This window comes from Oryx dammah, unplaced genomic scaffold (genome assembly GCF_014754425.2).
Source record: "Oryx dammah isolate SB20612 unplaced genomic scaffold, SCBI_Odam_1.1 HiC_scaffold_23, whole genome shotgun sequence".
In the NCBI taxonomy this organism is placed as follows: Eukaryota; Metazoa; Chordata; class Mammalia; order Artiodactyla; family Bovidae; genus Oryx; species Oryx dammah.
In genome coordinates this window covers 118,102,486-118,174,574 of record NW_024070207.1, presented here as the reverse complement: position 1 = coordinate 118,174,574, position 72,089 = coordinate 118,102,486, and the positions used below count along the sequence as shown (strand labels likewise).

At 40.5% G+C, this 72,089-nt stretch overlaps 1 protein-coding gene across 1 annotated transcript; it reads left to right on the top strand.

Moving 5' to 3' along the window:
- Nucleotides 1–25,414: 25,414 nt before the first annotated feature.
- On the top strand, nucleotides 25,415–64,479 carry GRPR (gastrin releasing peptide receptor). The gene is made up of 3 exons (XM_040266563.1): nucleotides 25,415–25,827; nucleotides 62,075–62,426; nucleotides 64,000–64,479. Exons 1-3 carry the CDS (start codon nucleotides 25,415–25,417, stop codon nucleotides 64,387–64,389), a joined length of 1,155 nt encoding a protein of 384 aa, XP_040122497.1. The 3' UTR covers nucleotides 64,390–64,479.
- Nucleotides 64,480–72,089: the final 7,610 nt, after the last annotated feature.

Genomic DNA, 72,089 nt, shown 5'->3' with positions numbered 1-72,089 from the left:
TTACCACTAAGCCACCAGGGAAGCCCAACAGCATTGTAAGTGGAACCCTATTTATTAATAAATTAAAAGCCAGTGTTTACAAAGACATATTTTTACTCATTAAATTATTTATTTGCTTAGTCCCATTACCTCAGGAACTAGGTATCTCCCTGAATTTAGCCAGGTAAAGTGTATGTTCTGTTTCTTCCTCACCAAAACTTTAGCTTTATTCTTTTGATCTGCTTTTGTCCTTATTCTGTTAGTTATGCTGTGATTAATAGTACCTATTCTTTAATTCTTTGTTTAACTAGATGAAAGAAAGCCTCTCTTATAAAACAAACAAAAGCAAACTATTGGACAGAGAAATGTTTTCTTTGCTTGAAAGTAATATTTGTTCTAAATTCTATTAATTTTTATTCAGTTCAGTTCAGTTCAGTTGCTTAGTCATGTCTGACTCTTTGTGACCCCATGAACCACAGCATGCCAGGCCTCCCTGTCCATCACCAACTCCCGGAGTCCACCCAAACCCATGTCCACTGAGTCTGTGTAACAAATTATCCTAAAACTTAGAGGATTAAAATAACAATAAACAATAAGCTGTTTCAGTACATTAGGGATTCAGGAGTGGTTTGCTGGATGATTCTGGCTCAGGGTCTCTCATAAGGTTGCAGTCAAGATGTCATCCAGGAATGAACTTCCAGGAATGGCTTCACAGGGGCTGGAGGATCCACTTCCACTTACACCTTACTCATAATGCTCTTGCCATGTGGACCTCACCATAGGGCTACTGAGTGTCCTCATGTCATGGCAACTAGTTTCCCCCAAACAAGAAATCTCAGAGAGCAATGTCTCTTATGACCTAATTTAAAAAATCATTTTGTCTCAGTTCCACAGTATCCTATTGGTTACCCAGTCAGACCTGTTAAGTATGGGAGAGGACTCTGTAAGGGTAGGAATACCAGAAAGCAGGATCATGGGGAGCCATGTTAGAGGCTGGCTACCACACTTTCTAATACATGTTTTTCAACACAGCCTCTCTCAGACTGCTCCAAACATCATCTCAAACTGCTCCAATCATCTTCTCAAAATAGATTTACAGTTTAAAGTAGGTTATCAGTCCCCCTTCTTGGAGACATTTGGCAATGTCTGGGCACATTTTTTTTGTCTCCTGGCATCTAGTGAGTAGAAGCCAGGGGTGCAGCTAAACATCCTGTAAATGCAAAGGACTTTTCCCCATAACAAAGAATTATTCAACACAAAATATCAATGGAGGTAAGGCAAAGAAACCCTGCATTTAAGCTATTACAGTCTGTTAAAATTTTAAACACTTTCCCCTTACAAATCCTCCAATATATCATATAAACACTGCTTTTCATTCCAGTCAAGTATAATCAGATTAAGCAAAATTGAGTTATTGTAGTGTGTGATCAACTTGCAGGTGCACAACCAGAAGGGAATGAACAGGAGAAATGAACTTGGCCAACACACACACATACACACACACACACACACACACCCCTCACCAGAAAGGCTGGGGTCAAGGGAGGGCTTTCCCTTTTGTGTGATATACTTGTTAAATTTGCCAAAAAGAATAAAAACCCACCAAACAATTCCTATTTCATTGAGAACTCCCTGCCAACAACTAGAAACAGCCCTAGCTGAGTGACACTGTGAATTCTGAGGGTCAGTAGAGGATTTTAAAGACAAGCAGAAAAAGAATAAGAAAATGAATTTAATAGAGTTTTATTGACAACTTACACCTTATAGAACTTTTTCTATAACTCTTGACAAGTCTTCTTTGTATCCAAGGTTTGATTGAGTGCTTAAAAGGGGCTGAGATAATAAATTCACAACACAGTAACTGGTAATGTCTGAGACTGATCTCCTTTCTTAGAAGCCAGGGAGGAGTGATTATTAAGCAAACTGTTAGATTTGGAGACAGCCTGAGGACTCTTTGTGCTCACCAACAATTAGGGAGATAATATCAGCCTGAACTCTATAATCTTCCTTAAATAAACCACGAAGAACTGAACTGGGTTCTGGGCAATGTTCAGAGCCACTGGGACAATGGGAAAAAGTGTCAGATTACACCAGATCCCCTGAGGGTCCCTAGGCTAGGACATGGGTAATGGTTCTTCAGGAAAGGAAAAATATTCATGTATCTTTGCATTGAAAGTTCCACTGCTTGATGAATATATATGCCTATATTCTTATACTTGTTTTAAAAAATATGACTTCATAAATAACTATAATATATATAATATGTATACTCTCTCATATATATATATATATATATATAAAATGATTTTTTTCTTTTCCACATTAGAAGCCATGTGAAGCGTTGGGAAAAATAATTCTTAGAGATTCCCTTACAATGAGGGGAAGCCATTATTTCATTCCCCAGTTTGACATCTGCTTCAGCAGCAGGGGTAGGGGTGGAGAAGAAGAGAGCAGTGTTAACTTGTATGGAGACAGATTGCAGATGTGATTGAGCTAAGGATCTTGACAATATCACTGGGCTGAAATCAAGGTGTCAGCAGAACAAGACTCTAGGGATGGTCCATTCCTCACCTCTTGGAGCTTCTGGAGACTGCTGGCTTCCTTGGTTTGTGGCTGTATCATTCCTGTCACCACTTTTGTGGGCACATTATTTCCTCTTCTTTGATCTGTCAAATCTCCCTCTACCTCCCTCTACATATGATTGCATTTAGTGCCCACCCTGATAATCCTGAATATTCTATTCCGCTCAAGATTCTTAATTTAATCACATCTGCAAAGATCTTACTATTCTATAAGGTAATATTTACAAGGATCCAGAGATTAGAACCTGACATAATTTGGGGTGGTGGTATTTTTCAGCCTGCCACACCCAATATCTTGTCCCATCCCTGTTCCTTCCAGGGTTCAGCCTTCCACCTATTTATCTACACACACACACACACACACACACACACACACACACACACACACACACACACACACCCTCCCTCTTTCTCCATCTCTTCCGCTTTTCTTTCTTGATAGAGCTGATGACCCAAATCTTTAGCCTTCATTAGCCTGGCAAGCTCAGATCTGTGTATGCATTCTACCTGTAGTGGCAGTGCTGGTGGTGCAGTAGGTTTTTGTATATACTTCTAATGCAGCAAAGAAAAGGAAGAAACCAAAGGATAAAGTTAACTTCCTGTATTGAAAGAAGTTAAATAGTGTTGTTTTGCTATGTGAATAAATTGCATGGTATAGAAGTTGTTATAAAAAAATGAGTACAGAGACATCTTGCCAGGGAAGAAGCTAATAATAATCACTTGTCTCCAAAGGTAAGCCTTGATTCATCCTTTTTGGGTGGAATTCCATAAGCCAAAATATAAATGCTTCCCAGCAGTCTAGAAGATGCTATCCCTTCTTACCCTCACACCTGTCTGTCCAGGAGACATACTTATTTTCAGTCAATAAGGAAACAAGGAGCACATTCTGAAACTTTGAAAATCAGAAATTAAGTGTATACTATTTATCTGAGGCTCAATTCTGCACTTTTCATGTGGCTCTTTGGCTACAGTTGAAAGACTTTCTGTTGCTCAGTGAGTTATTAAATGTAGAACTGACATATCCAGCCATAGGAGCAGCACTTCTGAAATCTGTATGCTTAAGAAGTATAAAAAAGGATAAAGAAAAATATTCAATTACATAGAAATGAAGGAGGAGTTTATTTTAGGGGAAAAAAAAGGTTAAAACCAGAAAAGATCTGAGGTTGTTTAGTAAACCTATTCCATTTAATGACAAGGAAACTGAACTGAGGCCCAGAAAGATAGCAAAAGGTATCAGTCAGCCACTGCTGCATAACAAACAACTTCAGACTCTTAGCAGATTAGAACAAGCATATATTTAGGCAGTGCCCCTGTGGGCATTTGCTGATTTGGGGTTTCCCTGATCTAGGTTTTTGTGCTTAGGGTAGTTCTGTATCACATTTTAGGTCCTTGGGTTTACTCCAAATGACTTTGTCCCAGTGGGCCAACTGGAGTAGGTTTTTCTTGCGGTAATGGTGAACTCAACATTCAGAAAACTAATATCATGGCATCTGGTCCCATCACTTCATGGCAAATAGATGGGAAAACAATCGAAACAGTGACAGACTTTATTTTGGGGGGCTCCAAAATCACTGCAGATGGTGACTACAGCCATGAGATTAAAAGATGCTTGCTCCTTGGAAGAAAAGCTATGACCAGCCTAGACAACATATTAAAATGCAGAGACATTACTTTGCCAACAAAGGTCCATCTAGTCAAAGCTATGGTTTTCCGCTAGTCATGTATGGATGTGCAAGTTGGACCATAAAGAAAGCTGAGCACTGAAGAGTTGATGCTTTTGAACTGTGGTGTTGGAGAAGACTCTTGAGAGTCCCTTGGACTGCAAGGAGATCCAACCAGTCCATCCTGAAGAAAATCAGTCCTGAATATTCATTGGAAGGACTAATGTTGATGCTGAAACTCCAATACTTTGGCCACTTAATGTGAAGAACTGACTCATTGGAAAAGACCCTGATGCTGGGAAAGATTGAAGGCAGGAGGAGAAGGGGATGACAGTGGGTGAGGTGGTTGGATGGCATCACTGACACAATGGACATGAGCTTGAGGAAGCTCTAGGAGTTAGTGATGGACAGGGAAGCCGAGTGTGCTGCAGTCCATGGGGTTGCAAAGAGTCGGACACGACTGAGTGACTGAACTGAGCTGAGTGGTGAAAGCATAAGAGAGCAAGTGGATGTGCTCAAGGCATTTGAATGTCTGGATTTGGAAATGAAACACTTCTTTCTACCCAGTGTCATTGCCTAAAGTAAGTTACATGGCCAAGCTCAAACTCAAAGGGCAGGGAAATACTCTCTGTCCACAATGAGACCCTGCCAAGGGTATGGATTTAGTGTGGGATGAAGAATTAGGGCCAATCATTTAATCACCCATGCAAAATTTGCCTAAAGTCAAAAAACTACATAATGTCTCAGTTAGGAGACTGTAATTCTACTACACTGCATAACTAGTTATTTATTTGACCTGGATTTTTCTCTTTTCCAGCCACATAATTAAAAGCAATTCATAGATTTCTATACTTATTATCCGCAAAGGCATATGACACATTGATGCATGTTAAACATGGCCCTGTCTTCACTCAATGTCAACCCAAGTTTCTCCAGCCTGTGAGTGCTAAACTGGTCACATTAAAAAGAAAAGTCCAAATGTCACTGGTTTTCCAAAATCTCTTTCTGATGGCTCATGAGAGGCCGTCTCATCTTCTTCCCCTTTACACCTCAAGAATATCTGTTTTTGGTACTGCTCACTGCTACACCAGCCCCTCTAGGAGAGTGCTGATGTCCCAGGTGCCCCAGAACTAGGAACCCTCAAGTCGCCCAAGTGACACTGTGTTCCCTGTAGCCTTCATTCACAGTCCTCAGTAGGGCTGTAATACAATGTGGCTTGGATCTGCACATTCAGAATTTCTCATAAAAATGAGTTCCTAAGTTTTCTTGTTATCCCATCTCTTCAGAGAGTTCAGACATGAGTACAAAGGGCCAGGCTAGGGACCTATATTCAAAAGATCATTTCTGACTCTAACTTCCTTTTCCTTCAACTAAGGATGTAATCCGTTTATAAATATACATTTACCAGACATATCTGAACCACAGTTAAAGCCTAAACTAAAAGATGAACTCTCAGATTAGCATTAAAAATATTGTAGCCCAAAATGGAATTCAGCAAAGGTGTAAGTCAGTCATTTCCATTAGAAAAGGGAAATTAATGATGAATAGCTGATTTTAGTGACTTGCTTTGTAGCTATTTTATTTTCCCCCCTTAGAAATTACTATTTGACATTTTTAAAATGGTTCCTAAAATGCAGTGTGTGAGGAACTTCTCAGTTTCTTGGGGCATAGCTAAATTGAATTGGAACATGCCAAACCCATTTAATTTTACTGAGAATGCATTTAGAAACTGAGTCTTTGTGTTAAATGCTTGTACATATTACCAAAGGTCACTTTTTTCCTGCTAAGATAAACTCTCAACTTGGCCCTAAAGATGTAGATGAAATGGGAATTTAAACTTCAGCTTTCCTTTTCAGTTGAGAAATCTGCATGTTGCTTCCTTTGTTTAGAAAAACAAAATGGAAAGACCATGGTAGCAAATGCCTTCCTCCTTAGGTACTACTTTGCCTAAGATGCTTCTGAGGCTCATCTGTCCCAGTGCTGTACTTTTATGCTGAACTGTCTTGAAAAATACTGTCTTCTCTAATATATTCACCAAAGAGATAAAAACAAAAAATATTTTTATTTTCTAAATGTAAAATTATATTAAGTATGGTTTTACAGACTATACATTTCTATCAGATATTCTGATTCACCCTCATAGAAAAGCACGGCCCTCCCACAAATCACTTTATAAATGCTTCCTAGAAGATTCTACTGGTGAAGCAGATATGCCTCACCCATATCTAGTTGGGCCTTACCATTTTAGTGGGCAGATCTGATTTCTAGCTGCAAAAATCTTGTCTCTTTTTCTGAGGATTCTCTCTGGCCACTGAAGCCCTCTCTGTCTATGTACATTGCAGGCCAAAAATGCCAGGAAATCAATGCCCCCTCTCCCAAGAGCTGTCCTTAACCAGTGTCAGATGGGAACAGGTGTGTGAATACACCAGCTCCCTTGCCCCTCTAGTAGGATAGTTCTGAGCCATGTGTTATACATGGTTCCTGGACTTCTTAGTGTGATTCAGTTCCAGTTGCCCACTGTGGAAAGGTGGCTGGTAACATGCTTTTTATTCATTCCTTCCCTTCCCTGACACATTTCCCTACTCACGTGCCAGAATTTTCTGAATTATCTCACAAATGAATTATTTACATTAAAATTCATGTCTTAGGGTCTGCTTTTGGGAAATTAAATAGGTCACATAAGATCAACAAAGGCATTACATCCTGAGAATAGCATTGAGTAGGATACTCTGGCCACTAGGAATATACAGATATGTAGGATATGGTTCCTCCTCTTCTATTGTTAGTCAAGTAGGGAAACATGGACCAAAGCATGTAAGTACAGTCTTCTGATATGTATTAACAGAGGTGCTGCATAGGATTTAAGGTCAGTTTCATCACTTTCCAGACCTGTGACCTCAGTTTCATCATCTGAAAAATGGAGGTAATAATAGTAATTACCCCATTGTGAGTATTAAATGAAACAATATGTATAAGTTGCCTAGGGCAGTACCACCTGGCAAATGGTAATGGTTGAATACAAAATTCTCAAGTCGTACACTGACGTACCCCCCTTGGGCACTCTAGTAAATTCTCAAGGGTGAGGCAGAATATTTTAATGAGGGATAATTGACAAATAAAATTGTATATGATTAAAGTATACAATGTGATGATTTGATACATATATTCATTGTGGAATGATTGCCAAGATCATGATAACTGACACATCTATCATCTCCCATAATTAACTTTTTAATGTGTGTTTGTGTATGTGTGTGTGTGGTGAGAATGTTTAATATCTACTCTCCATAACTTTTAAATACACAGTACCATCTTATTAACTCTAGTCACCATGGTGTACATTAGATCCTTAGAATGTATTCATCTCAGAACTGTAAGTTTGTACCGTTTGACCTGTATCTCTCTATTTCCCCCTCTGCTCAGCCCCTTATGACCACCGTTCTATTCTCTGTACTCTCTGTTTCTATGAAATCAGTTTTTTGGTTTTTATTTTTTTTTCTCCAGATTCCACATGTAAGTGATTCTATACAGTATTTATCTTTGTCGGTCTGGCTAATTTCACTTACCATAGAGCCACCCAGGCTCATTCATGTTGTCACAAATAGTAGGATTTCCATGTTTTATGGCTAAATAATATTTCATTATATTTCAGTATTTCAATGTTTCATTTGTGTTGTGTATATATGCAACATTTTCTTTATCTATTCATCCATCAGAGGACATGAAGATTGTTTCCATGGCTTGATTATTGTGAATAATGCTGCAGTGACCACGGGGGCACATCTGTCTCTTCGAGATACTGGTCTCCTTTCCTTTGGATATACCCAGGAGTGGAATCTGCAGGATATTTTTATTTTTTTAGAGAAACATAGGGCTATGCAATGTCTTTTGGACACTATGCAAACTAATTTCTTGATGTAGTTCAGAGTTTCAACATTAGATCTAGTGACAGTACTTTTGATAGCATGATGTCTTTGTGAAACTGGCTGTTCAGCAGCTGCTGTGGTAGAAAACAAATACTAAGTGAAAATCAGTGTAGAGCAGAGCATGAGGGTGGTGGTGGCCAATCTGACTCCAAGGTTTGAGAAACAGTGCCCAGCAGACACACCCATCCCATTGGGAAGTAATTGTGATTATTTAAGAATGAAAGTCTATGATAAATATATATATATTATGATAAATATATATATATTATGATAAATATATATATATTATGATAAATATATATATATTATTTCCATGCATTGTTTTTTTTTCAGATGACTACTAAGTTGTTAAGATACAAATATTCAGGAAGTCATTTGAACTTAACTACTTAATGAATAGAGTTGTTAGGTGTTTCTTATGGGCCAGGGAGCCCATGAAAAAATTGTATAGACACAGATTGCTGTGAACCGAGAAAGTTTTGAAACCTTGGGTTTAGATATTTTGTCTATTAGATAGCTAATTGAAAGTTGAACTTGATTAAAAATATTTGGCACATGCAACTTTGTATCAGCCTACTACTTAAAAATCTCAGTGTTTTCTCATGCCTACCAAGAAAACACCAAATTTCCGAGACCATTATTGCAGACCTTTCATGTATTCTTTCATGATTCTTTTCCCCTCCACCACCAACATACTTTTTAGTGTTTAGTATAAAAATCACTGCAGATGGTGATTGCAGACATGAAATTAAAAGACACTTACTCCTTGGAAGAAAAGTTATGACCAACCTAGATAGCATATTGAAAAGCAGAGACATTACTTTGTCAACAAAGGTCCGTCTAGTCAAGGCTGTGGTTTTTCCAGTAGTCATGTATGGATGTGAGAGTCGGACTGTGAAGAAGGCTGAGCACCGAAGAACTGATGCTTTTGAACTGTGGTATTGGACAAGACTCTTGAAAGTCCCTTGGACTGCAAGGAGATCCAACCAGTCCATTCTGAAGGAGATCAGCCCTGGGATTTCTTTGAAGGGAATGATGCTAAAGCTGAAACTCCAGTACTTTGGCCACCTCATGTGAAGAGTTGACTCATTGGAAAAGGCACTGATGCTAGGAGGAATTGGGGGCAGGAGGAGAAGGGGACGACAGAGGATGAGATGGCTGGATGGCATCACTGACTCGATCGACGTGAGTCTGAGTGAACTCCGGGAGTTGGTGATGGACAGGAAGGCCTGGCATGCTGCGATTCATGGGGTCACAAAGAGTCGGACACGACTGAGTGACTGAACTGAACTGAACTGATACTATATTTAGTATACTTCTATCACTATCATCTGACTAAAACAGAATATTTGTCATTCCCAGAGTTTTGATTTGCCCTCTCTACCAACCTCTTTTCCGAAAATGCACTCTCTTCTGTTTATGGTATCCTGCTAATTCTTTAAGAATCTACAAAATCCAAAGTATTAATAAATTCTGTCTCTTTCATTGAAGAGGTTTGTCCTTCTCTTCTGTCAGATATGAGTTCTCATGCTTCACAAATCTGTAGACATACAACTCTCAGGAGCCTTTCTCACATATTTTCTCTTTTCTTTTTTCCCCTTTAAATGGAAATTTCTTATATGGCAAGGACCATTTCTTATATGTGTTTATATGTACTGCAGTGTTACTCCCTTGAGTTCAAGGATTAGTGGAATGGATGGGTGAATAGAAGGGTGGATGCATGGGTGAATGAATGGCTGGATAATAAATTAATGGATGGATAGAAAGATGGATGCATGGATGGAGGATAGATGAAAAATAAATGGATGAGTAGATGAATTAGTACATGGATGAGTGAATAGATGTGTGAATAAATGTTACAGCAGTTAAAAAACCCATTTTTTCCCTAATATTTTAGTCCCTCATAGTCATAGATTACCTAGGAGTTACATTCAATCAATAATTCTTTTGCCATTCCATGCCTTATTAGTACTCTATCACCCCTTCTCATCATATCAAAAATTTGAAAAAAAATTCTCATACTCACCAATAAGCTTTACTTCTCACAGTCAAATGTACACATAATCTTCCTTATCATATCATTTGATTTGTGTGTTCAAAAGCAACAGTAGTGATTATGATATATTTTATCATATATGTAATTTATGTTTCCTGGAGAAGGGAATGGCAACCCACTCCAGTATTCTTGCCTGGAGAATTCCTTGGACAGATGACTCTAGCAGGCTACAGTCCATGGAGTCACAAAGAGTCAGACATGACTGAGCAATTAACATATAACACATACTTTATATTATATAATCACATAAAGGCAGTGTGTTTATAGATAAAAAATCAAGTCTTCCCATAAAACATAGGAATTAGTTAATTGTATACAATATGATTCAAGAGACTATAGTGGAGCTGACTATGAATTTCAAACACAAAATTTGTCAGTAATCTTGAGAAAGGGAACTAGTGTTTATTGAGCATTGCTGTGTGTCATTTAATTCTCACAACTACCTTGTGGGTTAGAAATTATTATTCCTGTTCATAAATGGTAAAATAGAACTACGTGGAGGTTTTCAATCTTGCCCAAGTTCACATATCTCATACATAGCGGTAATTCATTGTAGCTCAGACTCATGCTCTTTCCCCCTCATGAGAGTGAAATGCAAACATGGGCATAAGAACTAAGAAGAAATCACATTGTTCCTATACCAAAGCTTTAAACAGAGAAAAAGTGGCATAGGTTTGTCCTTCACTCTCCAATCTGCAGACCCTTATAACAGTAATTTCTGTTTTCCACTTTACATTTCAAAGAATCAAGGAGTAGAAAGGAGAAGACTGAGGAGAGAGAAAAATTAAGAGAGTAAAAGTTAAAAGAGGGCCCTGGGAAATTTGCAGAATTAACTTTTTCAGCAGCAGAAGCAGAGTCTTTCCTTCTCACTCTTTCTCCTGCCAGGCCTCTAAAGTATTGCTCAGACTTAATTTCAACTCATTTACTTCTTAAGAGGAAATGCCTAGGTAAAAACAAGAATAGGACCTGCTATTTCATGGAATAGTCCTCTAAAATCTGGAGCTTGAATCCTAGCCTCATTCCTTTCCAGATATGTGACTTTAACCTCTCTGCGCCTCTGACTCCTCATCTGTAAAACGGGTACAAAAATATTACCTACCTCATTGTGTGGTTGTAAGGATCACTGACTCGATCGACGTGAGTCTGAGTGAACTCCGGGAGTTGGTGATGGACAGGGAGACGTGGCGTGCTGCAATTCATGGGATCGCAAAGAGTCGGACATGACTGAGCAACTGAACTGAACTGAAGGATCAAATAAAATATTCAGATGTAGTTCTGGCAATGAGTAGTATTCAATAGATGTCAATAGTGATGATGCATGAGAGTGGTGATGATGCTCTGGGACAGTTCTGCCTGGGGGACTCCAGGAAGGTTTTATAGGACTGATATTCTGGAGGAGAGAATGAAGGGGATTCAGGGAATTTCAAGCAGCATGTTTGAAAAATTATAGGGCAGCAAAAGAGCCTACCTAGAGAAGAACAAGAACTTCTCTGTGGTTAAATTCATTACATTCTTAATTGTTTTAAGAATTTCTTAAGAGGAGAATGTTACGTTAAGAATCACCATGAAAGATACTGTTGAAAGCACAGTGTTGTAACTAAGTATTGAGAGATCTTACATGCAAGTAAGACGAGAGAGAGGAGCAAAGGCAGTATTCAGAACATTGACTCCTAAATTTGATTGTTTTCTTCCACTTACAATGTTGGAAGTATCAAAGAAGTTGACTTGGTTCCTGTTCCTTGTGGGTCCTCCCCAGAAGGTGACAATTAAACAGCATTAGGTGAGGAAGAGATGTGCTGTGGAGGTAATACCCGTGAAAGATATAAGCGGAAGGAAGAGGGAATGACCTGTGAGAGCCTCAGACCATGATGCAGCTCCCACAAAGTCTCCACCAACCCAGTGGGGAGTTCTGGGGCAAAGATTGCCCATTAGAAGAGTCCTTCATTGGGCAGAAATGACAGGTTTTAGTGTTCCCACCATGCTGGGTGTTTGGCTGAGGGCTGCTGAGAAGAGCATGGCCTCAGATCAAAAGTTAAGTTGGATCTTGAAGATACTTATCAACTGGAATTTCTCGCTAACTATATTCCTGGTAGCTGAACAGGGAAGATCAGAGAAATGCATCTCTGTGGATGGATGCCATGGGTCCTTTGATGAAGTATCTCCTAAGAGAGCACCGTGAATGGGAGGTAGAAGAAGAGAAGTTAGTAAGCTCCCAGAAGACCTAGTTTCTGACCCCCACTCAAGATTAGTTTACTGTCACAGCCTCTTAACTATTGCTGGTTTTAATTTTCTCAGCTAGGAAGGTGAGGAGATGATGGTTGAAATCTAGAATGTATTTGATTCCAGATAGCAAGAATTCTTAATCAGAAATCCTATGGAAGGAGAAATCCCATGGTATTAAGAACATGGATTGCCTGAATTTGAAATCTGGCTTTAGTTGTGTTATTGTTGTTGTTCAGTTGCTAAGTTGTGTCCAACTCTTTGCAACCCCATGAACTGTAGCACAACGCCAAGCTTCTCTGTCCCCCACTGTCTCCCAGAGTTTGCTTAAATTCATGTCCATTGAGTCGGTGACACTCTCTAACTAACTCATCCTCTGCCTCCCCTTCTCCTTTTGCCATTAGTCTTTACCTGCACCAGGGTCTTTTCCAGTAAGTCAGCTCTTCGCATCAGATGGCCAAAGTATTAGAGCTTCAGCTTCAGCATCAGTCCTTCCAATGAATATTCATGGTTGATTTCTTTTGGGATTGACTGGTGTGATCTCCTTGCAGTCCAAGGGACTCTCAAGAGTCTTCTCCAGCACCATAATTCAAAAGCATCAATTCTTTGGCACTCAGCCTTCTTTATGGTCCCACTCTCACATCCATACATGATTACTGGAAAAACCATAGCTTTGACTCTACACACCTTTGTCGGCAAAGTGATGTCTCTGCTTTTTAATACTCTGTCTAGCTTTGTCATAGCTTTCCTTCCAAGGAGCAAGCGTCTTTTAATTTCAAGGCTGAAGTCACTGTCTGCAGTGATTTTAGAGCCCAAGAAAATAACATCTGTCACTGTTTTCACTTTTTCCCCTTCTATTTGCCATGAAGTGATGGGACCAGATGCCACTATCTTAGATTTTTTAATGTTGAGTTTTAAGCCAACTTTTTTCACTCTCCTCTTTTAGTTGTGTAATCTTGGGTGAATTATAAAATCTCTCTGAACCTTGCTTTCTTCATCTTTAAAATGGGAATAATACTAGTAACTACCTAATAGGGTTGAAAATCCAAGAAAAAGAGAGCATTTAGAATAGTGCCTGGCACGTGGTGAATGACTGCTCAGCAAATGCTACTTGGAACTCCCATTCCCTGTTTATGCATGTTCCCACATACAGAGATTCTTGAAAGGACCCAGACATTAGTGTGAGAATTTAAGGAGTGAATGGGTCCAAGTTAGGCCCAGCAGCAGCTAAGTCTAAGGGAAACTTTAGCTCTGCTTTTTTTTTTTTTAAATCTCCTTCTTTCTGAGAAAGTGTAGAAAGTAGTTTTCTTCCAGAGTGCAGTTTGTGATGCTTCTGGATTGCATAGTAACAAAAGCTTTTCCTCACTCTTTTTCTGATCTGATTGTTTACAACTCAACAATTTTTTTTAATGGAATGTCTCAAAAAAAATTGTTGAGTTCTGCTCCCCTGACCATTTGAAGTCACTGCATCTCAAACAAAATGCTTCAGAAGCCCATAAACACCATTGTTTGTTCTAAACTGCTCAGAGCTATTAACTGTCTATTCTTTTATTTTTTTGGATGTTTGGCAACCAGACTGTCTTTACTGTAGGCATTATGAGATGTCCCCCTTAAGTCAGCCTTGCAACTAGGGGATTGGTAGTGGTGGGGGAGGTCTGCTCAATCTCTTCTCGAAGGCGGTCTCCCATACTTTCAGACCTTTGATGGAAGAAAGAGAATGTGCTTGGAGAGTTGATTCCAATAGTAGAAAACCCAAAGAGCAAGACTGTTGTCGGTCATAATCATCAAAAAAAGAATTTACACATGAAGGAAGAGAAGTGAATGTTTTTTAATGACTCTAGTGAGGTCTTTCTCATCCCAGCAGTACAATCGAAACTGTTCATTTTCAAAGTTGGTGTCCTCACTGTTGGCAAAGGAATTCAGAAGTGGAATTGGTACTATTAGGAGAGTCGGGTATGTGAGAGGGGAATACAAAATGATGTATCAAGCCTTGCTCTGAGAGCACAAGTAGCCTTTTTGCCAGGAGATCAGAAATGGGAGCATGTTCACTGTTAAGAGTCACCCCAAAGCCTAGCATTGTTTTCAGCAAAATGGTGCATAATTTGCTTCATGTTTCCATGAGGATGTTTCATCTTGTTTATTAAAAGAGGAAGCACAGTTGAGGTACTGTCACCGTAGGGAATCAGTGAGTTTCTTTTCTCTATTCTGCATCTTAAATTACTTTGATATTAAAGAAATGTGACTGTAGACATGAGACAGGAACTGAGCATCCTGTTTGTTTCCCTAGAGGTAAAAACCCAAAAAACATAAAAACAAAAACACAAGACACTATTGCCAAGGAAAAAATAGAAAGCACAGCTGCTGGCCTCTCTGTGGTTTTTTTCCACTAGTTGTTCAGCTCCCTAATTATCCCTAGTTTTTACTTCCTTGTGTTTCAGCACACGTTTCCCCTCTTCCCTATTTGTCTCTTTTACCTCCCATGAAAACTCCAAGGTATGACTGTCTCTCTGCTGCTACCCTTTGTCCCCCAAGAGGCGTGTGGTCTAGTGGTTAAGCACCCAGTTACTGGAACACATTTATTAACTGTGTAAATTTAGGCCAGTTGCTTCCCCTCCCTACACTTCATTTCCTCATCTGTAAAAGGGATATTAACAGTGTTATATCGTAGGGTGGGTGTAAGAACTCCATGAGGGAACATGTATAAAACATCCAGAGTCAGTGTTGGTTCTTTCTATTATTGTATCCTCTGTCCTTGCCCCTTCGTATAGATCCTGTACTATTTGTTATCTGGCAATTTAAAAGAAAAGGATGAGAAAACTTGCTAACAGAAGTAGAAAGGTGAATGCTGATGGTAGCTTTCAAGCAGGGGGAAAGTGTTTAGTTGTCATTAAAGTATAGGAAGGTCCTTTCGAGAATTGTAGCATAAGGGTCAAAAACAATCATTTGAGCTGATATAACTCATAGAGGAAGATAGGGATATAGTCTTGATAAAAAAAAAAAAAAAAACAACCTAGGTTAGGACACCTTGTCTTAAAAAGAAATTTGGACTAAAAATTGATCTTGCATTTTTTACTTCTATAGGACACAAGCAGAATTTAAAATACACTAATGTGGCCATGGAGAGGACTAAGAAAGGATGTGTGAGAGAGAGGGAGAGGGTAGTTAAAAAAAAAGGAAATCAGTCCATTTCCCCACTATATCTAAGAGCCATTTTCCTAGACTGACAGTCCAATAGCCACTCTGAAATCATTCCCATCCCAAATCATGTGTACTCCATGCTGCTTCAATTTTGGGTCTCCAGATTAAGGTGGAAAGAGACAAAATGCATGAATGGCCAGAATGATGCTGCCACCCTCTGGGAAGCTCCCCTCTATGCCATCCAGCCAAGGTCTCAGAGATACATGTGTAGTTAACTGTTTGGCATTATTTATCATGTCAATGCTGCTGCTGCTAAGTCGCTTCAGTCGTGTTCGACTCTGTGCAACCCCATAGATGGCAGCCCACCAGGCTCCCCCGTCCCTGGGATTCTCTAGGCAAGAACACTGGAGTGGGTTGCCATTTCCTTCTCCAATGCATGAAAGTGAAAAGTCAAAGTGAAGTCGCTCAGTTGTGTCCGACTCTTTGTGACCCCATGGACTGCAGCCTACCAGGCTCCTCTGTCTATGGGATTTTCCAGGCAAGAGTACTGGAGGGGGGTGCCATCACCTTCTCCATATCATGTCAATAATAAATTACATTTTTTATACTATTTGAAATAGTGGAGAATTTAAAACATATACAAAATAGACTCACAACATGAATCCCCACCTACCCTCACCTTTCTTCAACAATCATCTACTTGGCCAATCTTGTTTCATTTTTGCCCCTACTCACTTCTCCACTTGCCATATGATTTAGAAATCCTGGCTGTCATATCCTTTTACCCATAACAATTTCAAAAGTTTCTCAGAAACAAAGATTGGCATACTCTGGCCCATGGATCAGCTTCCTGTTTTACAAATACATTTTGTTGTGACATAGCCTCCCCCATTCCTTTACCTGTTTTCTATTGACTGCTTTCCCAGAGACCTGATGGTCCATGAAGCCTAAAATATTTATTGTTTGGCCTTTTTAGAGAAAACTGGCTGCCCCTGCTCTAAAAGATAAGGCTTTAAAAATGTATCTATAATACCATTATCACACCTCAGGAATGAACAATATACACAGTAACTTAAAATTGTTTAGGAATCTATACCTTTTAAATGTCTTCATATTTGTTATCTCATTTGAATCTGACAACAGCTCTCAGAGATAAAGATGGAAAGCCTTAATGCCATGTAAATCCTTTTCATACATGAAGAAAATTGTAAGCACAGAGAATTTAAAAGTGACTTTATCTAAGGTAGGCAGCTAATAAACAATTTGAGTGAGATATTGCCTCTGATATATTGTGGTAAGGCCAAGGGAAGCTTGAATTCTGTGGTATGTGAATGATAAATGCCCTATGTATTTCTCAGTTGTTCCATTTTGAGAGTATTTGACTTGAAGAACCTAGTATGGGATATATATTTCAGACATGACTTGGGGTTAATTTGAGGTGAGTCCATTTCAAATAGTAAAAATAACAGAGTTTTTATGTTGAGTGAAAGTTCCCATGGAACCAGTCTGAGTTTGAAGTGCTATAGTGGCATCTAGAGAAAAATCTATGGGTAATCCTATTTCTTAGCATCTTCCTTAGAGAAGAACATGCTGTATTATTTCACAGCCCAAAGAAAAAGGGTGAAATGTGAGGTGTAGAGATTCACTTTAGTTACATGAGTGCTTAGAGTCTAGGGGTGCATTTCAGCTTTGTTTGTCCCATAAAGCTGTCTGGATACAAAATAAAAGCCAGACTTTCTGATGAGAAGCCTGATGGCATTCTTACTGGTTTTGCCCATGATATTATACTTCATCTTTGAGAAAATTCAAGAGAGAATATCAAAGTGGAAAATGGTCACAGAATGTCCAAGTGAACTTCAGAAACTATAAGAAAATTAGTTTCCATTTCACATCACCCAAAATTCTCTATACAGTTAAAGGTCATCACCAAAATGGTGTCCAGATTGTTTAAACGAAAAGCTTGTTTATGTTTATAGACTTGCTTTCTTTAAAGAAATTGGAAATGTTGTCCTAGTTAGGCAATTATCTCCTTGAGGGTAGGGACCATTGTTAATTTTTGTATTTCCAAGGTCTAGAACTGGGTCTGGTAGTGAATGGCACTTAATGTAAGTAGTTTTGCATGGTTACATAATGTCAACATCTTTACTTTGGGTGTGAATACAATTATATTTCTGGTAATTAAAAGGAATCTATCCCACCTAAAGAATCACTTTACAGAGGAGAATCTTGGTCAACACAGCCTTAACCAAGGGATCAAGATTAACAGAGCCAACTGATAAATCACATGAATATCAGCATTGGCTGAGTTATGGCCCTCAGTGATATCCAGGTCCTGATCCCTGGAACCTGTGACTGTTATTTGGCAAAAAGGACTTTGCAGATTCAGTTGAGATGGGGAGATTATTCTGGATTATCTAGGTGGGCTCAGTATAATCACAAGAGTCTGTAACAGTGAGGCAAAAAAGATTTGCCTATGGAAGAAGGGGAGGTAACGTGATGACGTAAACATAGATTGGAGTGATATGGCCACCAGCCAAGGAATGGTGGGAGCCTTTAGAGCCTTCCGAAGGAACCAGGCCTGTAAAACTTATTTCAGACTTTCATCCTTCAGAATTGTGAAAGAATACATTTCTATTGTTTTAAGCAAATAAATTCATAGTAATTTGTTATAGGAGCAACTACATACTTCCTGATATGATGTGATGAGAAGAGCACCTCACTTCTATGCTTTTTCTCCCCCAAATTCATATCCTTAGTCTCAAAATAAAAAGATACTACTCAAACCCAAATGGAGGAATATTCTACAAAATTCCTGACCAGTACTCTTCAGAAGTGTCAAGGTCAGGAAAAACAGGACTGTCTGAGAAACTGTCATAGAAGAGAGGAAGTTAAGGAATCATAGTGTCTAAATACAGTGTGGTATCTTGGATTGGGTCATAGAACAGAAAATGACTGGCAGGAAAACTGGTGAAATCTGAATAAAGTCTGTAGTTTAGATAATAGTCTTGTGCCCATGCCAATTTCTTAGTTTTATAGATGTTAACAATAGAGGAAGAAGGGCATCCCAGCAACATGTTGGTTTGTGAGACATTTATTCATGCATATAGGCATAACACAGTGATGCGTTTCAGGGGGCCTGCAGTCTCACTGATTGGATCCTCCCACAAGAGAGAAAGAGCTAGAAAGAGAGATGGCTGAAGGCAGAGGGAAAGGTGCCACTTTACATTGCCTTAGGTGCCACTGGGTAATACTGATGCCTCAAGTTGTTCTGAACCATAGGCCAGGGTAAAATGCCCTGTATTTTATGGAGGAGGAATCTATGGCACAGAACAGTTTAGTGGCAGATAATGTTCACTGAATTGATTTGACTTGCCCAAGCTCACTTAGCAGATGGGAAAATGGGATATAAATAATCTAATTTCCAGGTACATGGTGGTTAGTCAAGAAAGTTCAGCTTATTTATAATTTTTTAAAAATACATCTGTTTTATCCAGATAAGAAAATTTGATGGTACTGAATAACATGTGGATTTGTCTCCTTAACTTTTCTAGATTTGACCGTTCTTTGCTTCACACTCTATTCAAGATTCAACCAGTTTATAGTACTTGCCTTTTTTGATATTTTTGTTCTATTTTCTTTTGTCATTTTGGTGGTCTGCGCCCCCACCCTGGCCCCTTCATCCATTCTGTTTGCCAGGTGTTATGTACTACTGTGTAACAAGCTGCCATAACTTACAGTCTCTGTGGATCAAGAATTCAAGAGTGTTGTGACTGGATGGTTCTGGCTTGGAATATCTCTTGAGCTCATAGTCAAGAAGTTGGCTGGGCCTGCAATTATCTGAAGGCTGGACTGGGGCTGGAGGAACCATTTCCAAAATGACTCACAGAGCTGTGGATGGGAGTCCTCCGTTTTTCAGCCTGTGGTCCATTGAGTCTCCTCACAACATGGTGGCTGACTTCCTTCAGAGGCAGTGCACAGAGGGAGCTGCAGTGTCCTTTGTCTTCTAATCTTGGAAGTACACACTATCACTGCTGCCTCACTCTGTTTGTTAGAAGCCAGTCACTGAGTTCAGCTCACATTCAAAGGGAGGGAAACATCTCCACCTTTTGAAGGAAACAGTACCAGGAAATGGTGGAATATGTTAGACACACCATGTGAGGTGTTCTCTCAGCCTTGGGTCTGCCCGAGAGGCTGGTCTTCCACTTCCAGGCCTTCTCTGGGCATCAACCTGCAGCTTCATGTGGCTCAAAATGAAACTTGACTCTTTCTTTCAAAAGACTCCTCCCATCTCTCCTAAGTTTCCAAGCACCATGAAAAGTCACAGACTGTTAAGAAAAGAGAAGGGAACTTGAAGTGATCCCAGCATTACAGGATCTGGATATAGTCATCTGTCTCTTTTGTTCCTGCTGCAGCACTAAAATTTGACATCTCTGATTCTTCTCAAGCAAGGGTTGCTACAATCTTTTCAGCAGCTTCTCCATGGTGCTGCCACAAACATATATTGCAGTCATGTTCGGTACCCACTAACTTTCAGCACATGACTTTTTCCTCAAAGTGTAACTTCACTTGATTCTTGGCGATTTCTCTATGCATTTAAACTGTTGTCATCCGACATCCTGGTTCTCAGACAACCCTCTTAATTATTTACCTCTTTGCTTCCAGACTTCAGCAATTGTTTCCGTTGGCTTTCTTCCTTCCCCTTGTTCATACAGTGGACTCAGTATGCCTGAAACCAGATTCAGCATTTCCCTCCACAGTGGCTTCCCCCTTGTTCTTGCTGGACTGAGTCACAAGCCTAAAAAACTCATCATCCTGGGCTTCTCCATTGCCTGTATTCCCTATATTTGTAATGGGATTCTGGCCCCCTGTCTTGTGACAAAAACAACTTGCCTGCCCTGCAGTCTGGGACAGTTCCCAGCCTTATCAGAGATATCAACAACCCCAATTCAGGGATTCTTCATTCAGCTTCCAGTTGGTCCACTTGCTGGTTTCATTCTGAACTTGAAATTCCAGTTTCCTATCTGTTCCTCTTTCCTGCCCTCGTTTCTTAACCTTTTCTGCCAGAGCTCCCTAACCACTAGACCAACACTTTTCAGACTTTAGTGTGCATATGAGTCCTTGGGGAACTTCTTAAAATGCAAAATATGGGGACTTCCCTGGTGGTCCAGTGGCCAAGACTCTGAGCTCCCAATGCAGGAGGCCTGGATTTGATCCTTGCTCAGAGAACTAGATCCCACATGCTATAACTAAGAAGTTTGCATGCTGCAACTAAAGATACCATGTGCCAACTAAGACCAGTGCAGCAAAATATATAAATACATTTTAAAAATGCAGATTATGATTAAGGAAATTAGTGCCTGAATTTCTGCATTTCTCATAAGCTCTATGGTGATACCCAGGCTGCTGACTCAAGGCCCATACTTTGGGTATCAAGGGCCTGTAATAACAATCTCCTAAATCTGCTTCCTTGCTCAGCCTCTCCCTCCACAGAGGGAAGGCACAAGGACTGTCATGTTGCCATGATTTCTGGGATAGCAGAGAGCTGCAGTCCCTTTGGGACCTCATGAAAAATAGTGATTCTTGGGTTCCTTCCCTGGATCTCTGATTCAATAGGTCCGGGGTATGGCCTCAGAATCTACATTTTTAAGAATCACTCCAGGTAATCTTGATGAAATTTCTTTTTTTATATAAAAGAGCCAGTGTTTTATAGCCTAAAGTCCAACCTGAAACCTAAAATTTCAAGTCTTCCCCAGCAGATCCAATCTCCTTTTTCTCATTAATTACTTCCCTGTACAACTTTGTTCCAGACAGACTCTCTCTCAAACCCAAAGCATCCCTTTCTCTTTACTTGGGTTCCACCTACAAGTTCTACCCACTCTATAGTTAATTTACCTTTTCTGTGTACATTCATTGTCAGTCTACCAAGAATACCAGCTATTGGAAGATGCAGTGGTGTGCACTTAGCTGGTGGAAAGAGACTTTGTCTCTACTCTCTTTGGTCCCATTGAACCCACCCATCCTACCAAATTCTACCAAGGGACTGTGCCTCTCCCCAATATTTTTTAAAAAAATCTAGTTTTCTGGAAGAATGGAAAATGTGACTCTTTAGCCTGAAATAGAAGTGACACTCCTGCTCCAACACATCAGAAAGGATGCTGAGTCACACTCCTGTTCAGAAAGTGGAGTCCCTGAGGATGGGGACTTTGTATTATGTTTGTTCTGTCTCATTTTCATAAGTCATAGGCATCTCATGCTCACCATTAAATAAAAAACGAAGCAAATTTTTAAGTATGTTTGGTGATCTGCCAGAAGGTGACATGTAATGATCGGGATGGAGAGTCATTATAGCTAATTAGTTGACATGACATCAAAATTTTCTAATGAGCTTTTTAAAACAACCTTGCTCCCAGAAAATATTAGGTGTTGAACTTTACTATATCTTCTAAAATACTACCAGAACAGTCTATCGTGTTGTGAAACAGTCTATCGTGTTGTGAACAGTCTATCGTGTTGTGAAACACTCAACACCACCAGCAGCCATGAGAAATCACGACTAACTATAAGCTTATATGGGGAGAAACACTAAGGGCCCAGCTGGATTTAAGAGGTGAGGTTGGCCTAGCATATGGGATGTCTAAAGAAATAAAAGGAGACAACATCCAGGAGTCTTCTTTGTGAACCAAAATTATGCCTTTCAGACCAAGCGTCTTAAAAAGAATCCAAGATCCATCATGTCACTCAAACCTGCCTCAGGGTGCTTTTCACACTGCTCTTTCCCCATCTGCTCTTCCAATCTGGATGTCCTTTTTGGACTTGAAGTTGTCCCCTGCTCAGTGCCATGTTCTTTCCTTTACGCCTCCATCCTAGGTGCATACTGTTTTCTCTGTTCAAAGGATTCTGCCAGACACTTTACCTTTAAGATCAAATGTCACTTTCTCTGGAGAAAAGGTAGTTGCTTTATTCTATGGAGGGGATGGGGTCTAAATGTTGTGATTTTTTTAAAGAAGCTGGAGTTTATTTCTATTTAAACAATACTCAGCTTTTAACTTTCAGAAGATTAAAAGGCCCAAAGATGCCCAAGTTTAATATAAGAATATAGCCAGGTTCTGGCTATTGGTACCTTTGTTTCAAAATCCTCAGGATGAACCCAGGCAGTTCAATGCCTCACCAATTCTTCTAGTCCAAGAGTGGTGAATTTCTCTGAGTTTTGCCATAGTTCCTACAAGGCTGTCCCTCTAGTAATGAACAAAAACAACGCCAGAAGCAATCATTGTCATTGAGAGGAAGAAAGGTAAAGATCAGAGAAGAAAGCCACCACAGGAAGTTCAAGAAGCAGAATTGTTAATGTGGTATAGAATGAACAGAAGCATTTGCAGTATCTACATGAAAACCCTTCTTGAGTTATTCTTTGAAACCAGGTCCTCTAAGTCTAAGCTTGAGTAATTGGGGTCATGACGGATCTTATAATAACATGTGCATATGTGCTCAGTCGCTTAGTCATGTCTGACTGTGTGATCCCATGGACCACAGCCTGCCAGGCTCCTCCGTCCATGGGATTCTCCAGGCAAGAATACCGGAATGAGTAGCCATTCCCTTCTCCAGGGGATCTTCCTGACCCAGGGATCGAACCCAAGTCTACCCATGTCTCCTGCATTGCAGGTGGATTCTTTACCGCTGAGCCATCTGGGAAACCCATAATAATATGTATCTTCATCTTTTTTTTTTCTCAATCCCTTAGCTCTTACACAGTGCCTGGAAACTGACACGTTTGATGTCTTTCAAGTAAATGGAGGACTAGCTGATTCACGTATATGATAGGACATTTTGCCTATTGATCTTGATGTCAGTTGCTATTCTGACTTTATTGGGCTTTTCCAAAGTAAAATCACAAAAATTGTCTCTTTCAATCACAGTGATAATAATAGTTATAATAATAGCAGCTGATATTACTTGAGCACTTACTATGTGCCAAATTCTATGAAGTCTTAACATGGAGAATTTCATTTAACTTAACAAATTATCCCCACTTTACAGATGAGGAACTTAATCTCATGAGGAGATGCTTAAGACACCGAGTGACTAGTCTAACTTGCCAAGGTAATGAGTGAAGGTGCCACGACTTAAGCACAGAGTCTATGTACAGCATTATTAACCTCTGTTGCCAACAGCTCAACTGATCTCCACTGAGAAGCTCTCCGCACTCTGGGCACGTAGCATCAGATTCTACTACTGGCTGAGAGGAGCAAAAGCCCTTGGGTTTATAGAAGGAACATGGCAGCCACCTTGGTTTTGTAACTTGCCTGTGGAAATTTCCATGACAACACACTTGGAGGCTTTCTTATGAATCCTAAAAAAACCAAACTTTTGGTAACGGTGCCCACTAGTAACTGGCTTCCTGTGATGTATCTGGAAGAGCTGGCTGCCCATAAGTCTTAAAGAGTCACCCTTGTAATGTATTTATACATTGTTGCTAAAGATCAAAGTTGACATCTAATAGTACCTCCTCAGTAAAGCCTTTCCTGGCACATGTTAACTCTAAGTTATTCTTTTCACTCCCCAAATCCTCAGTATGTTATCTGTAACTCCTTCATAGTTCATTTCCCACTCAGAGCTTATGAGGAAATTTGCTATAAAATGCAGCAAGCATTAATTAGAAATTGCAAATAGCTGCATCAGAATGCCAATTCATGTATTTTTTAGATCCAATGAGAAAATACCCATTCTTCTGGAAAAGACTGCTTATCTGTGAGAGTTAAAAAACAGCTGGCTTTTGATTTTTTTTTCTCTCTGGTAAAGGGAACAGGGATGGCCTGGCCGATCTACAGGACAGAGCGTGTGTGTGTCCTGCTTTCTACTTTTCCCAGATGTCAGGTGCTGAAGGTTTAAGGCAGGAGTCCTAAGCATTTGCTCTCAGAAACGATCCCCATTCAAATAGGCAGCAGGAAGGCTGCGTGAGACCACTCACATGTGGACGCCCTGCACATCTGTGTGCAATTTGATTCAGGGACAGACCTCATTTTATAGCAACCTTAACATGTTATATTCTAATGTATTGGAAAAGATGAGAGAATGGGCTGTGAATCTGGATATGGAAAATCTTTCTAGTATCAGAAGGATTTCCAGTGCTTTGCACAGTGCCGACAACACTTAGGAAATACCTGCCAGAGGTGCTGCGTCTGAAAAGTGAAGCCCAAATTTACCTGCTAAAGTTATCGACTAGGACCCGTAGACTGCTGTGCGAGTCTCATCTGGGCAGAGCAGGCATCCAGGCAGTGATTGAAGTGTCCAGCAGGGGGCTGGCATTGTCTGTCTGTAAGTAGCCCTGGTTCCTCTTCAGAGCCTCTGCTCAGCAGAGCTGCCGTTTGCTGGTGAAGTTGGTGACGTATAAAGCATTCCCGCCTATAGTATTTGAGGCTTTCTCAGTGCAGTTTTTTTCTACCCACTTCAAACCTTCAGGTTCTAAATATCAGGAAAGACAGCAAATGCCGTGTGAAAATAGCAGGCCCAAAGTTCTTAGTAAACTACAGCCAGGGAGACTCGGACTAGACCAGAGGTAAAAGGTGTTGGTACAGAGTGGGTCTGATTCTAAGCCTTTTCAGGGCTGAGTTTTTGTGTTTGTTTTGTTGTTAACTTACTCAATTTAGAGGTGTATTACACTGGTCAGGTAAAGAGCAGAGCAGCACCAGCATCAAAATAGTGCCAGACAGTTTTGAATGCCACAGTATCTATATTTTTATTCAAGAAGATAAAGAGCCCAGCATAGATTCTGTCCTCATCTTTACCCAATTGCAAAGTCAAAAGTTAAGAAACAGCATCTCAGGGCACTTTTTTAGGTGGGAAGGAATCCAGAGGATGGCTCTGAATGACTGTTTGCTTCTGAACTTGGAAGTGGACCATTTCGTGCACTGCAACATTTCTAATCATAGTGTGGAGCTCCCCATGAATGACGACTGGTTCCGCCCCGGGATCCTCTATGTCATCCCTGCAATTTATGGAGTCATCATTCTGATAGGCCTCGTTGGCAACATCACCCTGATCAAGATCTTCTGTACTGTGAAGTCCATGCGAAACGTGCCGAACCTGTTCATCTCCAGCCTGGCTTTGGGAGACCTGCTCCTCCTGGTAACCTGTGCGCCCGTGGATGCTAGCAGGTACCTGGCTGACAAATGGCTGTTTGGCAGGATTGGCTGCAAACTGATCCCCTTTATCCAGCTTACCTCGGTAGGGGTGTCTGTCTTCACACTCACGGCTCTCTCAGCAGACAGGTAAGTCCTGGAGGACAGTGACATTCTCTCCGAGGGTGGTAGATGCCTCAGTAGGTGAGCTACCACATTGGGAGAGATGGGGCTGTTTGTGCACAGGGAGTTCTTCTCAGACTCCAGTTCCCTTCTGGGCATGTTTCTATGCTAGGGATTACTTCTTGAGTTTGATATATTGGTTAAGAAAGAAAGGTCAGTGCATGGCCGGGGGGAAAGGGGAAAAAAATCCCTGAGAATAAGATTGAGGTGCATTTTCTGGAGACAATTGATTTAGCCTTGCCTCTTCCTAACTTTTTGTTCCTTGCAAAATTAATTGACTGGTGAGGAAAAAAAAAAAAAAAAAAACACCTAATAGAATTTAAACCCCAGGCAAATGTTTCTTGGAAGCAAAGTCTTCAAAGAACAGAAAAGTCCCACTGCATTTCTTCATTAAATATTCTTTCAGAAATAACCAAGAGGAGAAAATAAGCAACATTTCCTTGAAATCCATTCTCTTCAGACAGTTTAATGTTTCTCACAGCTGATGTTGTATTTGGTTCTCTGGAACTGAACAGTTTGTATGCTGGTTTTTCTAAATATCTCTTAAGTGAAATCAACCATTATTAGGATTTTTTTTTTTCATGAGAAAGCTCCATTCAAGGTTGATTTTAGTATGTTTATTGATGTACTTTCATATGTAATCCCTTTAGGGCTTTTTTGGGGGGGAGTGGGTAGGGAAGCCAGTACAATGTTTTACTCTTGGAAATATACATACTTGTGAACTGCATTTCTTGTGTGAACATAGTGCTTAAAAATTCACATTTATCCATTCTTAAACATTCATATTTATTCTTTAAGCATTTATCAGATGTCTGTCACATAAAAAACCCTTGCTTCAAATAACCAGTCAGGAAATATCTGCAGGTTCATATAAATTGCTGAACATAACTTATATACTTCTGGGCTCTAGAACTTGGACACAGTAATGGATAGGCTCCAGACACATAGTTGACCATATGGTCAAATTAAGAAAAACTAGTGCAAGGAACCGGAAATAATCAACTTTTATTTTAAAGTCTACTGTATGTTGTGGTGTTAAAAATACATGGGGATGTAAGAGTGTACTGAGAAAGGCATAGAAGCAGCTCTTGAAAATGTATACCCTGAAGAATGTCCCACATTTTAATACATATGGTGCTGGATTCTCACTTTGTAGAGGAACAAACAGTCCCCAGGTGATGTGGCTTTGGGAAGTAATGGACAAATAAAGATAGTGTTATCAGTATTGATAGACATGTGTTTATACTTAGCTGCCTGAAGTATACTGCTCAGTACACAAAACTTTTTCACAGACTGAAAAATAATAGCCCAGGAATGAGGTTTACACATGGCACCCACTGCACAGGGTTTTTCACTTCCCACCACTCATCCTCAGCTTGCTGTAACCCTGAACATGTGCCCACCAGGGCCTCATGACCACAGGCAGTCTCACTGTTGGGCCAGGGCAGGCAAGCTGTGGAGTGGCAGCAGGTAGGTGGCTTGTTACCAGTGGCCAAGGGTACCTCAGGATGACGATCATTTTCACAATGGGAAGTGAGATGAGATTTTGGTTTCTGGGTTGGTGAATGCAGTGCTACAGATAGTGTTTCCTGTCTTCCTAGGGTGGAATCGGGAATGGGGGGAAAGGAAAGTGAGGGCATGCAACAAAAGATACAGCTGCAGGGAACTCTTCTCAGGGTTTCAAAGCAGACCAAATTCACCATCAGCAGGAAGGCTCTCTCCAAAGCTGGGCTGCACCATTAAGTTTACAGTTACTGCATGTCTCTTCCAAATTCAGAAATTACTTGTAAGCTTACATATAACTAACTTTTTGTGTTTTGCTAAGGCTTAAAAAAACTGACAGATTACCTATATCACAAGTAGTGCTTGTAACCAACTTCAATAAGAATCAGTATTGAGCTAGTTAAAATGTATGACTGTACTTATCTATATATCTCATCTTTAACACATATGTATGGAATCTAGAAAAATGGTACAGATGAACCTATCTCCAGAGCAGGAATAGACACAGAGACATAGAGAATGGACATGTAGACACAGGGTGGGAAAGGGGATGGTGGGGTGAATTGGGAAATTAGGAGTGACATATATGCACTACCATGTGTATAACAGATAGGTAGTGGGAACCTGCTATAAAGCAGAGGAAGCTCAGCTGAGTACTCAGTGATAACCTGGAAGGGTGGGGAAGGAGGGAGTTCCAAGAAGGAGGGAATATATGTATACATATAGCTGATTCACTTCATTGTACAGCAGAAACTAATACAGCATTGTAAAGCAATTATACTCCAATAAAAAAATAAAAAAGAAAGGCTATTGGAGTTTTATAACAACCTCATAAGGTTGGCAAGGAAATATACATACACACACACACACACACACAATACCTGTATTTTTTCTTGTCAACAAGGTTAATCTCTACAGTAAACTGAACAAGTATAGAGCTCAGTATTTTTCACATATTCTATATAACAATATAACCACCACCCAAATAGAGATATAGAACAATTCCAGCACCCTAGGAGTTTGTTTTATGTCCCTTTACAGTTAATCCTCACCCTCGAAGAGAGGCAGTCATTATTTTGAGTTCAATTACCATGTATTATTTTTTGCCAGTTCTTCAATCTTATGTAAAGAGAGTCATACTTCTTAATGCTTATCATTATGTTGGAAATAGTCATCCACGTTGGTGCAGATAGCAGTGGTTTATTCTTTTCAATTGTTGTATAGTATTCCATTGTATGAATATGAAAGTGAAAGTGAAGTCGCTCAGTCGTTCGACTCTTTGCGACCCCGTGGACTGTAGCCCACCAGGCTCCTCTGTCCATGGGATTCTCCAGGCAAGAGTACTGGAGTGGGTTGCCATTTCCTTCTCCAGGAGATCTTCCTGATGCAGAGATCGAACCGAGGTCTCCCACATTGCAGGCAGACACTTTAACCTCTGAGCCAGCAGGGAAGACTTGTATGAATATACCTCAGTTAATTTATTCATTTTAATACTGATAGATATTGAATTGTTTCCAGTTCGGGGTTGATAATAACCTGCTCTGGGTATTCTTATTCATGCCTGTTGGGCAACATAAGTGAGTATACGCCTGAGAGAGGAATCGCTGGATCATAGGGGCCAGGTATTTCGTTAATATTGTCAAAGAGTTTTCCAAAGTGGTAGTCTGTATCTGATGGATTGGTAAAAGGGTGAACCAGAAGACCCTCCAAACTTGGTAATCATTGCAGTCACTGGGGAGCTTAAAAATATACAGATTCTTAGTTCCCATCGTAAATCTCCTGACTCAGGATAGATGTTTATCAGCCCACTGTGGGTTGACCAGATATGCAAGTACTCATCCCAGCCACCTTTCTTCAGCTTTCCCTCCCCAGGTGAATTTGTCTTTGTTTATATGAAAGGCAAAGCATTTTTTCTGGAAATGTTTATACTGGGGCACAAAAGGGAGACTTCAAGGCAGTCCCAGGAGTCTACGTTTGACACCACTGACCAACTGCAGATTTATAGTCAAGCCCCTTCCCTATTGGTCCTGCTCCCCCACCATGCTGTCTTCCCCTCCTCACATATATTGACATCCTCATACACGGTCGTTACACTGACAAGTTCCAGGCTCTGCTTCCTTGCTCATGCTGTGTCACTCCCATTCTCCAGAATGCTTTCTCCTTTCCTAATTAGAAGACCCTTCTCCCCATCTCATGTGATGCATGAAAGTTGAATGAGCATCAAGAGCCCTACATTTTCGTTTCCTGCCATTGCTAACCATATAAAGGAATTGGACCAAGTCCCTTAACTCTCTGACCTTAGTTGAATCATCTCTAGTATAATAGGCTTGAGCTAGATTATTTCTAAGGTCCTTCCAAATTTTAATCATGATTTTTATCTGTCATCTTGCCCATCACTCAGATTCTGGCTCAAGCCTCCATCTTAAAGCCCATTCTAGCCCAGATTTTTGACCCTCTTCTAAACATGAGGCTCATTATCTGAGACATGAATTATCTCGTGATGCCTTTCATCTTACTGTTTTGAAGCATTAGTCATTTGTCATTTTTTAGTCTCTCATATATTCATTACTTTGACTTTGTAAACAACATACTATTAAGAGTGTTAAGATTAATCATCTGAAAGCATACTCTTAAAAACATGTCACTCCATTACCTATTTCTTCTCTATTCCTCTCCATTAAGCTCTCAGTATTTGGGCAAATGAGAGAAAATCTGTTCTTTGTGTGTCAGGAAATCACAAAGGGATACAATGGGTAGATGGGTAGATGGATGGATGGATGGAAAGACAGGTGGATGGACGGATGAGTGGATAGGCAGATGGATAGATGATTGGAGAGATAGGTGAATGGTTGGGATGGATGGATATATTTTTTACATACTGCTCTTTCCTACAAGATGTCCATCTCTACTAGGTGCCTCAGTATTATGTAAATGGATTTTTAAACCTAACAGGAAAAGGGTAAGGAGAGTTTATGTTTTCTTTTCTAGCATAGTGCAAAGAATAAAGCTGAATTTAAGGTTAATAGTATTTATATTATATGCCCAAGTTATATTGTTTCTGCTTCAGTATTGTTACTCAGTTTTATTTCCACTAGAATGGGGCTGACAGAATAAATCCCAAGGACTGATGTGCTGCACCATAATGTGATTCTTCTTTGATTACGTGGAAAAGACCTTTCCTAAGTTTTTCCCACCCTTGTGATTTGGAATGTGTAAGTGCAAGCTTTTTGAAGTGCAGATTCTTTTAAATCATTACAGGGAATTTATGAGATAATGTAGATAATGTAGTTTTCCTTACATCTAGAGCTGTATAGCCAACATGGGAGCCACTAACCACATGTGGTTATTTAAATTTAGATTTAATTTTTTATTATTATTATTTTAGCTGTGCCACATGGCTTGTGGGATCTCAGTTCCCCAACCAGGGATTGAACCTGGGCCACAGCAGTGAAAACCCTGAATCCTAACCACTAGGCCATCAGGGAACTCTCAAGATTTGATTTAAATAAAACTAAAAATTCAGTCCCTAGTCAAACCAGCCACATGTCAAGTGCTCAGTGCCACGTGTGATTCTACTGGACAGCACAGATACAAAACATTTTAATCATTGGAGAAAGTTCTGTTGGACAAAAATACAGAAGAGCATTAGCTGTGTGCGTTGGAGTCCAAATCTCTTTCCAGGATTCATCTTAGCTGCTCTCATTCGTTGAGGGTATCAGGAATTCCTCAGGCAAATATCAAATGCTCCAAGCTGCATGGGTTCTTCCTGTCTATAAAGTATCTTCTATTGGAAGATACTCAAAGATGAAGAGGAAAGAATACAGGCAACCCAATACAATCACTAGTCACAGGCTTGGGGAATTCAGGCATCCCACTGATGAGGTTTTGAGACTTTCTGAAGAATACCTATGGGATTCACTTCCCGGGTATGTGCTGTGAACTTCTGTCTGATCCTTCCATTCTCTTTTGCCAGGCCCTCTTCCATCTACCAGCCTATCTTTTTACCTTATCTCAAAACTCACCAGAGCAAACACTGCTCTAGTTACACTCTTATCGCCTCCTACACCTGCCACCTGACTTCTCTGCTCTTGACTTCACTCCCCCCTCCCTGATGACTAGGCTCTTCCCTCCATCTAGCCAAATGCTACCAATCTTTCAAGGCACAATTAAAGCACTTCTCTTTTATGAAGCATTCCCCTTTTGCTTTCATTGATTTTTTTTCCTCCTTCCTAAGAGGCTTTCGCCTGTACTGTTAATTAAATATCGAATTTATCCTACCTTGTATTACTGGGTCCTTTTTTTAAAAAAAAATTATTTATTTTTTATTGAAGGATACTTGCTTTACAGAATTTTGCTGTTTTCTGTCAAACCTCAACATGAACCAGCTATAGGTATACATATATCCCCTCTGTTTTGAAACTCCCTCCCATCTCCCTCCCCATCCCACCTCTCTAGGTGGATACAGAGCCCCTGTTTGAGTTTCTTGAGCCATACAGCAAATTCCTGTAGTCCATCTATTTTACATATGGTAATGTAAGTTTCCATGTTACTCTCGATGTGTTTTTTACTTCCTTCGCCCTATGGCAAGTTCCATGGGGTCTATAGCTGCTACAACGCCAAGGCCCACCTTCCATCTAATGAGGACAGTACCTACAGCTTGGTTGATATTTGAGCAGTGACACGACAATAAAGTGCAGCAGCTACAAGTTCATACCCCTATAAATGGTGTTCTGAGGCTCAATTTCCAACACTGGGGGAGTTTCCACACATCGAACAAGCAATTCTTGGAACACCAGCTAGGTGCCTGAGAATTCAACTCAATTCTGACACTATCAAACCAGAGACAGCATTGGATTCCACACATTGTCGGTTCAGTCCTATAAGACTATACCACCCGCCACTCCCATTTTAGATGCCAGTCACAAACCTGTACTTCTGACCAACTGGCTAAAAATCAGAGGTCCCCATTACCCCCTATCCTCAGGTTCCATTAATTGGCTAGAATGACTCACAGAACTCGGAAAAACACGTTATTTATTAAATCACCAGTTTATTGTAAAAGGATATAATGCTTTTATCCTCAGGAACAGCCAGGTGGAAGAGATACAGAAGACAAGGTATGAAGAAAGGGACCTTCCATGCCCTCTCCAGGCACCACAAACCCTGCATCTTCACGTGTTCTCTAACCCAAGAACTCTCTGAATCCTGTCCTTTTTAAAAAAGGTATTTATTTTTAATTGGAGGATAATTGCTTTACAACATTGTGTTGGTTACAACACCGTGAATCAGCCATAAGTATACGTATGTCCTCTCCCTCTTGAACCTCCCCCCATGCCCCACCTCTAGGTTGTCAGAGTATCAGATTGAGCTCCCTGCATCATACAGCAAATTCCCATTAGCTGTCTATTTTGCATATGGTAATGTATATGTTTCAATGCTACTCTCTCAATTTGTCCCACCCTGTCCTTCTCTTGCTCTGTCCACAAATGTGTTCTCTATGTCTGCATCTCTATTCCTGCCCTGCAAACAGGTTCATCAGTACCATCTTTCTAGGTTTCATATATATGCGTTAATACACAATATTTGTTTTTCTGACTTACTTCACACTGTATATCAGGCTTTTTAGTTTCATACACCTCACTAGAACTGACTCAAATTCCTTTTTATGACTGAATAATATTCTGTTGTATATATGAACCAAACTTATTTATCCATTCATCTATCGACAGACATCTAGGTGGCTTCCATGTCCTAGGTATTGTAAATAGTGCTGCAATGAACATGGGGATACATGTATCATTTTGAATTCTGGTTTTCTTAGGCTGTATCCACAGTAGTGGGATTGTTAGGTCATATGGTATTTTTATTTCTAGTTTTTTTTAAGGAATCTCCATAGTGTTCTCCATAGTGGTTGCACCAAAAAACATGGGCAGGAGCCGAGCTAATCTCTGTATTGTTCCAGTTTTAGTATATATGCTGCTGAAGCAAGCACTGTCCTTTTGGATTTTTATGCAGGCTTCATTACACAGGCATGATTGATTAAACCATTGACCATTGACAGCTGATTGAACATACAGCTTCTCCCCAGAGGTCTGGAGCTAGGACTGAAAGTTCCAGCCTTCTAATCAGGCCTAGAATCACTTGGAAACCAGCCCCCATCCTTAGCTGCTTCCAAAAGTCACCTTATTAACATAACAAAAGACGTCTTTATCACTCTCAACACACTTAGGAAATTCCAAGGGTTTTAGGAGTGTGAGCCAGGGACTAGAGGAAAACCAAATGCATATGAGAAATATATTTCTGAATGACCAAATATGTATTTCTTATAAATCACAATATCTTACCTTGTTTGACACAGAGACCAAAAGAGGTGCTGGAATTTGGCCTTGTCACAACAAATTCAAAACAGAAGCACACTAGAACCCTGCTTTCCACATTCAGGTCCCAATGCCTTCAGGGAAACTGAAAAAAACCATCCAAAGTCTGATTCCATTTCCCTTCTCTGGACAGTGAGAGTTAAAACCCTACTGTTCTGAGGGAAGATGTCTTGAGTGATTCCAAGTTGGTCCCCTTCTGAGGGGATCACCCCAGTGATTACAGAGCTCCTCTACTGTTCTAGAGGCCCAGCTTCACTAGTTCCCAGGGGATTGGCCTTTTCTCAAAAGGGAGGACAATTTAATCTCTTGTAAGCATCTTTCCTAGAAAGTCTCTGTTGGAGGAGTTTACATGAGTCACCAGTCCAAAACTTCTATAGAGTATGATTTTTCTGAAGCATATGCTGCCTCTCCTGAAGGAAACTCAGCTCGTGTCTCCCCACAGTGAGGGATCTGTCATAGCTGCTGGCTGTGGGAGTGCTCAGAGGGCAGCTGCAAGGGAAAGGGTTGGGGGCGGGGGAGGAGGGGGTGGTTCCCAGCAAGACTCTGAGTTGGAGTGCTGTGGAGATAAGGGCAGCAAAGAACTCTGACCTTGTCTCTCACACACTATCTTTTAAAGTCGTAGACCTTTATATGATTAATTATCATTTCTGGCAACCTAAAATGCATGGAGGCAAAAAAAAAAAAAAAGACGCATACTTAATCATGAAACATAGAGTATAGACTGAAAGGGCTCCCTGGTGAGGTTTTTTGAACTGTGCTTGTCAATACCGCCTTTTGAAAGTAGACTGAATTTGCATTTTTGCACTTGTAAATCCTCCTGGTGTGTGGGGTTTGCATAAATTCTCTCTTAATTAAACACATGGTTTGCAGAATAAAAGAAAAATTTTTTCTCCATTCCTTTTTCTACTTCCCTGTAGATCAAGATCAAGAGATCTTGTTTGTTACAGTCATCTTTGAAATTCTGATTATTGAGTATTGGACTAATATCTGGTATTTGCTGCTATATGAAGTGATTTGCCTAGGAACAAGTAGAGATTGCAGATTCATTTTACATATTAAATGTCGCCTTCTGTAGGAGGTCTTCGTTGATCACTCATTCTAAAGGAATGACTAACACTTTATTCCATCATTCAGTTTTTTCTTTCAGGTTGATTGAGGTGTTACTCATATACAGTAAATTTTTAAGTGTGTATTCTATGAATTTTGACAAACTTACACAGTCATATAACCACCACCAGCACAATCACCTGCTTCCCAGGTGGCGCTAGTGGTAAAGAACTTGCCTGCTAATGCAGAAGATGTAAGAGATGCAAGTTTGATCCCTGGATCGGGAAGATCCCCTGGAGGAGGGCATGGCAACTGACTCCAGTATTCTTGCCTGGAGAATCCCATGGACAGAGGAGCCTGGTGGGCTACAGTCCATAGGGTCACAGAGTCAAACATGACTGAAGCGACTTAGCACGCACGCAGAGCACAGCATAGCAAAATCAAGATATAGAACATTTCCATCAGCCCCCAATTCTTTTATGTCCCTTTGTAGTCTATTCTCTTCCTGCACCCAGGAGGGGATTTTTTTCCAGATCCAAACTTTCTTTAGTTTATAACCTCCCTTACACATTAAGTTGTTCTTACAGAAAATAAAGCTCCTAGAAAAAGGAAAGAAAGAAAACAAAGCTCCTGGCAGCCACTGATCTTTTCCAAAATATCATATGAATGACATCATACAGTGTGTAAGCTATTTGAGTCTGGCTTCTTTCAATTCATGTTGTTGCATGTATCAGTAATCCCTTCCTTTCTGTTGCTGAGTAGTAGTCCATTGTGTGGCTAGACTGCAGTTTGTTTATTCATTCTTCAGTTAATGGGTATTAGATTTGTTTTCAGTTTTGGTGATTATAAATCAAGCTGTCTCATACAGTTTTTGTACGGATGTATATCTTCATTTTTCTTGGGTAAATATCATCCACTATTTTTTTTTTGAGAAGCATTTTGTTCATTTCTTGGTTTACTTGCTTACTCTCTGTCTCCTATCATTAGAATATAAGCTCAAAAAAAGGGGGGGGGGCGGGGGAGGCTATGGCATTCATTAGTATATTATCTGACACTAGGACAGTCTCTAGCCTGTAGTAGATGCTTGATAAGTGTTTGCTGACTACATGAATAAATGGATCCATGAAGCAAGGAATGAATGAATTCCAGTAGGTTCTACTATCCATGTTGCTGCAAATGGCAAATTTTCACTTTTTTATAGCTGAGTAGTATTCCATTATATATACATATACCATATCTTATTTTTTTAAAAACTTAAGCTTCTTATTTTGTATTGGAGTATAACTGATTAACAGTGTGGTGGTAGTTTCAGATGAACAGCGAAAGACTCTGCCATATATCTACATGTATCTGTTCTCCCTCAAGCACTCTCCCAAGCAGCCTGGCACATAACATTGAGCAGAGTTCCCTGTGCTGTACCATAGGTCTTTGTTGGTTATCCATTTTAAATATAGCAGTGGTATGTGACCTTCCCAAAGTCCCTAACTGTCCCTTCCTCCTAGCATCTGTAAGTTCATTTTCTAAGTCTGTCAGTCTCTTTCTGTTTTGTAACTAACTTCATTTATATCATTTCTTTTTAGATTCCACATATAAAGGATGTCATACGATATTTCTCCTTCTCTGTCTGACTTACTTCATTCAGTGTGACACTCTTTAGATCCATCCATGTTGCTGAAGATGGCATTACTTCATTCCTTTTAATGGCTGAGTAATATTCTATTGTATATATGTGCCACATCTTCTTTATCCATTCCTCTATCAATGGACATTTAGGTTGCTTCTGTGTCTTGGCTATTGTAAACACTGCTGCCGTAAACATTGGCGTACATGTATTCTTTCAGATCATGTTTTTCTCTGAATCATGTTTAGATCATTCCTTAACTCCATACACAAAAATAAGCTCAAAACGGATTAAAGACCTAAATGTTAGACCAGACACTATAAAATTGCTAGAGGAAAACATAGGCAGAACGCTCTATGACATAAATCACAGTGACATATTTTTCGATCCATCTCCCAGAATAATGGAAATAAAAACAAACATAAACAAACGAGACCTACTTAATCTCAAAAGCTTTTGCATAGCAAAGGAAATAATAAAATGAAAAGACAACCCACAGATTGGGAGAAAATATTTGCAAATGATGTGACAGATAAGGGATTAGTCTCCAAAATTTCAGTTCACTTCAGTCACTCAGTCGTGTCTGACTCTCTGCAACCCCATGGACTGCCGCACGCCAGGCTTCCTGTCCATTGACAACTCCTGGACTTTACTCAAACTCATGTCCAAAGAGTCAGTGATGCCGTCCAGTCATCTCATCCTCTGTTGTCCCCTTCTTCTCCTGCCCTCAACCTTTCCCAGCATCACGGTCTTTTCCAATGAATCAATTCCTCCATTCAGTTCAGTTCAGTCTCTCAGTTGTGTCCGACTCTTTGCGACCCCATGAACCACAGCACGCCAGGCCTCCCTGTCCATCACCAACTCCCAGAGCCTACCCAAACACATGTCTGTTGAGTCGGTGATGCCATCTCATCCTCTGTTGTCTCCTTCTCCTCCTGCCCTCAATCTTTCCCAGCATCAGGGTCTTTTCTAATGAGTCAGCTCTTTGCATCAGGTGGCCAAAGTATAAAAGTTTCAGCCTCAGCATCAGTCCCTCCAATGAACACCCAGGACTGATCTCCTTTAGGATGGACTGGTTGGATCTCCATGCAGTCCAAGGGACTCTCAAGAGTCTTCTCCAACACCACAGTTCAAAAGCATCAATTCTTCGGCGCTCAGCTTTCTTTATAATCCAACTCTCACATCCATCCGTGACTACTGGAAAAACCATAGCCTTGACTACACAGACCTTTGTTGACACAGTAATGTCTCTGCTTTTTAATATGCTGTCTAGGTTGGTCATAACTTTCCTTCCAAGGAGTAAGTGCCTTTTAATGTCATGGCTGCAGTCACTATCTGCAGTGATTTTGGAGCCCCCCACAATAAAGTCTCTTATGTTTCCACTGTTTCCCCATTTTTTGCCATGAAGTGATGGGACCAGATGCCATGATCTTAGTTTTCTGAGTGTTGAGGCTTAAGCCAATTTTTTTAAATTAAATTTTTATTTTTACTTTATTTTACTTTACAATACTGTATTGGTTTTGCCATACATTGACATGAATCCACCACGGGTGTACATGCATTCCCAAATATGAACCCCCCCCACCTCCCTCCCCATAACATCTCTCTGGGTCATCCCCACGCACCAGCCCCAAGCATCCTGTATCCTGCAGCAGACATAGACTGGCAATTCGTTTCTTACATGATAGTATACATGTTTCAATGCCATTCTCCCAAATCATCCCACCCTCTCCCTCTCCCTCAGAGTCCAAAAGCTCGCTTTAACTCTCCTCTTACACTGTCATCAAGAGGCTCTTTAGTTTTTTCCTTTCTGCCATAAGGGTGGTTAGTTTGCCAAAATATTGGAGTTTCAGCTTCAGCATCAGTCCTTCCAATGAATATTCAGGACCGATTTCTTTTAGGATAGACTGGTTGGATCTCCTTGCAGTCCAAGGGACTCTCAAGAGTCTTTTCCAACACCACAGTTCAAAAGCATCAATCCTTTGGCACTCAGCTTTCTTTATAGTCCAACTCTCACATCCATACATGACTACTGGAAAAACCACAGCTTTGAGTAGACGGACTTTTGTTGGCAAAGAAATGTCTCTGCTTTTTCATATGCTGTCTAGGTTGGTCATAAATTTTTTTCCAAGGAGCAAGTGTCTTTTAATTTCATGGCTGCAGTCACCATCTGCAGTGATTTTGGAGCCCAGAAAAATAGTCAGCCACTGTTTCCACTGTTTCCCCATCTATTTGCCATGAAGTGATGGGACCAGATGCCATGATCTTCGTTTGCCATATGAATGTTGAGCTTTAAGCAAACTTTTTCATTCTCCTCTTTCACTTTCATCAAGAGGCTCTTTAGTTCTTCACTTTCTGCCATAAGGGTGGTGTCATCTGCATATCTGAGGTTATTGATATTTCTCCTGGCAATCTTGATTCCAGCTTGTGCTTCCTCCAGCCTAGTGTTTCTCATGATGTGCTCTGCATATAAGTTAAATAAGCAGGGTGACAATATACAACCTTGACATATTCCTTTTGTGATTTGGAACCAGTCTGTTTTTCCATGTCTAGTTCTAACTATTGCTTCCTGACTTCCATACAGATTTCTCAAGAGGCAGGACAGGTGGTCTGGTATTCCCATCTCTTTCAGAATTTTCCACAGTTTGTTTGGTCCACACAGTCAAAGTCTTTGGCATAGTCAATAAAGCAGAAGTAGATGTTTTTCTGGAACTCTCATGCTTTTTTGATGATCCAGCCGATGTTGGCAATTTGATCTCTGGTTCCTCTGCCTTTTCTAAATCCAGCTTGAACATCTGGAAGTTCATGGTTCACATACTGCTGAAGCCTGGCTTGGAGAATTTTGAGCATTACTTCTCAAGCATGTGAGATGAGTGCAATTGTGCGGTAGTCTGAGCATTCTTTGGCATTGCCTTTCTTTGGGATTGGAATGAAAACTGACCATTTCCAGTCCTGTGGCCACTGCCGAGTTTTCCAAATTTGCTGGCAAATTGAGTGCAGCACTTTCACAGCATCATCTTTTAGGATTTGAAATAGCTCAACTGGAATTCCATCACCTCCACCAGCTTGGTTCGTAGTGATACTTCCTAAGGTCCACCTGACTTCAGATTCTAGGATGTCTGGCTCTAGGTAAGTGATCATACCATTGTGATTATCTGGGTCATGAAGATCTTTTTTGTATAGCTCTTCTGTGTACTGTTGCCACCTCTTCTTAATATCTTCTGCTTCTGTTAGGTTCTTACCATTTCTGTCCTTTATTGTGCCCATCTTTGCATGAAATGTTCCCTTGGTATTTCTAATTCTCTTGAAGAGATCTCTAGTCTTTCCTATTCTATTGTTTTCCTCTATTTCTTTGCACTGATCACTGAGGAAGTCTTTCTTATCTCTCCTTGCAGGACTTCCCTGGCAGTCCAGTGGTTAAGAATATGCACTTCCATTGCTGGGAGCACAGAGTCAATCCCTGGTCAGGGAACTAAGATCCCACATGCCTTGTGGAGCAGCCAAAATATAAATAAAAATTAAAATAAAATTATCTCTCCTTGCTATTCTTTGTACCTCTGCATTCAAATGGGTATATCTTTCTTTTTCTCCTTTGTCTTTCATGTCTCTTCTATTCACAGCTATTTGTAAGGCCTCCTGAGACAACCATTTTGCCTTTTTGCATTTCTTTTCCTTGGGGATGGTCTTGATCCCTGCCTCCTGTACAAGGTCCCAAACCTCTGTCCATAGTTCCTCAGGCACTCTGTCTATCAGATCTAATCCCTTGAATCTATTTGTCACTTCCACTGTATAATCGTAAGGGATTTGATTAGGTCATACCTGAATGGTCTAGTGGTTTTCCCTACTTTCTTCAATTTAAGTCTGAATTTGGCAATAAGGAGTTCATGATCTGAGCCACAGTAAGTTCCAGGTCTTGTTTTTGCTGACTGTATAGAGCTTCTCCATCTTTGGCTGCAAAGAATATAATCAATCTGATTTCAGTATTGACCTACTGGTGATGTCCATGTGTAGAGTCTTCTCTTGTGTTGTTGGAAGAGGGTGTTTGCTATGACCGCTGCGTTCTCTTGGCAAAACTGTTAGCCTTTACCCTGCTTCATTCTGTACTCCAAGGCCAAATTTGCCTGTTATTCCAGGTATTTCTTGACATCCTACTTTTGCATTCCAGTCCCCTGTAATGAAAAGGACATCTTTTGGGGTGTTAGTTCTAGAACGTCTTGTAGGTCTTCATAGAACCATTCAACTTCAGCTTCTTCAGCATTACTGGTTGGAGCATAAACTTGGATTACTATGATATTGAATGGTTTACCTTGGAAACAAACAGCTTATTACACTTAACAACATCAAAACAAACAACTCCCTCAAAAAATGGGCAGAAGACCTCTTCTTCAAAGAGGACTACAGATGACCAATAGGCACATGAAAAGTTGTTCAACGTTGCTAGTTATTAGAGAAATGCAAGTCAAAACTACAATGCAATATCACCTCACACCAGTCAGAATGGCTGTGATCAAAAAATCCACAAACAACAAGTTCTGGAGAGTTGTGGAGAGAAGGGAACCCTGTTGGTGGGAATGTAAATTGGTTTAGCCACTATGGAAAACAGTATAAAGATTCTTTAAAAAACTAAAAACAAAGCTACCATCAGTTCAGTTCAGTCGCTCAGTCGTGTCCGACTCTTTGCGACCCCATGAATCGCAGCACGCCAAGCCTCCCTGTTCATCACCATCTCCCGGAGTTCACTCAGACTCACGTCCATCGAGTCCATGATGCCATCCAGCCATCTCATCCTCGGTCATCCCCTTCTCCTCCTGCCCCCAATCCCTCCCAGCATCAGAGTCTTTTCCAATGAGTCAACTCTTCGCATGAGGTGGCCAAAATACTGGAGTTTCAGCTTCAGCATCATTCCTTCCAAAGAAATCCCAGGGTTGATCTCCTTCAGAATGGACTGGTTGGATCTCCTTGCAGTCCAAGGGACTCTCAAGAGTCTTCTCCAACACCACAGTTCAAAAGCATCAATTCTTTGGCACTCAGCCTTCTTCACAGTCCAACTCTCACATCCATACATGACCACAGGAAAAACCATAGCCTTGACTAGATGGACCTTAGTCAGCAAAGTAATGTCTCTGCTTTTGAATATGCTATCTAGGTTGGTCATAACTTTTCTTCCAAGGAATAAGCGTCTTTTAATTTCATGGCTGCAGTCACCATCTGCAGTGATTTTGGAGCCCAAAAAAATAAAGTCTGACATAGTTTCCATTGTTTCCCCATCTATTTCCCATGAAGTGATGGGACCGGATGCCATGATCTTCGTTTTCTGAATGTTGAGCTTTAAGCCAACTTTTTCACTCTCCTCTTTCACTTTCATCAAGAGGCTTTTTAGTTCCTCTTCACTTTCTGCCATAAGGGTGGTATCATCTGCATATCTGAGGTGACCTTGCAATCCCACTCTTGGGCATATATTCAGAGAAAAACATATCTTCTTTATTCATCCATCTGGTGATGGATACTTGGGATACTACCATATCTTGGCAATTTTAAATAAAATAAAGCTGCTATGAACATGGGATGCATGTGTCTTTTAAAATTAGTTTTTGTTTGTTTGTTTGTTTGGATATACACCCAGGAGTGGAATTGCTGGGTCCTATGATAGTTCTGTTTTTAGCTTTTCGAGAAACCTTCATACTGTTCTCACAGTGGCTGCATCAATTTACATTCCCACCAACAGTGTACAAGGGTTCCCTTTCCTCTACATCCTCACCAACATTTGTTATTTGTGTTCTTTTTGATGGTCACTCTGACAGGCATTGCAGTTTTGATTTGCATTTACCTGATGCTTAGCAATGTTGAGCATCTTTTTAGGTGCCTGTTAGGTGATATGTTTTTCTATAGAGAAATTAGAAAGATACTTCAGTCTTCTAGCATGGTTGATTCAAATTGACTTATTAATGAGAGGCTAGAAAAGTTTCAGCTCCATAACTCATTACTGGTAATGTCATATAAGTGTTTAGAATTATTATCAAATATTTAAGATTAACAGAGAAAGCCACTGTCAAGTTTCTTTCCTATAAGGGCTGTAAAATTTCAAAGCTTTTCAAGTTTTTTTTGTGCATTGCGTAATCTTGAATACTCATTTATTTTATGATGCCCATTAACCTATTTGCCATGGATGTCTTTGCATTATGGATGTTAAGTTACTTTCATCAATGTTGGTATTTGTGGGTATGCATAAAATGAGTGACTAAACAGAAATGTCTTTGCTATTTGTAACTTGGCTATAGATTTCTGCCCTATAAAGTCAGACACTCTGATAACATCAATTTGCTGATATGTTTGGGTTTAGATCTACCATTTTATTATTTGGTTTTTGTTGGTTTCACCTGTTTCATAATCCTTTTCCCTCCCTTCTTTCCTTCTTTTAAATTAATTAAACATATAAATTATTCTATCCTTCCCCCCACCCCTGGCATGAATTTGTAAAGTATACAAACTCAGTGTTCTTTTAAGGGTTACCCTAGTGTTTACAACAGGTAACCTTGAATATTTAAATTTAGTATAAATTAGAACTTTCCTGCTTCCCAGACAAGGGTAATAGGACACTTTAACTTCACTCTAATTCACTCCTGTCTTTTTCTTTAGAGGGGGGGAGTCTTCTTATTCTATATTTCAATTCTCTCCATACTTTAAAACCCACAAGACATTATGTTAATTATTTTTATATTTGCTCACATGTTTAGCTTTAGACTTATTCCTGTATTCACCATTCCTTACTGCATCTCTGTGACATCATCTTAGATTATTTTACTTCTGCCCAAAGAATATCCATCAGTATTTCATTTCAGTTCAGTTCAGTCACTTGGTAGTGTCCGACTCTTTGCGACCCCATGAACCTCAGCACACCAGGCTTCCCTGTCCAAAACCAACTCCCGGAGTCCACCCAAACCTATGTCCATTGAGTTGGTGATGCCATCCAACCATCTCATCCTCTGTTGTCCCCTTCTCCTCCTGCCCTCAATCTTTCCCAGCATCAGGGTCTTTCTAATGAGTCAGCTCTTTGCATCAGGTGGCCAAAGTATTAGAGTTTCAGCTTCAGCATCAGTCCTTCCAATGAACACCCAGGACTGATCTCCTTTAGGATGGACGGTTGGATCTCCATGCAGTCCAAGGGACTCTCAAGAGTCTTCTCCAACACCACAGTTCAAAAGCATCAATTCTTTGGCACTCAGCTTTCTTTATAGTCCAACTCTCACATCCATACATGACTACTGGAAAAACCATAGCCTTGACTAGATGGACCTTTGTTGGCAAAGTAATGTCTCTGCTTTTCAATATGCTATCTAGGTTGGTCATAACCTTTCTTCCAAGGAGTAAGCGTCTTTTAATTTCATGGCTGCAGTCACCATCTGCAGTGATTTTGGAGCCCCCAAAAATAAAGTCTGTCACTGTTTCCACTGTTTCCCCATCTATTTCCCATGAAGTGATGGGACCGGATGCCATGATCTTCGTTTTCTGAATGTTCAGCTTTAAGCCAACTTTTTCACTCTCCTCTTTCACTTTCACCAACAGGCTTTTTAGTTCCTCTTCACTTTCTGCCACAAGGGTGGTGTCATCTGCATATCTGAGGTTATTGATATTTCTCCCAACAAACTTGATTCCAGTTTATGCTTCTTCTAGCCCAGTGTTTCTCATGATGTACTCTGCATATAAGTTAAATAAGCAGGGTGACAATATACAACCTTGACGTACTCCTTTCCTGATTTGGAACCAGGCTGTTGTTCCATGTCCAGTTCTAACTGTTGCTTCCTGACCTGCATATAGATTTCTCAAGAGGCAGGTCAGGTGGTCTGGTATTCCCATCTCTTTCAGAATTTTCCACAGTTGATTGTGATCCACACAATCAAAGGCTTTGGCATAGTCAATAAAGCAGAAATAAATGTTTTTCTGGAACTCTCTTGCTGGTTTCATTTGTCCAAAAAATGTCTTTATTTAATGTAATTGGAAGAGGATATTGTCACTGGGCATAAAATTGTAGGTTGGCCATTCTTATCTTTCCCACTTGGAAGTTGCCATTCACTGTCCTGACTTCCACTGTGAATTCAGATGTCAGTTTCATTCATTTTAGAAATAATGTAAAATTATTGATTTTTTTTCTCTCTGACTCATTTTAAGATGTTTCTCTTTATCTCTTGTTTTCAACAGCATTACTATGATGCTCTTAGGTATGGTTTTCTTTGTATTCTTCCTTTTTGAGATTCATAACTTTTTTCTTAAATCTGTGACTTAGTGATTTCAGTAACATTTGGAAAGTTCTCAGCATGACAACTTCAAAGATTGTTTCTGCCATGTTCTCTCTTTTCTCTCTTTCTGTGTGCTATCTACATATAAATAGAATAACTGCAGGTTTACTTAAAGCTTCTTCATGATTTTTTTCTCCTTTTGGTTTTTTTTTATTTTACTGAGGCAGACAATTTCATACTTGGCTCAGGCCTCTGTGATTGGGAACTATTTTAAACACAATTTCATTTCACCTATATATTTCTATTACCTTTTCTGTGTTTTCCATCCTTTTTTCTCACTGTACTTCAGTCTGGCCATTTTTAGTTCACAAATTCTCTCTTCAACTGTGTCTAATCTGCTTCTGAAGCTTTCATTTAATTCTTAATTTCAGTTACTGTTTATTGCAGTTGTGGAATTTCCATTTTGTTCCATCTCATCACATAATTTCTTGAATTCATCCCAATATATTATAAGATCTCTCTTTGGTAACTCTAACTTGTGGAACTCTATAAGTCTGTCTCTATTATATATCCTCTTGTTTTTTGACCATTTTGTTTTCTCTTCTGGTATACAAGGCAATTTTTGTTTCACTACCTGATTTTGTATATGAAGAAGTGTAGATAATTTGGGGCTCTGGATGGTATTATCTTCCAGAAAAGATGAGCTTTTGCTTCTTGTGGGCAGGTGGAGGTGGCGGTGTGTCTGACCCAATCAAAGATTGAACAGATTGGAGGCTGGTCTTCGATCTTTGTGAGAACTGGACCATTTCTGATTCACCCCTACTCCTAGGATGTACCTCTTTGGACATCTCAACTATAAACCTGGGGTATTTACCTCAGCTTCTCTTCCTTGGTGGGCCCTGAACTCCATTTATTATTCCCCTTCATCCTGAAACTGCTAGAAGCTCTTCTTAGCTTTCAGTTTCTCTGCTGCTGTTTGAAATTTGGTCAATTGAAAAATGATGCTGAATAACAGCTTCATCTCTTTACACTTCCCTTCTCTCCAGGACTCTGGTCCCTCAGATCATTACTGTCTTGGTATTTCTCAGATGTTTTCAAAGGGATTTTCTAGTTTTTCATTTTTGGAGAGTTGGTCAGCAACAAGCTAGGTTGCTAATATCAGAAACGGAAAATCCTATACTCCCTCTCTTAAAGACCTGATGTGCTCCCCGCCAAGCTGTCCACAGTCCAGCTTCTCTAAAGAGGAGTCCAGAACTACCAAGTTAGACTTATGGGATCAGCCTTCAGAGCCTCATATTAAATCAGCAACTTAGAGTCAGAGAAATGAGCTCTGGCTAACCTCAAAGTGAGTAAGTCAGGAATCTCAACTGAGGCCTTCAGCAGTGGACACTGCCAAGTATTATAGGAACATCAAAGCCTCTGGGATCTTTCAACTAGGCCAGGTCTCTTAGCCCCAATAAGCAGGAGCTAGAGCTGACATGTAGTTATGCAGTGGTTAATAACAGCTGAAATTTCATGGGAAAGACAGCACCAAAGTGTTGCTAAGATGCACTTCTTTAAAGTTCTCTTCTTTATTACTTTTTTTTTTTTTGTATTGTATTCAGACCGATTGGCCAGTGGTGATAGCTAAAGGTTATATAGTAAAGAAATAGGGGGAAATGTAAAATGCAGCACATAAAGAAATTTATTTCCATTGTGAGAAGAATTTACTGTGGCAATAGATAATACATTCATGTGACTCACTTATTTCTATGCTGTCTACATATAAATAGAATAACTACAGGTTAACTTTAAGTTTTTTGAAGTTTCTTTTTTCTCTTTAGTGGTGTTTGTTTTTATTGTCAGGCTGTTTCATACCAGGGTCAGGCCTCTGTTATGAGAGATACTTTATAAACATAATTTTAGAAGAATATGAAATTATTTAAAAACAAAATTACAGTAGTTTCTCTGTCAGGATATATGGGAAATGCATATTTATTTTAACATAAATGGTGATCAAAACAGATTTTTAAGGATTTCATTTTTATCTTTCCCCTTTTCACTTTAAATGATTTTAGAAACATCACAGAAGAGCAGAAAAATCAGAAATTGGCATCTTTTCTTTCCTAGATTGTCAACAGAGGTGAAATTGAAGGTTAAAATGATGGCTTCAGGAATACATACATATACTACAGGATGAAGATAAATGTAGTCGATATTTAGTTTTAAGCATTCTTCACTTATGCTTTAAAAAGTCTGCAAGTCCAAAGTGCTGTAGACAAATACAAGTGACTTGGGGATTCAGAGACAGATGTTCTAGTCTTGGTTCTCAGCTAACCAGCTGTGGAAACTAGTGGGCACCAGTTTCCTCTTCTTTAAGTTAAGGAAATGCAACTTTAGGACACCTAAGTTTTATATTCCATGTGTGTGTGTGTATGCTTAGTCACTCAGTCATGTCTGACTCTTGCGACCCCATAGACTGTAGCCTGCTAGGCTCCTCTGTCCATGAGATTCTCCAGGCAAGAATACTGGAGTGGGTTGCCATTTCCTTCTCCAGGGGATCTTCCCAACCCAGGAATTGAACCCAGGTCTCCTGCATTGCAGGCAGACTCTTTATATTCCATGAAAGTGAAGTCACTCATTCGTGTCCGACTCTTTGCAATCCCATGGACTGTAGCCTACCAGACTCCTCTGTCCATGGGATTTTCCAGGCAATAGTACTGGAGTGGATTGCCATTTCCTTCTCCAGGGGATCTTCCCAACCCAGGGATCGAACCTGGGTCTCCCGCATTGTAGACAGACGCTTTTACCATCTGAGCCACCAGGGAAGTCCTAATATTCCATAGTTATATTTAAAGCAGGTTTGGTGACTCAGATGGTAAAGCATCCACCTGCAATGCAGGAGACCTGGGTTTGATTCCTGTGTTGGGACGATCCCCTGAAGAAGGGAATGGCTACCCACTCGAGTATTCTTGCCTGGAGAATTCCATGGACAGAAGAACCTGCAGGATATAGTCCATGGGGTCGAAAAGAGTCGGGCATGACTGAGCAACTTTCACTATAATCAAACATGTTCTCTTATGTCTGTACCATGGTGACAACACTTTGTATACTGACCTAGCATCATCTATTCTGAGTGTTCCATGAAGGGGAGTATACATGTGAGTACCATTCTCTTGTTCTACAAGAGCCTCCCCTGAATATGTCTCACTCCCTCAAGCAAATTTTAAATCCTTAGTGGCCAGGGACTTTTATATCCACAGTGCCAAGGAGAGCCTGAGATACTAAATTAGTATTTAAATGTGCTGATAAATTGACTAAGCATCTTGAGCCTCTGCCACCAGTGGCAGAGGTTAGTGGCCTGTCATTTTCATTATCACAAATTAATAAAGCCTAACAGGCAGTGCTGCATGTAATGGAAGATGGGCTTTCCTCTGTCTAAAGAAGGAACCAACAGCTCTGATGTGGACAGGCAGAGAGCAACAGAAAAATGAGCCTGGATCACACATGCAACGCACATAGGCCAGGGACCAGGAAACTTTCTGTAAAGGGCTGTGTAGTGGATATTTTTGGCTTTGTGGACCATGAGGGCCAGGGCCCTGTTGCAACCACTCACCTCTGCTTTTATGATGCAGAAGCAGCCATCAACATGATGTCAGCAAATGGTCATGGTTGAATTTCAGTACAACCTTATTTACGGACACTGAAATGGGAATTTCGTGTAATTTTCACATCATGAAGTATTCTTTTTCTTTTGATTTTTTTTCTCTAACCATTTAAAATGTCAAAATCACTCTTAGCTCGTCAGCCATATGAAATAGGCAGAAAGCCAGGTTTGGCCAGCTGACTTTAGTTTTCTGTTCCTGATACAGAGACATATACATGCTTGCCAAAGTGGTCATTTAGTAGAGAGTTTTCAATTTAAATGGAATAGGACCTTGGGGAATCCATGACCCTTGTCCAGTTAGCCAGGATAGATTTCCTAGGGGATATCATACAGACAGATCATACAGCTGTGTGATGCTTTACTTTATGAGGCACCGTCATGTCAGACACAGTAGCTTTTGGATCATCAAAAACTTGAACATCAAGCCAACATCTTTAAGCTATGTGTCTTTTCCAGCAAGTCCTGAGTCCTCTGTGATGCTAAAAGTTATTTAAATGGCGAAAATGAGAGTTTTAAATCCAGGCTTAGTCAGTTCCAGCTCCCATGGGAGGTGGGCATGGGAGCAGAGCCTTCCTTTGGGGAAAGTAAAGATAGAAACATACACTATGCCTCTCACTACTTCCTCCTAATATTCCACCATCATGCTTGGCACTGCCTCTTCCAAGGTCTTCTCATGATAGCCTCATGTAAGCAAGTCACCTTAAAATTGTTACAAAGGGAAATTGTGCTCAGGGAGAATCATTGCCTCAGTACCCCCAGGGATTCTTCTGGGCTTGAAATGGTTAGAGAAATAGGGAGTGTTTGGGTCATAAGAGATATCTTGGCAAAAGCCTAATAAGATGGCTTCCAGAGTGGTTTGGGGATAAGTGAACTTTAGAGGAAGATTTGGCTGGGAGCATGGCAGTGGAGGAGTGGGTTATTTTGAGCATCGTGAACCCATTTCCTTATCTGAAAGTAAGACAGTACAGGCCAGACAAATTGGGTGCACAGTTCAAGATTTTAAGTTTTAATTATATATTTGTTCAATAAATAAAATAGGCATAAAATGGAGCCTATTATACAGAGTGAAGTAAGCCAGAAAGAAAAACACCAGTACAGTATACTAACACATATATATGGAACTTAGAAAGATGGTAATGATAACCCTGTATGCGAGACAGCAAAAGAGACACAGATGTTTAGAACGGACTTTTGGGCTCTGTGGGAGAGGGAGAGGGTGGGATGATTTGGGAGAATGGCATTGAAACATGTATACTATCATGTAAGGAATGAATCGCCAGTCTATGTTTGATACAGGATACAGGATGCTTGGGGCTGGTGCACGGGGATGATCCAGAGAGATGATATAGGGTAGGAGGTGGGAGGGGGGGTTTAGGATTGGGAACTCATGTACACCCGTGGCTGATTCATGTCAATGTATGGCAAAACCAGTACAGTATTGTAAAGCAAAATAAAGTAAAAATAACATTTAAAAAAATAAATAAATAAAATAGGCATAAAATGAACAAGACATAGACCCAACCCTTAGAAAGCTCATAGTCCTGTGATCCAGGGTGTATGAGCCTTTTTAATTTCCAGGATGGAGTGAGAGAAAATGTCACTGAGTGTCCAGGGCTTGTGCTTCTCTTCACCTCATCTGTACCTAGTACAGGACCGTGCAAAAGTAGATGCTTAACATACGCTTTTGACTATTAAAAGTGCTGGTGCTTGAGGAGTCAGGATGCTTTGCTTCATTTAGATGGGATGTGTTCCACTGCAGCTAGCCCTAGGAGGGATCTGTGAAGGCTGGAGCACTGTCCTCTAGTGACCCCCAGGGCTCCTCAAAGCTAAACAGACATGGTGCCCAGAGAGGCCAGCTGGCATCTGCAAAGTGCTGCCTGCTGGCTAGAGGTGTCATCTAGACTCTAGTAAAAGATACAAAAGTGTATGCTCTGTACAAAAGACAAAGGAAAATTGGAAAGAAATATACCAAAACATCACATGTAAGACTTATGGATGATTTTCTTCCTTTTTTTAAAGAATTCTCTGACTAAATGTCTACAATGTGCTGTTAATGCTTTTGTATTGAATTTTTAAATGAAGAATGTTGTTCAGATGAGCTAACTGCCTCTTGACCACCTTCCTTGACATTATCTTTGTTGAATCAAAGCAAATTTCCAGTCGGTTTTTATGATACTCCCAAAATTTCATGGTGACAAACTTACAAACTCTTTTGTCCTCCCTCCCTCCTTTTCATTTATTATGTTTTGGAGGTTCACATTTAATAGAGCACTATTTCTAGTAAAGTGAAAGTGAAAATCGCTCAATCATGTCCAACTCTTTGCGACCCCATGACTATACAGTTCATGGAATTATCTAGGCCAGAATACTGGAGTGGGTAGCCTTTCTCTTCTCCAGGGTATCATCCCAACCCAAGGATCGAATCCAGGACTCCAGCATTGCAGGCGGATTCTTTACCAGCTAAGCCACAAGGGAAGCCCAAGAATACTGGAGTAGGTAGCCTATCCCTTCTCCAGCAGATCTTCCCAACCCAGGAATCGAACCGGGGTCTCCTGCATTGCAGGCAGATTCTTTACCAACTGAGCTATCAGGGAAGCCCAATTTATAGTAAGGATAAATTCAAAAGCACTGAATTTGGTTGAAGAGATATCTGAATTTGAGCCCCGATTTTTCTAATGATCAGCTGTGTGACTTTGGGCAAATTACAGGCCTCAGTTTTCTGATCTGTTAAAAGGGGATAGGGTATTTACTTTTCATATTTCATAAGACTTCTAATTTTTGTAAGAGTGAAATGAAATAATGTGTTGACTTCTTTATGAAATGTTAGAATTCCCAGTCAAAAAGGTGAGTGTACCATTAGCATGATGTCATTCATGTTCATAAGGGAGCTGAGAGGATGTGGTTGAAATTGCAACTGATTGATGTTCTAGTGGACAGTCGCTTGAAAAGTGTTGGGATCTGTACCAGGCACACAGGGCTAATAAGTTTGGGTTGAATAAAAATTAAAAGATTAATCTACAAAGTTGGCCCACCATTTCTCCCTGTATAAAACCTCTCACAAAAGGTTATTTAAATATAGTACTCATATTTTTGTAATTATACACAATGACTCATATGCCATGATGGTATTTTTGAGCTGTAATGATTCTTATTTGAAGAAGAAAAAAAAATGATAATGTGTTTTATTGAGATAATTTAGAAACTTAGAAATTCTATTTTTATTCTCAATAATTTGAAATATACTTAAAAACTGAAACTGTTTCATTTTTTGTATATATATTTGATTTGACTGGATCAGGGGAAGAATTATCATAGTAAATGCTGTTAGTGGTCCCTGGAGGTCACTTACAGATCTGGGCTTCCTGTGTTTCTCTGACAGAGGATGATCTTGTCCAAGGTAAGATTTAGGGCAGGCCAGAGTGTCCCCAAATTAATATTGCAGGACAGTTCTCTACCAAAGATGGACAGGAGTCGAGGGGTAAACACCCCAACCTCCTCACACCTTGGTGGCAAGTTCTGGAATGTGCTCACCGTAGTCTCTCAGGGGGTCCCCAGCTGGCCTGTGATTCAGTTGCCTTCAGTGCCTTCAGTGCCTTTCATCCCCTCCCTGTGCCACTTCCCCGCCCCGTCCCCATGCTACCAGGGACCCCCTCCCAAATAAACTACATGAACCCAAATCCTTGTCCTAGGGTCTGTTTGGGGATGAATGACAGTTTTTACAGATAATTTATGACCCAGAGCCTATTATACCCTCCACCATAGAGCACGGGTGATTTTTTTTCTGAATTCTCTGTGTATCTTCTATGCCACACAGTAGAGTAAATGCAGGCCATGTCTAAGAATAATTTACAGATGGGACTTATAAACGTTCTTCAAACTTTTTGGCTCATAAATTGCTGAAAAAAGTCTTACAAGTTATAAATATATGTTCCTCTCTCCATAACATTTTTGAGGAATGGCCTTCGAACAACTTGTGCCAGGATGTTTGCAAACTTACTGAAATTTAACTGGGTTACTGCTTTCCTTTGTCATTTTAAACATACCCACTGGCAACTGTAATGTTTCATCCTGTTTATACCCCTTCCGATGGGCTCCCTTACAGGATTAGCACCTAGCTTTGGAATTAGATCATCCCGCTGAAACTTGTTTTTGGGCCCAGAGGTCTATAGTTGCTCAACTCTTTCTGCCAAAATACCATCAGATGTCCAACAGTCACTTGCGTCTCTCTTCCAATTTTATACCTCAGCTTCTACATCCCTCAGAACCCTGCACTTCTGAAACCTTCCCCATGTCCGTGGCTCTTTCTGTAGCCTCCTTCCAGCCTTTGGTTTTTAGTCTTTCCCTGATGCCTTTTCACCTCTGCTCCAGTGTCTCACTAGGATGGCCTCTTTAGGCCCTGAGGACTCTCAATATATGAAGAGTCCAGGCCTCACTGTGGCCTCAGGCCATGGAGAACGTCAGGGTGTACATATAAGGGTGAAAATGCAGGCAATTAGGTATAGCCAACTTGAAGAGGAAGAATAAGAAATTTGTGTCTGTCTAGAAAGACACTATTTTCCCCATGGCTTCAGCGGGCAGGGAACAGACACCCTGATCCTTTCTTCCTTATTTCCAGTACCAGTGAAGGGGAGCAAAATTTGCCCCAAAATGTGCCTCATTGGCATAAAAATAATTTTAGACTTTTTTTTTTTTTAAGAAATAGCACATATAGGAGAAGCTCTAAAAAACTGAGTAGAAGTTACCCTGTTATAGAAGATATTTACATTTATGAGGGAAATTTCCATTCTAAGGGGATCTTTCTCTTGGTACCAGGAAAAAGAGGATGACTTTGAATCTCTAGAAACTTATCAATGTAGAAGGTATGGATTTAAATCTGTATAATGAGCTTATTCTTATTTACTGTGCTCTGCCTGATAACCTCCTATAACTGGCACCCCCTATCCACATCTTTTTGTCTTTAGGTGGAGATGGTATTTAAGGCGATTGCTTGGGCCTTTTCAGGGAGTTACTCAGTTTTCTTGGGTCTCTCCCATGTTGTCAAGGAGATATGCATGCTTAGTTGCTTAGTCATGCCCGAATCTTTGCAACCTCATAGACAGTAGCCCACCAGGCTCTGTCCATGGCATTTGTCCATGGCATTTCCTAGGCAAGAATACTGGAGTGGGTTGCCATTTCCTCCTCCAGGGGATCTTCCCGACCCAGGGATCGAACCCGTGTCTCTTGCATCTGCTACACTGGCAGTCAGATTCTTTACCACTGTGGCACCTGGGAAGCCCCCAAAGAGGTATACATGTTGTTAAACTTGTTTGTTTTTGTCTTGTTAAGTTGTCTTTTATTATGAGGTTCTTAGTCAAACACCTAGAAGGGTAGAGGGAAAATGATTTTTCCTTCCCCACACTTGAAAGCCCATGTTGTGTGGTTAATCACAGGACCATCATTATAGGAAGCAGTAGGGCCTGGTGGTAGAGGCTTAGGGGACAGGCATGGGCTCCAATCTTGTATCCAATGCTTAGCACTGATAGCCTTGGAAAACTTCATGTCAGCTCTCTCATCTGTAAAAGAGCAATAATGTTAGTACCTGCTACATAGAACTGCTGTGAAGATAAAAAGCAACATTTTAAACAAAACTTGTAGCATAGTTACCTGATCCATAGGAAATCTCTAATAAATTTTAGCTATTATTATTGTTTTTAACATAATTGATCTAACTGAAAACCAGGTACAAAATGGTCTTGTTCCTCTGCAGTCTGTTACTAGAAAGAAATCCCCACGTGGTAGTTGCAGAGTAAGCCTTTGAAGGAAGTGAATATGTAGAAAAGTCTAACTACCTGCAGCCCTTGCACCCCAGATATCTCTTCCATCTGCTGGAGGAATAAACAAAAATACCTTTATTGGGAAACAGCTTTCCTTCCATTATCAGAGGTAGAACTCTACATACAGGAAGGTGATCTCACTGACTTCAGCCCATACTAAAGAACAAATGACTGATGTACACTCCCTTCCTCAAAGCAGGGCTTAATGTCAGGCAGACAGTGGCCTTCTACAGTGGGTGAACACAGTAGAGGGGAACTTTTGATTCACAGAGAAGTAACTTCAGGATTTTACTCAGAGGTGGTCCTGTGTGGATCCACGATCTGTGTCTTGGTCTCTGGGAAGAAAATGAGAAAAAGAAAAATTGTGATTACATTTTGTTGCATGGATCTTGATCCTCTGTCTTGGTCTGAGTTTAAAGCTCACTTCCTCCAGAGACAAGATAGTCTTCACTGCAGACTTAGAAAATCTTAGCTTATTAAGACCTTAGAAAATCTCCTGAAACCTTAGCTAAAGCTTCTGGAAAGTGTGTTCGGGTACATTGGACCCCACAGTGGAGTTCACTTCTACTCTTATTTTTATTTAAAAATAAGGTTGAATTAAAAGTTAATAGCTCACCCTGTCACTGAATTCACATCAGAGGATCCCTTGTCACGTGCAGCTGAGGCAGCAGGAGTGGGTGCCCACTGTGTACAAGTCTCCACAGCAACTCGACTCTTCCTGGCACTTTCCAGATAATGGTGAGGAACAGCAGACTGACATCTGCTTGTGCATGACCTAGTTTTAATTAACCTCCCTAAATGAGCATGTAGCTTAAAAATAATACTGCCAAAACAAAGCAGAGCAAAATAAAATCCAATAGATTGTAGATGATACTAAAACTGCAAGTCCAAGAGAATAATATGAACATAACAGAGTAGATGCTTCCTTCATTCCTGGTGGAGACTCTAATTAGATATGATGCATCAATTACATTAAAATTATAATAAAGTCTTTCCAATGACAAAAGGGATATTAATAAAATATATAACACATTATTTTAAGATTGCTACTTTACTTTTAGCTCATCTTTTAAAAACTACATTTTAATGTAAGTTTTCTCCCCAAGCTGTTTATGAATTCCTGTATAATACCCACCCACATTCCACAATGAACATTTCCTAGATTTCATTCTTGCTCTTTGTAGCATATATATATGTAAAGTATATAATAATAATATATATCTACTATATATATATTTTGTTTGTTTGTTTTGTTTTACTTTGCTGAACTCTAGAAAGTAAGGTACAAACATTCTGACCTTTCACTGCTAAGTATGTTTGTATATTTCCTAAGAACAAGGACACTCTTCTATATAACCTCAGTGCTGTTATCATATCCAGTGAAATTAACAATAATTCCTTCAGTTCAGCCCAGTCGCTCAGTCATGTCCGACTCTTTGCAACCCCATGGACAGCAGCACACCAAGCTTCCCTGTCCATCACCAACTCCTGAAGAAGTTTATATATATGTATTCTATATGTTGTGGAAAAACATTACTTGTTATATCTCTTTCACCTCCTCTTAAGGTAGAACAGTAGCTCCCCTACATTCTTCTAAAACAATAACATTGACTGTTTTGGTGAATCCAAGCTAGTTATCTAGTAGAATGTGCCAGAATTGGATTTGTCTGATTGTTTCTTCATGGTAGATTCAGGTTACAAATTGGAGGCAAGAACAAGTGTAGGCAATGCCATGTCCTTCCCAGTGCATTGTATCAGGAGGCACAGGATCACAGATTGACCCACTGTTGGTGACAGTAAGTTTGATCAGGGCCACATTATGAATTTCCTGGGCCCTTTGCATTTTTACCTTCATGGGATCCTTTCTCCATAAAAAGTATAAAAATTTTTATTTTATAGTTGTATTGGCACAAAGATAACCATAATCCAACATAGATTAAATTTTTTCTTCTGATTTTAAAAGAAATTAAGATATTCTCTTGAGCCTCTAAAAATATCATGGGCCGCAGACCTATGCCTGTTCCACCTAATGGAGAAGTTCACCCTATAATGACTATAATCCAGAGCAACAGAGTCTTACCTTATCTAGTCTTATCAAGTGGAGTCTAGTCTTATCAAGTGGTCAAGTGGTTTGACCACTTGATTAGAGGAGTGACCCCCAGACCTCCCTACATAAAGGTACATTTTCCCTTTGTAATTAAGTAGTAATATGTGGGGAGCTCTTTGAGACTATGTGAGTATCTTGTCCTCCTAAAACCTCTCCCTCAGTGGTTTCATCATTTTTGCCTGAATCAGTTATTACATTGGAGGTTGTAGGAGTTACATCCTATTCAGGGATGAGAATAGTGAAAGTGAAAGTATATTCGCTCAGTCATGTCCACCTCTTTGTGACCCCATGGACTGTAGCCCCCCCAGGCTCCTCTGTCCATGGAATTGGCTAGGCAAGAATACTGGAATGGATTGCCGTTTACTTCTCCAAGGGATCTTCCCGACCCAGGGATGAGAATACTGAGGTTCCAAGAGTCTGTGATTTGTCTGAGATCATAAAACTAGTGGCTAGAATCACCATTAGGAACTAGGTCTCTGCTCCCCAATTCACAGTAGAGCCCTGAGGAAACTGAAATATATTAAGAACGAGTGAAAAGAAGCACTGGAGTTTTTTGGTCCAGAAAGAAGAAGAGAAAAGGATGACTGTAATCTGTTACATACTTAAAGATAATGGTTGGATGGGCACCAAGGAGCAGCAAGCTCTGCATTTGCAGAGTAATAGCTCAACGGAGGTACGACTCTGTTGCTCTGGATTATAGTCATTTTACCAACCAGCTAATAATTGCCTCACATTAAGAAAATAAAGCCAAGGTTTAATAGTCTTGTCAAATCTTATTAGGTATTAGGATTCTAATTTAAATGCCGACACTATGTCAGTTACCCTAGAGACCTTTTAGTTCATTTTGTTTTCTCTTCACCTCTGCCCTCTCGAGGTAGCATGCATTAGGATTGTAATGGAGGTTTTAAAATATTGTCATTCAACAATTCCTACAGACCTTGGTAGGTAATTATGAATACAAAGGGCTGAATTGCTGGATCCTTAAACATAAACAAACTGCCCATGTTTGAATAAAAGACATACATTTCTGTGGGCAAAAGTTTCCAACCATGGGTGTGGGAGCCCACTACTTCCACTTGCCAAGAACCCCTTTGACACAATAATCTGGCACAGAGGACATTTTTTACCTTCCCAGTGTTTGCATAAGAAAAACGAAGCACAGATATTTTCAGAAGTGGGAAGCACTTTCAGCCCCCTCTTATCAGAGGAGTGAATCAGTCAGTCTGTGGAAGAATGATTCTTACTAGGTGTGTGAAAATGAATCTGTTGTCACTTAGGTGAAGTTGAAAATAAAAGACATATCTGCAAGTCACCTATCATTAATCTTAATTGATTAGCAAGTCTTTGCTGAGCCTCTACTTTGAAATAAGTGGTATGCAGAAGAGGGGACCTGGGGTATTTTCAATGATACAGAAGACAAGAAGAGGAGAAGATATAAACTTTTGACCTCAGGAACTTATGAGAAAATCATGTAGAAAAGACATGCCCTTAGAAAGCCAGAAGCAACTGAAGGTAATGCAGAGGAAGCATAAAATGAGAAGAGTAAAATCAGACAGGTTAGGAGAAGGAAAGGGAATCATCGATGTCTCGATTGGTCAGCAAAAGCTGTAAGATGGTACTTATAAGCTGGAATTTGAAAAGATCGCCTTAAGATGAATGAAGCCTCTGGGATGCAGCATGAAGAAAGGAGGAGACAAGAAAGTAATGGTGGATTTAGGAACTGGTCTGTGTCTTGAGAACAATCGAAAGTTGACAGCTCATTCTTTCAGAGGACAGCAAGCAGGAGATAATTTATGCATAATGATCCTGGAAATAAAATCTGATGATAGCTTTAAATGACCAGCATGTCTAATTGTTCTAGATAAGGCTCTTTTGTTGATAGCAAATGGTGGCCACTTAAACCAACTCAAGTGAAAAGGGAACAGGAGAATTGTAAGATTATAACAGGATATCTCTTGCACATTCAAAAGTAGTTCATGGGCCAGGAACCAAGGACCCTCTGTAGGACTCAGGGCCACATCATCTCAGCTTCTTCTTTTATGTTTCCTTCATTCTCTTTCTCTCATTCTACCTACTTTAGTTATTCATCTTGCCCTGATTGCTTCTTTGACATCATAACCTTTTCTTTGTAGCATCTATGACTGATTACATCCTCTCAATTTTTCAGTTTAAATACTTAAGACAAAGAGAGACTCTCTGGTAGCTGGCCAGGCAGTTTTTTGGCTGGTTTACAATATTGAGTATCCACCCTAGTCCAACCGACCATCACTCTTAAACAAGAACCACCCCTTGGGGATTTCCCTTCACTGGGAGCTCCAGGCAGAGCAGTCTAAACCAGAAGATATAGACTGATATATTCCATGCTCTACAGAACCATTAGACTTCCAGGGAATATTTGGTATGTTCCATACACATTTGTGAAATGGCTGATCTGTTTATCTCTAGGAAGAATTTACCCAGAGCATTCTTCTGAAAAAGCTGTAGTATCCTGAACAGACTTGGTTTAAATTGAATATTGACCTCACCACTTCTGAAACCATCTGCATTTCATTCAGTTTGTCACTGTAGAGTGGAGATAATAGCACCTACCTGTTAAAACGTAAGTGAGATCACTTAGATGCTGTTCTCTGCCTGGCATAAGGCAAGAGCTTAGTGAATGGGATTTCCTCAATTTCTCTGAAATTTTATTAATATTCCATGACAAAATTTTTTGCAATGCATTTTTACTTATTTTTAAATTATACAAATGATATATGAATATATCTGAATATTGTAAAGCAAACCCTAGATAGATATATTATTTCATTGGTAAGTATTTTAGGGTGTGTTTTTAATAAAGTATTTTTTAAAACACAGAATCACAATACCACTATTAAACCCATTACATTAAAAATAATTCCTTGATATCACCAGTACTAAATCTGTATTTGATTTTCTTCAGTAGTCTCAAAAATATCTTTTTATGGTTGTTTGATTTGGATCAGAATCCAAAAGAAGGGATTTCCCTGGTTGTCCAGTAGTTAGGACTTCTCGTTCTCACTGCCAGGGGCCTGGATTTGATCCCTGGTCAGGGAACTAAGATCCTGCATGCTGCACAGCATGGCCGAAAAATAAACTAAATTTTAAATAATGCAAAAGGGTCTACACATTGCACTACTGATATCAGTCAGTCTGTAACCATTCTCTCTGCTTTGTTATGCCATATATTTGTTGAAAAAAATGGGGTCATTATTCCTGTAGAATTTTCTGTTTCAGGATTTGACTGACTGCATTATCTAGCTGGTTCTTCTGTCTCCACACTTCTTGAAAACTGGTACATAGATCCAGAGGCTAATTTAGATTTAGATTCAAATTATTTTTCTGACAAAGCAATCAAAGAAATGTTTTATACTATCTTATATGTTTTAAAAGTTGTGAATTTGAAATAGTGGCTCAATGTCTCATGGCATTTTGCACTTAGGAATACAAGATTCCCAAGAGGGAAGGAGGGAAGCCATTCCCTTTGGTTTCTGCTTCATGCACGAGGGGATCACCTTCCCTTGGAGAGTTAATGGTACTTGTGACGGCCCATTTATCCCTAATTGATTTATCTAAGATATCTTTAATTATATACATCTTTGGCTGAGGATGTTCACATATCTGTCATTAAAAATATCAATTCCTTTCCTTCATTCTAAACTAGAAATTAAAATGTTTGAAATTATTAGTGACTAGAGAAAGCACCACAGGACAGTAGAACCTCCTTTTGAAATGTTTGTTTTTTTAAATTATTTTAAGTGCAGTAATGCAAGTTATGGATGGAAAATCACTCACAGGTATACTGAAGCAGGACAATAGTATTGTTCTGGAGTGTTGGGGATATCTGATAAATAGTCTCCTCTGCTTCCCTACCTGAAGTGGGAACAGAGAACTAGATATAAAAATGAGACAGATGATGATAAAATTGCTTCTCCATCTGATACAGCTGTTTGGAGACTGTGACCTAGGTCCACAGCAATAATGGACTTGCAGACACTGACTGCCTGTATTAGAGGCGCCATTCACCTAGTCAGGGACACCTAGATAAGCACAGGCCTCTCTGAGCCCAGTGGCAGGTTCCTTTTCTCAAACTCACACCCCCTTCCCTGTAGGGAGGCAGAAAGTGAGTGAGCAGTCAGGATGCAGCCAAGAATGGCAACTCAGTGGAGGTTTAGTCAACTTGGAAACAAGTGGAGATAACTGTACCTCTCTCACTGAAGGCCATTATACAAAAGAATATCAGAGGCAGAACCTGGTGTCAACACAGCATTTTTAGCGTTGAACACTCACATTTAGATGGTTCCAACTCATGTCATCAGAGAAGGCAATGGCACCCTACTCCAGTACTCTTGCCTGGAAAATCCCATGGACGGAGGAGCCTGGTAGGCTGCAGTCCATGGGGTCACGAAGAGTCGGACACGACTGAGCGACTTCACTTTGACTTTTCACTTTCATGCATTGGAGAAGGAAATGGCAACCCACTCCAGTGTTCTTGCCTGGAGAATCCCAGGGACCGGGGAGCCTGGTGGGCTGCCGTCTATGGGGTCGCACAGAGTCGGACACGACTGAAGTGACTTAACAGTAGCAGCAGCAACTCATGTCAACGTCTACACTATAGCAGCTCATGTTCAGTAGAACAAATGTTTGTACAGTGTGTGCAGATCTTGATGGATACCAAGATAGATAAAGACCCAGTCTTTGCCCACCAGAGGCTCATCTTTTAGTGGGTTCTCAAACAAGTGGACCCAAAATAGGTGTGGGGCTCACTGTGGTAGGTGTTGTATGGGTAGCTGGCAACCTCCAGATGTCAGCTCCTCCCAGGTCCACTTCAGCTTTCAAGCTATGGTCATGCTCTTCTTGGGCAGTTCCTGCCCAGTGATAGAACCAGGGCAATTGAGATCACCCTCTTTTTGGGTGGTCCCAGCCAGTAGCCAAGCAAGGTGGTGCTACAAGGGCTTGGCCATTTCCACTGAGATAGGACTCCCCCACTGGGCAATCCTTGCTCCTGAGCTTCCCATTGGGCTGGTGCAGGGTGACCAGCTGTCACAGTTACTGGGACTGAGAAATTTCCCAGGATGTAGGACTTCCAGTGCTAAAACTGGGAAATGTCCAGGGAAACTTGGATGGTTGGTCACTTTGGCTGGTGTACACATTGTCAGGTCTGCCTCAGGGTCTGACAGCTACCTTTGCCCAGTCCTGCCTCCTCCCCTTTCCCCACACGTGTTCATCAACAATAAACTCTTTGTCCTCCTGACTTCATCTCAGTGTCTGCTTCCCAGAGCACAACCAGAATACTGCAAGAGAAGATGAGGCTGAAAGAGAGTAGGAGGGCAGGGGAAAGATTAGTTTGATAATTACAGTGATGCGTCTGTGTATAACTTTTTCAGCGAACTATTTGTTCTTCAACCTTTGAGAAAGAAAAGAGGTGTCTGTAAATACTCAGTGACTAAAGTTTCCTAAACTGCATTTAAATACTCAAAATGAAGGCTTTGCCAAAAAAACAAAAAACAAACAACCTTCTTGTTCCAGTGTCCTTTGTTAAACATGCTTTGTTATTCATTTCTGTGATTTAAGAAAATAAAAGAAGCCTCAGCTTTTCTGAGAAGTATTCTTAAAATCAAGAGAGAATGGGGAGAGGGGGACATCCTTCAGAGCCGGGCTAGGATGAGGTGAGCAATGAGCTTGGGGGGCAGCATTTAAGGAGGCACTCACTATGAGTTCGAAGTCAGCCTTTGGATGACTTTTCTTAAAGTATTGCACCTTAGGGGCCTCCCTGGCCTTGCCCTAGTCCAGACCCTGGCTTCCGGTTGGTAATAATATTAAACAATGTCCCTCTTTCCTGCCCCAGGTACAAAGCCATCGTGCGGCCAATGGATATCCAGGCCTCCCATGCCCTGCTGAAAATCTGCCTCAAAGCTGCACTGATCTGGATTGTCTCCATGCTGCTGGCCATCCCAGAGGCCGTGTTTTCTGACCTACATCCCTTCCATGAGGAAAGCACCAACCAGACCTTCATTAGCTGTGCCCCATACCCACACTCTAACGAGCTGCACCCCAAAATCCACTCCATGGCTTCCTTCCTGGTCTTCTACATCATCCCACTGTCGATCATCTCTGTTTACTACTATTTCATCGCCAGAAATCTGATCCAGAGTGCCTACAATCTCCCCGTGGAAGGGAATATACATGTCAAGAAGCAGGTGGGTGCTTAGGAGTAATTCATTTCCTCCTTGTGGATTCAATCCCTTGCATATATGTAGGACTCCACTGATAAGTTCCGTATTTAGGTGGTCCTGCTGCCTGATTCTGCAGTAGAAGAGGTGAGTGATCTGTGGCCAGATGGTAAACAGAGACTCCTAGCTGCCGAAGACTTAGCGTTCAGATGTCCCTTAGAATCTTGTTCTTTTACTTAAGGCTAGGTTTAGTGAGGTGCTGAGAACCTGAAAGCTTTGGAGTATGGGTTTGTTTCTGAGAAAAATCTGAAAAACATGTTAGTGTTTTTTAAAAGATAAAATGTAGTGTCTCAGAGGGATGTGCCTGCTTTAAACTCCAGTCGCATTCTTTGGGTAGGAAGAGGGTCACCATATGTGATAAGGCAGAAAGGGCTGGAAAATGAGGCTGGTTGAAGAAAAAGAAGTAGTTTGATTAAGATGGGTTCACATTGATTTGAGTTCACATCCAGGTTTCCTGACCTACTCATTTACCCTCTCTGAGTTTCTTACCCATGATGAGGGTAATAACCCTTATATTAGAAGGCTGTTGGAGGATGACAAGAGGAGCATATATACCCCCAGGAGGTCCAGAACGCAAGATGCCCTCCATCTGTGTTCGCCTCTCTTCCCCAGTGCCCCCGTCACCCCCACAATCTCATCCTGAGGTATAAATGGTAGAAACCAGGACTCTGGCTTTCTCCTCTGTGGTGATTTTGGCCTTCTAGTCCAAATGTAGATAGAGTGGTATTTATGATGAAAAGACAGAAAGACTCTCCCCTCATTTAAAATGTGTAGCCGACTTAGTTGGAGGCTTCACCTCTAAAATTCTCTTTTTTTCCACTCAATTATGGGGGGAAAGCAGCAGTCCTCAGTGAAACTCTCTCCCTGCTTGAAGGAGCTTTCAGTGGAGAACATTCATTGTATCCCAAATTCTTGAAGGAGAATGATGTTTCCTCTTGCCGTAGCAAGGTGAGTTGGGAACAAAAGAAGCTCAGCCCGCTTTTGTTTGAGACTCTTCCTATATTATATAGGCTAGAAATAACTTGAGATTAAAAAAAAAAATAGTAACAGGCAGTTATCTTAGTTTTGCCAATGGGGAAGAACAAAGTTGGGTCCTTTTTTAAGCATCAGAGGGAAGAAGAAATTATTAACTGTGGAGCCAAGGAAGACATGAAGTCATAAGGCTGATAACTGCACCAATGCCCTCCTGAGGAAAAAAGAGGGCACTTACTAGAATTTCATTGTGCAGTCCACTCAAGCGTGTAATCAGCTTTGTTTAAAGAGCTGCTCTCACTGTACTCTGCTCATCCATTTCTGCTTCCTGGCATTTTCCTTTCTGTTTCTGACTGCTTTCTTTTTCTGTCTGTTTCTATTGCTTTTCTCTCCTCTGTTTCTCTCCTCTTCTCTCTCCTATGGAACTCATTTTCTGGGCCTTGTGAGCTCGTCCATTTCCCTAATGTGTTTTCCCCTTCTTTTTCTCTGCCCACGTGGATCTTTGTCTCTGCATCCCCCACCTTGCCCCTTGGTCCCTCTGTCTCTCTGCATGTGACTCTGTCCTCAGATCGAATCCAGGAAGCGCCTGGCCAAGACAGTGCTGGTGTTCGTGGGGCTCTTCGCCTTCTGCTGGCTCCCCAACCATGTCATCTACCTGTACCGCTCCTACCACTACTCCGAGGTGGACACCTCCATGCTCCACTTCATCACCAGCATCTGCGCCCGCCTTCTGGCCTTCACCAACTCCTGTGTGAACCCTTTTGCCCTCTACCTGCTGAGCAAGAGTTTCAGGAAGCAGTTCAACACCCAGCTCCTCTGTTGCCGGCCTGGCCTGATGAGCCGGTCTCACAGTGCTGGCAGAAGTACCAGCTGCATGACCTCCTTTAAGAGCACCAACCCCTCCGCCGCCACCTTCAGCCTCATCAATGGAAACATCTGTCACGAGGGGTACGTCTAGACTCACCCTTGAGTCTGCCCCCCTGGTTTTGCTTTATGGCTGGTGAGGAACCCTTGTGTCACTGGTTGTCTCTGTACCCTCCGAAGACCCTTTGGCAGGCTTGTGAGTGATCTGGGTGGATAGAGGAGAGGCCCAAATGGGTCATTTGGAAGGCCTATCACGGCTTGCATTTTCCATTTCAACTTGTGAACGCTGCTTCGGAGGTAGAACAAACTTTCCCTTTTTAAGAAAAGGGAACACATAGGAAATCTTTATTTTAAGCATTAAACCCTGATATACAGATGTGCTCAACTAAGTCAGAGAAACTGCCTGAACAACCAGATTTATATAGCAGAGAAATTGCACATTGACTGCTTTCTGAAAAACTGTCCCTTGCCATTTCTTTAAGCAGAAGCTAGTGCTTTATGAATGTGATTTGAGTCATTTTTCAGGAATATTTATAATCACAAACCAAGGAACTTATTTTTACACTTGTAATGTGAAAAGCCAACCCTCGGAGAGTCCCATGTATAAAGGACAGTCCCCAAATTGATAACACTGGAAGCCAATTTCAAACAAATCCCTGAGTTTCTATTGTTTTTAAAAGACATAGCTGAGGATATAGGAAAAACACTCACCACATCATTTTAAGGCAAAAACACAACCAAACATGCTGACACATATATCAAGATCCACATGTGCCCGTGGAGTGACAGTTCTAACTCAATTCAGGTCCTTTTTGCTATTATCCAATTATAATCATCCATGGTGCCATTCTACCATATTAGAGAAATCCTTTGGCTGGGGGGTGGGTGGGATTGATTATGTTATTTATTCATAAAAAATTTATAAAGATGCATAATAAGTATTTATTTTGGGCATATAGGTTTTCAGCCAACTGTATTGACGTCTGTTTGGCTGTCCTTGTCTGCTACGCTGAAGAATGTGAAACGAAAGGGATCATATTGGAGTGGAAATAGAAACATGTTTACATTTAATGTCTGCTTTAGGTAAAGTCTGTGGCAGGAAATGATTTCAATGTCAGTAATATATATTTCAGTCTCAGTATGTGTGAGAAAGTTGTAGGGGTCTCAGGTTTCAGAACTGACTGAAAGACAGGTATATATACATTAAGTTTCTACTTATGAAGAGTATTTATAAAACAGCCCATGTACAGGAAAATACTGGATTTAAATCTCTTTTGTTTTCCAACTGAGTAAAAGGATTTGACTCTCTTACTTTAGAAACCCTGAATCAAGTTTTTCTTTACTCAAGGATAGGCCAATTCTGCTAGGTTGCAAATGTGTTAACCCACTTTCAAATAAATCCAAATTCTGCAAATGTGACCTCATGTGTAGCCCTCACACACTAAGACAGTTTTAGTTCCATTTCTCTCTATCCAGGTTAGATAGAAGAGCCAGCTCTCTTTTCCACATGGCATATTTCATAAGATTTTTGTTTCAGCTTTAGGAGTTGGGACCAAGACTGTTGTCAAGATCTGTACCTATAATTGTGTTAGCTGGAATGAACCTCTGCACTTCTGTTTGCCACATGCACTTATATAGTGTACACACCTGCTTTCCTAGCACTCCATATTACATGGGGCCGTTTAAAAAGAAGACAGGTAGTGTAGCTGAAAGAACCAAGGTTTTTAGCTTGATGTCCCAGCTCTGTCTCTAGTCATATGTGTGTGTGTGTATATATAGATATGAGTATCATTTTTTAAAATCTCTAGAATGAGAAGATAATTCCACCTATTGCTAAGATCCCCTGCACCCCATCATCTCTAGGTCTGTCTGTAAAGCAGTTATATAAGCACCTGCCCACATTTGTCCCACCTCTGCCACCTCTGCAACAACTCCTCTTGAGAAATCCAACCCTACGCCATTCTACACGCATGTTCACATTAGTGGAGTGGAAGGAGATAGCCAGTTCCATCGCTTGGAATAATTTGTATGAATGACGTCCCATTAGCTTGTTGTGTTTCATAATTAGAGCTGAAAGAGACAGTAGAAAACACATTACTCGATCTCCTCATTGTGCAAAGAGTACTCTTCCTGTTCACAGTTCTTCACCCTCCATGCACCTGCTATCTTGAACTGCTGCTCACAGTTTTACCCTTAGCTTTCTTCAAAACTCTTGAGTGTAAGTGACTCCATACCTAGTTAGTTGCTAAAGTGTCTGGCTTCCTAGCATGACTTTTTCAAGCATCTCTGATCTACCTGCTTCCAAAGATGTTTTGGGAGTAGGACTTATCTTAATGCCTCCAGTTAACATCATAAGCATAGACTTTGGCCTCCTTTCTAGCTTCTGAATAAACAGAAGATTGATATCTAGCTCTAGCTATGTGTTCTTAGGCAAATCTTATCACCTTTTTGAAAAGGTTGGAGGAGGTCTTTGCCAGCCAGTGACCTATAGGACTGGTCACATTATTTTGTGAATCAACTGATTGACCTCAACCTTCTCAGTGGAATGAACTTAGCCAGGCCCTTCTCTAGAGAAGTCAAGTTTTTATTTTACCTCCAGAACCTAAAATCACAGTGTGAGAAACCCAAGCCCCCATGTGATATCACGTCTGTGTTAGGGTTAAGCATGGCAGGGGCTGGAGCTAAGACATTTCACACCTGGCTTCCAAAGATAATCACGTTTAGCACTATGTCTTTGGTGAGGAGGAAAAAAAATCAATTTTGGCTGTGGAAAACCATCTGTGTTTATTCAATTGACAGACACTACCTTTCAATCTATCTTAAATTGAGCCTCCCCGAGGCAGGCAGCTCAACAGTGATAGATTAAGCAATAAACAAAGCAATCTTCCCACCAAAGGCTGCTGCAGGCAGGGATTTTCCAGAGCAAGATGGTCCTCCCTGCCCTGCGCAGACAAGGCCCCGCCTTGTCGTTGACATGATGATTCCCCATAAATGTGGATGGCCAAATCCTCTTCTAGCTGCCCTCACACTCCCCCACTGAACAGGATCTTCTGCCTCATTAACAAGCCCTGGATTTCCCTGCTTTGCTCCACAGTTTGGTTTACCTCTAGAAGGATAGAGAAACCTTGGATAAATACAGTTTAGAGACTCCTTCGCACAAACCAAGTTCAGCTTGTTATGAAAATATACGTTGAATAGAAATAAATGAACTTATCCACAGGGCCCACTTAAATTAAAAGTCTTCATTTGTGCCCAGAGTGGCAGCCAGTTATTGCTTTCGGAGTCTATTCATGTGCCAAGTAGCTTTTGATAATAGTGATTAGCTTTGTTTGGGGACTACAAGGATGACATCCTCAATCTATGGACTGCTAAATCATTTTTCCCAGGAGCCAGATAGAAACAATGATCCTGGTGACCTAACTGTATAAGAATGGTATAATTGTACAAACTGTGTTGTGATTAGATAGGGAGGTACAAACTTTCTTGCCATTTGTGACCTTCACACCCCACACCAGGCAGGAGCTGTCATCACAGAGTAATTTAGAATTAACCCTGGGTTGTTGGGCAGAATGAAACACATTTGGCACATTTGTCTAATATTTGACTGAATTTTCATAAAATGGATTAACAGATGAAAACAAAGGAATTAGTCACTCCCCTGGGACCAAACTTTGTGTGAGCTAGTCAATGAAACCAAGCCCTAACAAACTCTACTTCATTCTGAATCTAGGTGGTCATTTCTCTCAGCCCCCACCTCAACAACCACCCCCTGCCCCACAGGCCCAACACAAACAAAGTCGTCATATCAAGTGATCTCTTACCATGATTTTGGCCTTCAAAAACACCCATTTTTAAGTGAGGGCTAAGCATTAACTCCAATAGTCAACAGATTGCACACTGAGAACAAACTTTTCTCATGTGAAAGTTGACATCAGAAATGCATTTGATGGAATTTATCTAAATTTCTAAAAAGTTTCAGAAATCCTCAGTTGAAGTATTACATATCCACAATTAATTCAATAAAGGTTTTGCAGTGACCTAGTGTTCATGGTCTGTAAAGCACTTTTATACTCATTGACTCATCTTATCCAAGCCTTTGCTGCTGGCCAGAGAGCTGCTGTACATCCTTTCCTGTGGGAATTTGTAAAGGACATTGACTAGTGACCGTCCACTATTAGATTAAAAGGCCTAGGGAACTATGAGGCTGAAGCATGAACTTGGCTATTGGACCACACTGATGTTCAAAAAGGTGATTTCATGTGGTTCGATGTAATATGATCTCATTCATTCTCACGGCCCTTTCTGTGCCTATTGAAGAACAGAGCTGATCACTGCCACCCAGTTTACAGGACAGTCTCTTGCCCAAGTGAGTCTATTTAAGTTGGCACAAGGGAGTGAGTGGTTTCATCACTGGTTACCTCAAGAGAGGCATACTACTTGGAACAGCATTCTCCATCTGAATGGAGTTCTGCCATTCTAGACATGCTAGAACGAAGGGGCTCAACTTCCCCGGGCCCCAAGGATCTGTCACATGCAGTGCTGAGCACATTGCTGTTCATCCTCACCAGCACTTTGAAGAACATTCAGAAGATGAAGCCAAGATGTAGGGAGATTGATTCACGGTTCCAGGGCCACATGGCACAGCTGAATGACAGAGCATTAACCTGGGCCTGCTTCTCTCTTATGTCCTCATCCATTCAACTGCTCAGTGTTGCTCCCCAAATCCAGCCCACATGAGAAGTTCATTCATGGAACCTCATAGACCTACTCTGCATTTTGTCTAAAGGCCTGAACTAGTGATAATGTCAAGTAATATACAATAAGGGCATCAAAGATGTTTGTAAGCACGTAAGTTAAGGATAGAAGCTGAAGCGCAGCACAAAGTAAGTGGGCAAGGAAGTCCATTAGCTCAGTTGGCCCCAGAGACACAATTCAGTTGCAGTTGGTGGCCCTGGTTCTGTGACTTACTGAGGAGGAGAAAACCTTGGCAAAGGGCCATGTTCACAGAGAGGACCCCAGTGAGAGTAGTCAGTCCAGGCATCCTTCTTCAAATCAGGGTTAGTTGAGGAAAAGGTGTCAGGAAGAGGTAGAACCACTTACTTCCCCCAAGAAAGAGTAAAACATGACAGTGGATGGTTTCCTGAAGTCTGGAGACACCGGCCACATGCCTTGAATACAAAACTATCTCCTGGACTAAGGGACCACGTCATGGGCTCAGATTTGGACCTGGGTGTCTAGGTGCCTGACCTTAAGGGCCCTGTTATAATCTCAGATGCCTCTGTGTCTCTGCTCTCTCTCAGCTCATGTTTTAGAAGATAAGATTATTTTCCTTTCCCCCTCAAATTTAAATTTCATTCCCAGAGCCATATAGTGCCATGGAAGGACTCACATAATTTTATGGTCTTTTAAAAGGACCATTTTAATGGACAGTAAAACCTGACACATTCAACACCTGATTAATTCCCAGACAAGCTTGAAAATTTTGGTATAATCCAGGAAAATTTTGGTATAATGCAGTGTTCAGACTGCATTATATAATTGGGCCTATAGTGAATCCTAATTTTTCATCACTTTACTTCAATTTTAGCTATTGATTTTGACAACATTAAGAAAGTTAAACTGATTTTCTTAGAGAAAAAGTTTTCCTGTAATTTTGGCTTAACTGATTAAAACATGACTTTTTTGCATCTGAGTCAACAGGGTTTTGGTAATAAAATTTGTTTAAATGGTCAATTCAGTGAGTTGTAAAAATATCTGGCACAAACATTTAATGTCATTTTCTGTTTTGTTTTAAATATTAGATTCATATTTTGTAAATTATAATTGTACTTGTTACTCTTAACTGTAAATATTTATTGCATTAAAAACGTGCACTGTATTAAATAACTCGGAACAAGTATAAATAATGTCATGGCTTGGCTTTGCCTAGACTCCTAAGAGTAATGAATTATTTATAAGAAATTCACAATAATAATATAAATGATTCAGATCCTTTTAAATGTGCAAACTTAACTGTGTGACCTTGTAAAATTCTATCTATGAAGCGTGCTCATTAATTGTACTCTTATTTTTCAAGAAATGTTCCCAGTACTTCTATTACATTGTACCTGGCCTGTATAACATTAAGTCATATCCAATGTAGTAAGCTGAATATTCAAGTCACAGAAGATAAGAAATGTGTTTTATTTCTTAATATAATAAAGCATAATTTATGAAATGGACAGATGCATGTATGCAGTGTTCAATAAAAACATAGCTGTTGCATGAGTGTAGTCTGTGGCTATACGCCCCAGAGTTCCTTGGTTCCAGAACTATCTATATCAGAAGCACTCAAATCAACTCCTATTGACTTTGGAACATCTGAGGATGTAGCCTAAAAATCAGCATTTTAAAACACCCTAGGGGATTCCTTAGAACCTAAGAGTTTTGTTTCATTAAATGTCTAAAATATATATATTTAACTTTTGAAGAAGTAAGCTGGTCTCATGATTCAAAATTGAAAGCACAGAAAGGTATTCAGTGAGAAGACACTAGGCTACCACAGTCCACTATCCTCACGGTCAGCATCCATCATCACCTTCCTCCAAAGGGTGGCCACTGTTATTAGTTTCTTACATGTGTATACTCCAGGACATTATGTATGCGTATGAAAATAAATACAAATGTGTGTTTTCCAGCATCCCACCACTATTTTACATTTTAGAGAAACCATAGCATATTATATTTGGGCTTCCCTGGTGGCTCAGCTGGTAAAGAATCGCCTGCAGTGTGGGAGACCTGGGTTTGATCCCAGGGTTGAGAAGATTCCCTGGAGAAGGGAACAGCTACCCACTCCAGTATTCTGGCCTGGAGAATTCCATGGTCTGTATAGTCCATGGGGTCACAAAGAGTTGGACATGACTGAGCGACTTTCACTTTCACTTTACTTTCATATTATAGGCATTGTTTGGTCCCTTGCTTACTTCACCTCACACCGTATCTTGGCAATCTTTCCATATCATTATATACAGTTCTTTCTTACACCTATAGAGTATCTTCTAATTTATTTGTTCAGTCTGTCATTGATGAACATTGAAGTTGTTTCCATTATTTTGCTGTTATGAACATTGTTACAGTGAATAACACATATAATTTCATGTATGGACAACTGTTACTTCAAAAAAAAAAAATCCTAAATGTAGAATCGTGGAACCAGAGACCAATGTACCTTAATAATTTTGACAGTTATTCCAAATTTTTCTCTTTAGGGCTTGAATACCAAAGTTTGAGAGCCTCTGTTTTCTGGGATAAGCCTAACCATCAGAGACCAGGAAAGCAGCAAAGAAACGGCAAAACAGCTGGCAGCAAGTGGGGGCTGTCCATGCTCCCTGCACCCTAGGTGAGAAGGGGTAACCAGGCATGCCCACCAGGTATAGTCAGCCAGTTCCTGGAGGGGTGCATTGACACCCAGGTCCAGGGGGCTGTGGACTGCAGGGGCTGTGTAACCATGGGACCATCCTGGAGGAAGGCACACCATTTCCCCTGCCATGCACCCAACCACCACGAAGTATAGCACTTGCAACTCCCTGTAAAATTGTAAGTGCTCTCTGAAAGTGTCAGTGCTTTAAATTGCTAAAAGTTATGATTCACTTTTGTGCCTGAAGTAGACTCTGTGTCTCTAGTTTCCTTGGATTACATGGCACATTTCAGATCTGTCCGTGTTAATTGCTCAGGGGTCCACCCAAAGCCCAGGTGATTCTTCCTATTAGAAACTCTGAAATGTGTCTTTGTAAGCATGCTGCCTACCATGTTAGA

Coding starts and splice junctions, on each gene's coding strand:
- GRPR (XM_040266563.1), top strand. CDS start 25,415: ATGGCTCTGAATGACTGTTTGCTTCTGAACTTGGAAGTGGACCATTTC. Junction 25,828..62,074: donor ACGGCTCTCTCAGCAGACAG/GTAAGTCCTGGA, acceptor TTCCTGCCCCAG/GTACAAAGCCATCGTGCGGC. Junction 62,427..63,999: donor ATATACATGTCAAGAAGCAG/GTGGGTGCTTAG, acceptor CTCTGTCCTCAG/ATCGAATCCAGGAAGCGCCT.